This window comes from Solanum lycopersicum, chromosome 4 (genome assembly GCF_036512215.1).
Source record: "Solanum lycopersicum chromosome 4, SLM_r2.1".
Classification (NCBI taxonomy): domain Eukaryota; kingdom Viridiplantae; phylum Streptophyta; class Magnoliopsida; order Solanales; family Solanaceae; genus Solanum; species Solanum lycopersicum.
This window is the reverse complement of record NC_090803.1, coordinates 49,075,123-49,128,163: the sequence shown is the minus strand read 5'-3', so window position 1 is coordinate 49,128,163 and position 53,041 is coordinate 49,075,123. Positions and strand designations below refer to the sequence as shown.

General features: G+C 35.6%; 1 protein-coding gene across 2 annotated transcripts; it reads right to left on the bottom strand.

The window, feature by feature from the left end:
* Nucleotides 1-21,946: 21,946 nt before the first annotated feature.
* On the bottom strand, nt 21,947-41,990 carry LOC138348291 (uncharacterized). 2 transcript variants are annotated; one of them, XM_069297154.1, is made up of 3 exons: nt 41,608-41,990; nt 23,305-23,533; nt 21,947-23,003 (listed from the first exon to the last, which is right to left on the bottom strand). In XM_069297154.1, exons 1-3 carry the CDS (start codon nt 41,662-41,664, stop codon nt 22,969-22,971), a joined length of 321 nt encoding a protein of 106 aa, XP_069153255.1. In that variant the 5' UTR covers nt 41,665-41,990; the 3' UTR covers nt 21,947-22,968. The 2 variants fall into 2 exon arrangements, 1 of the variants encoding a protein (XP_069153255.1); XR_011220714.1 differs by lacking the exon at nt 23,305-23,533.
* Between the last annotated feature and the right edge of the window lie 11,051 nt (nt 41,991-53,041).

Below are 53,041 nucleotides of genomic sequence, written 5' to 3'. Positions count from 1 at the left end.
AACGTCTAGAAAAGGTATGTTGGTTAGTTGTTGTTTCGTCACACTGGTAACATTGCTCTGGAGGGAGAGGAATATAATATGATTTGAACAGGTTCAACTTCAAATGGACAAGTTATTAAGGGAAATTGTCTATCATCATCATGTGAGAGCTCAAAATAGTCAAAGATGGAAGGCTGCTCTTACCTTGATAGTTGGAATTCCGTATGGACAGGCTAACACTGTTCATAGTAGTTGTTAATTAGGCTCGAGATAAATTGTTTTAATTCCTATACATAGAATCTATTAGTTTCTTTTATATAGTTAGTAGAACTAGTATAGATGGAAGTGGTTAGAAGATTTGAGAAATAAGTGGTCTGCACCTGTTTAGTTTTGTAATGATTCACTTTGGTTTTGAAATAAAAAGTTTCGTTTACCAAAAAAGATCCAACTTGAAAAGTTAGTGAAAATCATGAATTCATGAAAGAATTTATCATAAAAAACATCGTAAATAAGTAGTTATACCATGATATAAAACAATTGAATCATTGAAAACATTTTGAAAAAGAATCCATGACTTAATGTGAAAACCCTAGTTTTGGAGAATTTTCTAACTTTGAAATTAAGAATTTAAGGACTTCTTGGATGAAAAGTTAATCATGAATCAAAACTAATATACCTTAACTGAAGAATCTTCATTAATTTGAGTGGAAAAGGTGATTTCTTTAGCGCTAGACCTTTACCTCTTCTTTTCCAATGGAGGTTTTTAGTGAGAGAAATATTTGGGGGTAAAGTTAGTTATGATATGGGGTCTTGGGATCATGAAGTAAAATAGGTTGATTAATATATTAAAATAATTATATTAGTTTATTAAAATGAATTAAAACGACTAGACACTATAATAATTAAATTAGGAAATATGTGGAAACACTTACTTTTGGCCGAGTTTGGGTGCAATATGTCAGGCATGACCTACGACCTCACCCCAAACACGGACCGTGAGTGGGTCCATGGGCGTGCTGCAGGTTTGTGGTTCATGACCTGCAACTACTCTTCAAGGCCTCTTGAGATATACCCAAGAGCTATGGGGCATGGATGGACCTATGCCCAATAAGTGCTATCCGTAGATCAAGGATCTTTTCACAGTTTTTTGGTTCTTGGCAGCTTTAGGGTTTAAACTTTAGGGTCGTCCTCAAGGACCCTTGGTCGGTCCTTGAGGGGGTCATATCTTGACGTCTACCCTCGTAAGTCTCTAGTTTTACCCATTAGTTTTAGGGGGCGTACAATAGTGTATTGTAATCTATTTAATTTTGTAATAATTATAACTATTTATAACAATATCCTATCTAAATAATTAAATAATTACATTATATATATTTAGTGTGTGCGTGTGCGTGTGCGTGTGCGTGTGTGTGTGTGTCTATATATCAATTATATTAAAATACTTACATTATATTATACATAGTAAAAATTACAGAAATCACATAATGTAAGATCTAAATTAGATCATATCCCTACTACTTTTCATTTTACAAAAATCTCTTAAAATAAAGTCATCCGAATACATATTTATTGTCAAGATATGTTTTATCAAATACATTATAAAAATCCTATTGTTGTGATTAATAAGGAAACAATAACATAAAACTATTTTACTTATTTTAATTCCCACTATTTACGCCTAACTGATTATTATCAGTCTATCCCAATAGGTAAATGATTCAAAACATTATGAGTTCTAAATTCTTGATTATGAATTGCTATATATTATGCGTTGAGATCCTTGAGTTTTTGATCACGTTTATGTTCCCACATGAATCCCATTTACTGAGTTTTCGTTAAGAATCTTTTGATCAAATATTTTTTCTGAAATTGATTTTTGAGAAGTTAAAAGTGAATCCAAAAGTGAATTTTAAAGTATGACTTTGAGTAGAGTTTAAGGGAACTAAATAATTCCCAAATGTATTACAGTAGTACCTCAGTAAATTTATACTCTGTTAATCTAATAATGGGAAAATTAGTAAACTAGTCAAAAATAGTAACATATTTGGTAAAAATATCCGTACTTTATAAATATTAGTAATAATATCAAAAATGTCATTATTTTAAAAACTTTATGTATCCCAATTTTTTTCCTACTTTATCCCCCTCCACATTTTCAATTAATTCTATATCCTATTTTTTTTTATAAAAAAAAACATTCTCTCTCTCATATTTATCTTTTCAAATTTTTAATTCTCTCTCCCATTAATTTTTTTTTTCTCTCTCTCATATTTATTTTTTCTATACTCCTTCAACATTCTCTGTCGTATATTTTGGTTGTTTTTTTTCCGTAAAAAATTGAATCAACAAAAATCCCTTTGATTAATGTATTTTAGATTTCTTTTCTGATTCTTTTTGTTTAAATATGAAAAAGTTATTGTTTGTATTTTTTAAATGTCGGTTAGGGTTTACTCTCCAATGGCTGAATCCAAAAGGCTTACTAGAGGTTTCCATCTTAATCAACGGATTTCTAGCGATTTTTCATTCTTTAATTTATATTACTCAAGAATTAGCAGATAATGTGGGATCCGCTGCTAAAATGCAGGACCCAATGGTGTGCAAAACCTTCCGCAAATTCAGAACGAAAATGTAGAATCTTCATCTACTCGTGGGGATCTTGAAAAGAAGACGAAGACTGAATAGTTGTCGAACAATTTTCTATTAGTTTATTTTGTATTTATACATCTTTTTTAGAATTTTGTTCTTTGTATTCAAATCCCTATGTATGCTTTCAATATTTGTATTTGCTAAAAATCCCATGTTACATAGTTTAGAAATTTTGTATTTGTCTCTAATTTATATTCATCTAAAGGTATGTCAACTAGTTATGTATTGTATTTATAGGAAAAACGATTTTTTATTAGTTTATTTTATTTTTATATTTTTTCTTCAAATTTTTGTATCCTTTCTCAATTTGTATTTAAACTAGTGTATGCTATTAATATTTGTATTCATGCAAAATCTTATATTACATAATTTATGAATTTTTATTTGTCCCTAATTTATATTTATCTCAAAGGTAAGCCAACTAGTTATGTATTTTATTTAAGAATGATTGCAACAAATATTTTCGTATTCTTTTCCAATTTTATATTTCATTCTCACTTTTCCCTCATATTATCTTTATATTTAATACATCATTATACAAAATACAATATAAAAACTAGAACGAATGCAAATACAAATAATATATTTATTGAAATGAGTACGACTTCGAAAAGGAAACAAGATTTTGAAGAGAAAAATTAATACACAACGAAAATATATAAGAACAAGAATATGTTTCTTAAATAGCTACATATTTATTTGACATATATATTGGAATGAATACAAACTAATAAAGAAATACAAGTTTCATTATACAAAATACAACATGAAAACAAGAATGAATACATATTCAAATGGTATAAATATTTGAATAAATACGATTTAAGTAAGAATACAAAATTCTGGAAAATAAAACAAATACACTATGAGAAAAGTATGTCAAAAAATAGATAAAACTATGGGTGTTCAAATTTCTCAATTAAAAAAATTAAATTAAATAAATAAAATTATAATATACTATCATAAAGTTTCGTAACAATAATTAGTGAAAATTGAATATTAATTTTTTCTATTATGTGATTTTCATAACAATAATTAATGAAAATTGGATATTGAAAATTTTATAGATGTGGACTTCTTTAATTCTGTGACTTTCAAAACAATAATTAGTGAAAATTGAATATTTTTATTTTGGTAAATAAAAGTGTTTAGAAACAACAAAACTTAATTGGATATTGAATTTTTTTAGAACAATGGTGAAAGACGTATTTTTTTAGAACATGGTAAAAGAAGAAGAAAGACATACAAGTTGGTGTATTTTGATAAATTGTAACTGATGAGACTTTTAAGCATTTGTTCCTTTTTAAAAATAATTCTTTCCCCTAAATTCCTCGTGTCTGCTATATAATTTTTGTAATCCTTAAAATAATACAAACATAAATAAGATGCATAACAAATTGAATTTTGACATTTTTATTAAATATTAAAAGTGTTGCTAATGAGCCATCTTAAATGTTAAAACATTGACATTTTGAAAATTTTCTCAATAATAATCTCTCTAAGATAATATTTTCTCCAATCCCAACTTGTGTCAATGGAAAAAATCACTCATTTCTATAGAAATTTTTTAATCCTTAAAATAATTAAAACATAAATAAGATGCATAACAAACTAAAATTTTGATATTTTTACTAAATATTAAAAGTGTTGCTAATGAGCCCTCTTAAATGTTAAAACATTGACATTTTGAAAATTTTCTCAATAATAATATCTCTAAGATAATATTTTCTTCCAATCCCAACTTGTGTCAATGGAAAAAATCACTTATTTTCTATAAGATAATATATTTTCAAAAGACCCCTATATAAATAAATGGCCCCATTAATATTATTGATTAATAATTTTGTAAAAGTAAAAATACATCTAAGATAATTTAGTGAAATATGATTATATTATTTTCTATTTTTTCTATTGTATCCAAAAGTTTCAGTGCTATACTTTTGAACTGCACCATAAAATTGTTATGAGTTCTAGATGCGGTACTTGCTTCCTTACACGTACTGGTTCCAAAGATATTGTATTTATCATTAACTTTATCATCATTATTTTTTCCCAATGGTATCCATAATTTCTTCTAAACTCTTGACCTTTGAACATGTATCATTTTAAATCCATCCATTTTCACTATCTCAAATTCAAATCCTTTTGAGTGAACACATGCTGCAAACAACGATGATTAATAAGAACCTCAAATTTAACACCATAGAGGTAATGTCGCCAAATATTTTTAGCAAACACTATTGCTGCCAACTTCAAATAATGCGTTGGATAATTCCACTCATGCAACTTCAATTGACGCGATGCATAAGTGTAACATTCTTATCCTATATTAACACAACACCCAAACTAGGCATCACCATAAATAATAAAATCCTTACCTTCCACCGGAAATGCTAGGATAAGTGTGGTGGTCAAGAGAGACTTGAGCTTTTGGAAGCTATCCTCATATTTTTCCATCTATTCAAATGGTATCTTCTTTTTGGTCAAATTAGTCGAGTGTGTGGCGATAAAAATAAAGTTCTTTACAAATCGACGATAATAGCTAGTAGACCCCACAAAACACCTAACTTTAATTACAGAATTTGGTCGAACCCAATTCTTAACCGCCTTAATCTTTTGAGGAACTACCATTACCTCTTTATTTGAAACTACATGCCCCAAAATGCAACCGAAGTCAATCGAAATTCACACTTAGAAAATTTAGCATATAATCTTTGCTTCCCAAGATTACACAAAATAATGTTGACATGATCTTCCTCATTTTAAAATAAATTAAAATATCATCAATAAAGACCTTGGCGAAGGAATCGAAAAATGGCTTGAACATTCATTAAACTTGTGAAAGCTTTAGGCACATTTGTCAAACCAAAAGACATAACCAAAAACTCATAGTGCCCATAACGAATTCGAAACGCCGTCTTGGCAAATCCTCAGGCCTAATTTTCAATTAATGGTTACCGGATCTTAAGTTAATCTTAGAGAAAACTGCTACACCTTGCACTTGGTCAAAAATATCATCTATTCGAGGCAAGGGAAACTTGTTTCAAATAGTGACCCTATTAAATTACGGACAATCTATACACATTCTCATACTAATATCCCTTTTCTTAATAAACAAAACTAGATCACCCTATGTGGAAGCACGTGAGCGAATAAATTCCTTATCAAGAATCTCTTGAATTTGAGCCTTAAACTCTCATAATTCTGTCGGAGCCATGAAGGGATGAAAATGGGACAAGTATTGGGTTTCAAATTAACGCAAAAAATTTATATCTCTATCCGGATGCATCCCAGACAAATCAGTAGGAAACATTTCTCTAAATTCTAACTCCACATGAATGAACTCAATGGACGGAGCTTCTATCTCAATGTCCATAATATGAGCCAATTATGCTAACTAACTCTACTCTACTAATTTACTAGCCGAAGGGAGGATATAATCTTAGCTTTCTTAGGTTTGTACACCTCTTTCCATTCTAATTTTTTCCTTGACAAAATTTCTAGAGTTACAAACTCAGTATTACAATTAAGAACAACATAATAGAGGACAACCAAGTCATGCCTAAGATTATGTCAAATTCGTTCATATCCAAAATCATCAAATTATCCCAAGTATTAAAATCTATAAACAAAATGGAAAAAACATGGAAGGCATGGGTAAATATGAATAATTCTCAAATTGGGTAGAACATGGATAAGGCATCAAGAATATCACAATTCATATCAAATTTTGAGGCAATTCTTACGAATACATAAGAATAAGTAGAACCCAAATAAAATAACATATTAGCTATCCAGTCACAGACAAAAATAGTTCTTGTGGTCACCGCATCGGACACATCTACCTCATTTTTGCCCGAAAAAGCATAACATTGAGACCGCTCATATTGACGAGCTACTTTCATTTCTGGTTACCTGTTACACCTAACTCCATTACCATTTCCTCTACCTCCACGCCTCGTTGATTACCTCTTCGTCCACCTGCTGTGTGGAATCAAACATACGCGGATGGGGGGGGGCAATCTCTCATCATATGTTTAGGTTCTCCATAATTGTAACATGTACGGTCGAAAGATGGTCTACTACCCATCGGAGGTGCGATTCCCTGGCTATCCGGAAAATCATAAAATAGAGTTCCTGAGTAATTACATGTAGAGGCGGGCATAACGGACCGAATTGGCTTGGCAACAAGTGTTGCCCTCCCTGAACCCTTGGAATAAGATTATTGAAAGTTCCCCTAAGTGTTGGACTTTTTGTCAATGCCTTAGCCTGACCGTCTCGCCTCACCTTTTCCACTTTCTTTACATAATTAGTCACCTCATTAAAACTCTTCCTCGCAGAAGTCATATGAATAGATAATACTTGCAAGTCAAAATTTAATTTTCTTATAAGCAAACAAATTCTGACCTTCTCTATAGTAATCAACTATGTGGCGTATCTGTATAAAGCATGGAACTTGGCCTCATAAGTAGCCACAGACATACCCCCTTGCTCTAAAGTCATTAACTCATTCTTCTTGCGATTTCTCAAAGTTATAGGCACATATTTATCTAAAAATAGAGCATGAAAGTGGGTACACGTGAGTGGAGGTAAACCGAGGATCTGCACTCCACTACTACTTGGCCTCACCTTAAAGTTGGAAAGACACAAACTCAACCCCATGTTGATGAAAAATGTCCAATTATGAAGCCTCTTATAACAATCAAGATAAACTCATAAGAATCTTCATTCTCATAACCAAGAAACATATGAGACTTAAGCTTCAAAAACTTATTCAACATGTCATACTCGTTATCATTTATAACAAAACTCATCAAAGGGCATAAGAAGCATTGTAACCCATGCTTCCGCCTACCTTGGGGGTAGTGATATCAACGAGAGGATTGACGGGAGCTTGAGTTGCTTGAACCGAAGTAAGCACTCCAGTACCAACCAACCTCTTCAAGAAAGACATGATTTGTTGAGTTAACACTGAGTCTATGGGAGGAACACTAATCGTCTCATCATGTACCTCTCCCTCTTGTCAAACCTCTTTAACATTCTCAACATCGTCAACATCAACATTCTCCTCTATCTCTTGATGATGCCAGGGGGGTTCTCATTCATAGGATAATTCTCCATGGGAGTTCCATCCCTGATAGGTGCTACTCTTTTACGGCCTTTACTCCTAGGTATTATTTTACCCCAGCCTTGATCGTGAACTCTCGGTGCAGATTTCTTCACTGAAGCATTGATGGAAGCTACTGGCCTGACATCGTTTAATCTAGTGTTAACCATCTTCAAACTGAAGAATGAAGGATGTTAGATATCAATTGGAATTGACAAATACAAATTGGATTCAAGTTATAGCACGAAGGAGACAAAAGAAAAATAGAGAGATTTTCTAAAGTCCTATACCCTCTCGAAGAAAAGTAAAGGTGTCCTCGTACCATTCCGCAAGACACTACTAGACATATTTCAGTACATCGATATAAACAAACCTAGGATCTAATAATAATTTTGTCATGACCCAGACCATCGTGATTGACACCCACTCTAACTCTCCAGTAGGAAAACCACTACAACAACCCAAACAAGTAATTAATCTAAGAATTAAAGTATTTAAGGATACGAAACAAGTCAAATATTAATGAAAGAAATAGAGTTCCAACTCTAACGAATGTCTAACATTGCAGAAGTAATGCCTAAAACATGAAATTAAATATAATAAAACATCTAAGTTCAATAGTATAAATAAGAAGGGATGCAACCCTAGTCTAATGAGCTAATCAACTAACTAAAACAAATGTCTAAGTCAAAAAATGAAGGACATAGACGAAGGAGAATTCCATGACAGCCTGTAAGGATTGGCTCACCCTTGAATTTGAAGCAATAATCATTGATATTCTAAGCGAGGTCAGCCAATAGCCGCTTGAAAATGTCATGTATTCAACAAAAATAAGAGAAAGTGCAAAATCAGTACAGAACAACAATGTATTGGTAGGATCACGCGACTTCACAATTCTCAATTTACACAATTATGTCAAGTAGTTGGTCCTCTCATAGAACCCAAACCCAAACTGTTAGATTACTGGAATGTGGTACCCGATCCCATTATTATGCCCGAATGTGGCAATCCGATGTCATTTTTATGCCAGAACGTAGCAGTCTGATCCCAGTTAGTTATGTCGTAATATGACAATTCGATCCATCAGCACACTAGAATCACAAACAAAAGTATACTTTCAAACCATTATAACAAGTGTGATCAATAATGCAACACTAATATACATGCAAGTATCACAATGAAGCAAGAATACACATACATCATACAATCATAGAATTACAACCATCATCTTCCACGAAGCAAGTTTGAAACCCTAAGAAACTTGATTCTTCCCTTTCTGGGTTCTATCTGCTTGATCTTGCTCTACAAACAATCATAATAACACGGGAATCAATAAATAATCACTAGTTACCTTAAACTATATAAATTTTATGAACCCTAGATCCTACCCATAATCCTAATTATCTAATTTAGGGTTGTTTCCACCATAGAATATATATCAAAACCCTTCCCCATCAATATTTACGCATTCTATAAACATTCTAAGGATCGAAAAATGAATTAGGGGTGTGAAAATCGTACATTTAGCCTCAAGAATGGTGAAAAACAAGTAGGAGTCGCCTAGGGTTCTTTCCCTAGCTCTCAAAGTAAAAAAAATGTATAATAAGGTCGTTTAGAGGTTTATTAGTGACCTTAAGTCGCATCGAGCCCGCCATAATGGTCCTCACCCCGCTGTAGCGGCTCCGCTAAAGCGGCAAAATTCCCCGCTGTAGCCATAATGAATTCCAAAATTCTTATTTCACAACACACCTCTAATCAACGACTAAAAATCTCCTTCACACTAAGATCGATTTCAGGAGTTCTACTCATGCCAATTCAATTTCGTAAAGTCATACGGATTCTTTAACGAGTTACTAACTACTCACGCAATCTAAATCATAATTAATTCACTTGATTGTTACCAGATTTCCCCACACCTCAAGACTCAAATTTCGTCCAAATCTGAATTAAGTTAGAAAAATTCAAATACTACAAAAAAGTTTTTCAACCTTAAATTTTTCTCTCCGTTGACTTTATTCTTATGACAGAACCCAGTCATTATAGAATAGAAAATTCATCTTTCATTAGTTATATCAAAAAATGATCTTGTATCTTAACTTCCACCTCATGTTTTTTTGTCCTATCCAATTGGTTATGAGATTTCGATTAATATAGACATGTGTTTCATAAAAATGATTAAAAGAAGTAAGGTTTATTAATTTCAATTATTAAATATAACAATTTTTGGGATTTGAATATGAGATTTCTAATTAAAGGTAGAGTCGTCTTTTTCATCTGATCATAAATAGTGATAGTCTACTTGACTTTAATTTGTTTATGAAGTCAAAATCAAAATCTTTTTGTTGGCCGAGTATTTGAAAAAGAATAAATGTTATCCTTTCTGTCCTAATTACTTGTCCATTTTTAAATTGACATGTTCATTAAAAAAATAATTGTCATAATAAGTTCACCATTTTATTCTTATTAATTATGAAGTGGATGAATTAAAAATTTAAAAATGTCAAGAAGTTCTACTTTTTTTAAATTGTCCTTTCTTTATTTGTAAAAATGAACAAATAATTAGAGACGACTAAAATAGAGAATGTCGATACATTAGGGACGATGGGAGTACTAGTAGAGTATATATTTTCAAAACGACCACATATTATTACAACTACATCTTTACCGAATTGTTTATTTATTTTTAAATTGACACACATATTAAGAAAATAATGATTGATATAGTAAGTTTAAAATTTTTCCCATGTTAATTATGTTAAAAATGTAAGATTTTCAAGAAGTTCTACCCTTTTTCAAAATTAATTAATTAAGGATATAATAGATTAAAAAAAAATTCTTTTCTTGATTTGTTAAAATGGACAAGTTAAAAAGGGGAAAATTAGACAATTAGTAAACTGGGGTGCGGAAAATTGTCCCGATGCAAAGGGTACGATTGTCATTAGTATCATTCATTACTTACTTCCTCCGTCCAAATTTATGTGAGAATTTTCAGATTTCGAAAGTCTATCATTGGCTGTTAATTTTTCATTTACGTTTTAATTATTTTGAATTGTCAATGTTTTGACTTATAATATTTTTTACGTAGTTTATAAGTATATAAATTCATTTCAAAAAATTTAAAGATTTCATACATAAATTTCTAATTTAACTTAAGTTATTTGATTCTCAAAAAATAAAAAAGTTTCACATAAATTGAGACACATAAGTACTATTTTACTAAAGTCAATTGAATCGCTTAAATTCTACCAAATAAATAAAATACCCAAACTTTAAATTTTAAATTTTAAATCCAACGAAGCACACATACTGACTAGAAGCTCTTCAATTGTGGTTTACCTATATTAGTGATACTATATTAATACTTAATAATAATAATTTATTTTTAATTTTTTAAATGTTGGTTTTGTATATGAAAAAGAATATATACCTCTCAAAGAAGAAAGCAAATAGAGCAATATATATATATATACACACACACACACACACACACACATCTTGCATGTGATTTAAACTTCTTTATATGCATATCATTTGAGTTAAGTATACTCTTGAGTTAAGCAGAGTCAAGGTAAGTTCATTTAATCCCCTCAACCTGAAGTCGTTGTTTAGCTCTCCAACTCGCATACTCGTAAATATGATGTACTGATGCCAGTTTTCCTGCATCGTTCCATGATGCAAATGCAGGTACCAGAATCAGCACACAATGCTTCGTTGATTCCATATTGAGCTTCAGAGTTTGTGGTGAGCCTCCTTGCATTCTGTATGAGATCCTTTTCATTTCTATACTAGATTAGCTTTTAGGGTATTGTGGGATCTATCACAACATCCCTCTCTAGACAACTTAGAGGCTTTATAGACTAAAGTATTTTAGTTTGGAGTTATTTTCAGTTATTAAGACTCAAGTGCCATTTTGGCCAAACTTATGACATGACGTATTTCCCTTTTATTATGTTTTACTCGTGTAAAAGTTGAAGTTTTGTCTTCCGTTGATTTAAGTAGTCAAGCCAGGGGGTTCGCTTGAGGGACAACAATGGTCTTTGAGTGCCGGTCTTGTCATGGTTGTAGGCTTGGGGCATGAAAAACTTAGTATCATAGCACAGAGTTCAAGAGTCCTAGGAAGTCTATGAAGTCGTGTTAGTAGAGTCTTAGTCATCGGTATGAAGCGCGCCACATCTATGATTAGGAAGCTACCTCATTTAGAAATATTTCCCTTCTTTCATGTTCCTTTCGTGCGAAGAGTTTTTATCTAAAGTCTCTCTTTGTAATTAGTATTTACATGTATTTTTCAGATCATCGTGCCTCCGAGAAGAGCATTCAGAGGTCGACCATGAAGAAATGTTGAGGAACAAGAGGTTCCAAATGCACCAGAGGTTCAACCCCAAGGAGAGGTTACCAATGTTGAATTCCAAGAAGCTATCCGGATGCTAAGTCAGGTTGTGATCAACCAGGTTGGGCAACAGAGAGCATATTGACACGAAAGAGCTGATACCTCGAGAGTTCATGAGCTTCTGAGAATGAATCTCCCTAGTTTCAATGGATTAAACACTACTAAAGATTCGGAGAACTTCATAGAGGAGTTGAAGAAGGTGTATGAGGTAATGCTTGTGGTTGATGTTGAGAGGGTTGAATTGGCTGCATACCAATTGAATGGTGTGGCCAGAACATGGTTTGATAAATGAAAAAATGGTAGGGATGAGAATGCACCACATCTAAAATCCTTTGTGGGGAGGTTCTTTCCTCGTGAACTGAAGGAATCCAAGGTGAGGGAGTTCCTTACTTTGAAACAGGACTCCATGAGTGTTCATGAATATGGGTTGAAGTTCACCTAGCCGTCTCGCTATGCTCTAGAGATGGTGAAAGACCTGAGGACCAAAATGAGTCTGTTTGTTGCAAGGTTGGGTCGTACTTCAAGAAATAAACGTAGGGCTGCCATGTTGATAGGTGACATGGATATATCCAGGCTGATGGTATACGTTCAACAAGTTGAAGAATTTGAAGGTGCAAGATAGAAAGGAGTACCAAAACAAGAAGGCGAAGACTCGGAATGAGTCTGGCCTACCGAAAGGTGGTTCGTGCCGACCACAATTCCAAAAATCAAAGGGGCATGCACCACCACTGCTAGTGCACCTGATCCTAGAAATAGAGGTGAGTATAGTGGTCGTAAATCACAACACTCCACTACTAGACCGGCCAAATCTCAAGGTAGTGTGGCACAAAGAGGTAGTGATAATTCTGCATGTGGAAAATATGGTAGATTCCACCCTGGAAAATGTCGTGATGGTTAGACAAGTTGCTTCAAGCTTGGTCAAGAGGGTCACTTCATGAGAGAATGCCCAAATAATAAGCAAGGTGGTAAAAATCTGTGCAACAAAGCCCAATCTTCATCAGTTGCTCCACCAAATAGGGCTGCAACAGAGGAGCTACTTCTGGTACCGGCGAAGGGGCAAATCGTCTCTATGCAATCACTAGCCTCCAAGAGCAAGAGAACTCTCCAGATTTTGTCACGAGTATGATCAAAGTCTTTACTTTTGATGTTTATGATTTATTAGACCAAGGAGCAAGTTTATCCTTTGTAACTCCTTATGTTGCAAATCAGTTTGAAATTCTTTGTGAAAAGCTTTATGAACTTTTTTGTGTTTCTACACCTGTTAGGGAGTCCATTCTAGCGAAAAGAGTCTGATTGTCTTGTTTTCATCAATCACGAGAGTACCATGGCTGATTTAATAGAGTTAGACATGGTGGATTTTTATGTCATTCTAGGTATGGACTGCCTCTATGCCTGTTATGCATCAATAAATTGCAGAACTCGAGTTGTCAAATTCTAGAGTCCAAATGAGCTAGTCATAGAGTGGTCTAGTAGTTAAGCAGTGCCTAAAGGTCGCTTCATTTCGTACCTTAAGGCGAGAAAATTAGTTTCTAAGGGATGTATCTATCACTTAGCCCGAGTTAATGACTCAAGTGTTGAGGTACTTTCCCTTCAGACAGTTTCTATAGTCAGTAAGTTTCCAGAAGTCTTTCCTGATGATCTACCCGGAGTCCCTCCTGAAAGAGAGATAGACTTAGGCATAGATGTCATTCCAAATACTCGTCCTATCTCTATTCTGCCATAATGAATGGCACCAGTAGAGTTAAAAGAGTTAAAAGATCGTTGAAAGATCTGTTAGATAAAGGCTTTATTTGACCGATGTCTCTCCTTGAGACGCTTCGGTCTTGTTCGTTAGGAAGAAAGATGGGTCTCTTAGGATGTGTATAGACTACCACTAATTGAATAAGGTGACCATCAAGAATAAATATCCTTTTCCAAGGATAGATGATCTCTTCGATCAACTTCAAGATGCTTCTTGCTTTTCTAAGATTGACCTCAGATCAGGCTATCATCAGTTGAGAGTTACGGAATGTGATATTCTTAAGACAACTTTTAGAACAAGGTATGGGCATTATGAATTTTTGCTTATGTCCTTTGGTTTGACTAACACACCTGCAACGTTCATGGATCTGTGAACAAAGCCTTCAAACCTTATTTGGATCTGTTTGTCATCGTTTTCATTAATGAATAACTGATTTATTCAAGGAATGAAGAAGATCATGCTATTAACCTAACGGTTGTTCTTCAAACATTGTGAGATAAAAAGTTGTATGACAAGTTCTCCAAGTGTAAGTTTTGGCTTAAGTGTGTGGCTTTCCTAGTCCACATTGTTTCTGGTGAAGGTATTAAAGTTGACAATTAGAAGATAGAAGCAGTTCAAAGTTGTCCTATACCCACATCTCGAACGGATATAAGGAGTTTCTTGGGTTTGACTGGTATTATAGGAAATTTGTTGAAGGATTCTCATCTATCTCTTCTCATTTAACCAAGTTAACTCAGAAGACAGTCAAGTTTCAATGGTATGAAGCTTGTGAGAAAATCTTTCAGGAGTTGAAAACAAAATTGACAACCGCTCCAGTTTTGACCTTACCAGAGGGTAATCAAGGCTTTGTGGTGTATTGCAATGAATCGAGAGTTGGTTTGGGCTGTGTGTTAATGAAAAATGACAAGGTCATATCTTATGGTTCCAGACAGTTGAAAGTACATGTGAAGAATTATCCAACTCATAACTTAGAATTGGCTGCAGTAGTGTTTGCATTAAAGATATGACATCATTATTTATATGGTGTTCATGTGGATATATTCACTGATCACAAGATCCTCCAATATGTGTTCACTCAGAAAGAGCTTAACCTCGGACAGATAAGGTGGTTGAAATTATTCAAGGATTATGACATGAGTATTTTTTACCAACCAGGTAAGGCTAATGTGGTTGTTGATGCCTTAAAAGGTTTTCCATGGGAAGTACTTCTCGTGTCGAAGAAGAAAAGAGGGAGTTAGCAAAAGATGTGCACATACTTGCACGTTTAGGAGTCATACTTATGGACTCAACAGAAGGAGGCATAGTGGTAACCAATGGGGCTGAATAATCCTTGGTGTCAGATGTGAAAGAGAAGCAAGACCAAGACCCTATTTTGCTTTATTTGAAGGTAAGTGTCCATAGCCAAAGAGTATTGGCTTTCGAATAAGGGGTAGATGGTGTTCTAAAATACCAACGCAGATTATGTGTGCCTAAAGTGGATGAACTTGAAGAGAGGATATTGGAGGATCCTCATAGCTCTAGATATTCCATTCATTCGGGTTCCACCAAAATGTACGTGATTTGAGAGAGGTATATTGGTGGGATGGAATGAAGAAAGATTGTTGAATTTGTTTCCAAGTGTTCAAATTGTCAGCAAGTGAAGGTAGAACACCAAAGACCAGGAGGTTTGGCTCAAAATACAGAACTTCCGAAATGGAAATGGGAGATGATTATTATGGACTTCATCATAGGCTTGCCAAGATCACAAAGGCAACATGATTCCATTTGGGTGATTTTTGACACAATGACAAAGTCAGACCATTTCTTGCCGGTCAAGACTACCTATTCGACTAAGTATTCTACTAAGTTGTACCTTTAGGAAGTGGTAAGACTTCATGGAGTTCCAATCTCCAAGGTGAATATCAGTACAACTTTTCATCTGCAGATAGATGGACAAGCGGAACACATTATCCAGACCTTGGAAGATATGGTAAGACCTTATGTGATCGATTTCAAGGGAAAATGGGATGATCACCTACCTCTCATCGAGTTTGATTACAACAATAATTATCATGCAAGCATCCAAATGGCTTCATATGAAGCTCTGTGTGGGACAAGGTACAGATTTCCTATTGGATGGTTTGAAGTTGGCGAAGCGGGGTTGATAGGATCAAATTTAGTTCACCAAGCTATGGAGAAGGTGAAAGTGATTCAAGAAAAGTTGAAACAGCGTAGAGTTGCCAAAAGTTCTACACAAACGTTAGAAGAAGGCCATTATATGAGGTTTGGTAGAAAGGGGAAACTTTGTCCCCGGTATATTGGACCTTATAGAATTTCCAAAAGACTGGGCAATGTGGCTTATGAGTTGGAGCTATCCCAAGAGTTAGAAGCGGTTCATCTGGTATTCCATATTTCAATGTTGAAGAAGTGCTTTAGTGTTCCTTCACTGATAGTACCAACAGAGAATGTTGGGATTAAGGATAACTTGCCCTATGAAGAAGTTCCGGTTCATATTTTGGATCGGCAGGTTCGCAAGTTGAGGACAAAAGAAGTTGCTTTAGTCAAGGTCCTTTGGAGGAACCAATTTGTTGAAAAATCAACTTGGGAAGTAGAGGAAGATATATCCACATCTCTTTGAATCTGAAGAGGAGGCAAATCAAGGTACTAAACTCTTTTCTTAACACTTTATGAGATTATGTATAAGCATGTGTTGCTTGTTTGAGTTGTTGAGTGCCGAAATTAAATTTCTATCCTTACCTTAGAGAAAAAATTCTCATTAAAGGACAAATGTTCCCAAGGGGGAGATATTGTAACATCTCGTATTCTAGACAGACAAAATTTAGCTAAGAAAAAACAAGGAGAAATAAATTTGGAAAAAATGGGAAAATACAGAAAATTTCTAGATTTCAAAAGTAGGTTTTGGATATTATCAAACTACCATAACTTCCAGCTCAGGAAGAGTTTCGGTGAGTTATTTATATGATGGAAATCTTGTTGAAAGATTTTTTTCAACGACGCCAAGTTTGCGAATTTCCAAGGTTGTATGAGTGAGATATAACCTTCGGAAGATGGGCTATTGAATAGGGAAAGTTCAAAAATTGGATTTTGTAAGGGTGTTTTGGTCTTTTCCTTATGTCAACTAATTATTTCTCTTGGAGTAATATGTTGGGGTCTAGAATGATCCTATTCAGTTTATGAACTTAGAAAATAGACTAGGGTTTTGAATGCAAGAAGAAAAGAGGAGAAGGAAGAAGAAGACGTGGGAACACCAAGTTTAGATTCGTAGATATTCGTCAGAGGTGATCCCTTATGTGGGCTCTTTTTGTGTTGAGTTACTTCACGAATACACCAATATCATTCAAATCAGTCTAGTTCATGAATTAACTCATGTTAGAGGTTGTAATCTTGAACGAAAGTTTGACGTTCTTGTTGATTGGATTGTTGTTGATCACTGTTAGTTGTAATCCATTTTTTAGGACTATTTTCGGGTCTAAACTATTGGGTAATAATTTAATTAGGGATCCTAAGTATTTTAGATGGGTTCCATCAGAGTTTGCTAAGGTATAGAGATGAAAAATGAAGAAGAAAGTCGGAAAAATCATCGGGGAAATGTTGGGGTGCCGCGCATCTAAATCCCATCAGGACAGAGTCTGTCCGTTAGGCTGTGGCGCGCCGCGCTTCTCAGAGCGCCTAAGGAAAGCCTCTGTCCGTCATTCTATGGCGCTCCGCACCTCTCAGAGCGCCAGGACCCCTGGAGACCCCGTTCTTTCCTTATGTTTTCGTACTAGTTCCTAAGTGATGTATCCCTTATTCCTTGTTGTTTCCAACACTCTAAGGTACATCTAAAAATCATGAAATCATCCATAAACATGAGATCATGATCCATGAATCCATAATTCAATTCAAGAAAAGTAAGGTCAAATTCAAAGAAGTTAATAGCCAAGTCTAGAAGTTAACAAGCAACGCAATGTAAAGTATGTTTTCACTTTGTTTTAAAGACTTAATGTTCAATTCAAGTAAAGAGTTGAGTTCATTTCTCAAAAGTTATAAAGGAACTAAGTATTTCCTAAGAGTTAAAGTTTTCAAGTTAAGTAAAGAACAAAAGTTGAATTCATTTCTAAGAAAATATAAGGAAACTAAGTATTCCGTAGAGGTTTACAAATGTCCCACAGTTGAGTAAAGAGGGGAACTAGAAGTTCCAAAAGAGTTTTGAACTAAAAGGGTAACATTGATTCCAAAAGGATCTTTTTAAAGCTAATGGTTTCAGTAAATTATCTCAACCTAAAGGAAGGAAGTTTTATTACAAGTATGAGCTAAAGTACATTTTGTGGGATTAGTATTGAGCACCGATGTGGAGATGAGAGTTTATATTGACTCAAGTCTCCATGTAAACCATGTAACCAACATGGGAATTGACGTGTCATACCTTTTAGATGATCACATAAGGAGAGCTAGTGGATCCACTAAATTGAGTAAGGTCCTACACCGATGACAAGGTGTAGAATGATCCTCTTGCAACGTGAGGTAAGACCATATCATCACTTAGGTTCATAGCGATGGTTGTCGGCTAGACAAACTCCCACCCAGGCGGTATTACTTTCTTATATAAGTAAAGTTGAGTTTTTTTATTGAATTTCCTTTAACGAACTAAGTTATTCTCACTGTTTTATGAGTTTTATCTCTCTCTCTCTCTCTCTCTATATATATATATATATATACACATATCTTGCATGTGATTTAAACTACTTTATATGTATATCATTTGAATTAAGTATACTCTTGAGTTTAGCAGAGCCAAGGTAAGTTCATCTAATTCCCTCAAGCTTAAATCGTTGTTTAGCTCACCAATTCGCATACTTGTACATTCAATGTACTGATGCTAGTTGGCGTGCATCATTTCATGATGTAGAAGCAGATACCCAACATCAGCATGCAGCGCTTCGTTGATTCCAGGTTGAGCTTCAGAGTTTGTGGTGAACTTCCTTGCATTCTGGAGGAAATCCTTTTCATTTCTATATTAGCTTAGATTTTAGAATGTTGTGGGGTCTATCCTAACATCCCTCTCTAGACAAGTTTAGAGGTTGTGTAGACTAAAATACTTCAGTTTGGAGTTATTTTCAGTTATTAAGACTCAAGTGCCATTTTGGCCAAAGTTATGACATGACATATTTCCCTTTTATTATGTTTTACTCGTGTCAAAGTTGAGGTTTTGTCTTCCGTTGATTTAAGTAATCAGGTCAGGGGTTTGCTTGAGGGTCAGCAATGATCTTCGAGTGCCGATCCCGCCTAGGATGTAGGCTCAGGGCGTGACAAAATGATAGTTGAGTTTTATTTGGATACAAATTTTTTAATTCAATGAATATTTTGTTTAATCCCCCCACCCCCTCCTCCCCTCTCAAAAAAATTTATGATTCTTTGTGTTTAATAAATTTCGACTATCAAATCTTATTTTTGATGGATAATTACTCTAATTTATGAGAGATTTGGTGAAAGAGAGTACAAAGGGACTTAAAAGAGAATAAAATAATATAAGTTCTAATAGAGAAAATGTAAAAGTAGAAACTAATGCCGTCTCGATCTATTCTATTTGAAAAGTTAAACAGAGTTAAAAATATAAGTTGACGAAAAAATAAATATTGTACTTCTTTTAATAAATAGGGAAAATACATCAAATTCCCTATGAGCTTGGTAGCAAAACTTACATTAGTATTTTATCTATACGGGCGTTTAAATACCGGCCTTAACATCTTTGAAATATATTAAACACAACCTTTAGAGTAGAATACCACTCACCTGCCACATCATAGCCATGTAAGCACCATGTCACAGCCATGTAACCACCATGTCATTAATTTTTAATTTTTTTGCTTATTCACCTTTTTTGTTTTCTTAAACTTATTACGCTAATGAATTAATTAGAAATACATTCTACTTGATTTCACCATTTTCAACCTTCACTAGCTTCTTGTTTTTTTTTTTTAATTTTAAGCCTTTAATCAATTAAATAAAAATACATTCTAAAATCAAAATTGTCACATCTTCTTCAACCCTTCTATTCTTTCTCCCCCACCCCCACCTCTTCTTTATTGATTTTCACCAATTTCAACCTTCACTAGCCTCTGTTTTTTCCCGAATTTTCAGTCTTCAATGGTTATTTTCTTCTTCAACATTCATCAAATACTTACTTTTTCTTCTTCAAACCATCTCTCTCCCACAAATTTTTCCATTGGAGAATAAGTTCCCTTTAAATTATGATCAAAATTCTAGCAACACATTTTAACTCAACTTTGGTCCTGTTAGCCCGAACTCATTTTATTTTTATTTTTGTACATCTTGTACTGATGTGACACCTTCAAACATATAAGTAGACTGTGTTGGACAACATGTGTTCTCCATATGAGTAGATATTTTTAAAGAAGTTCTTTTAGTCTTTTTAACTCTTTCTTATTTTCTCTATCTTGTACCTATATTGATTTCTATAGGCAATTTTTTTTGAACAAAATTTCCTTGTATTTTTAAGAAGAAATTCTTCATTGTTTTCTCTTTTTTTTATTAAATTTATTTATCCTTTTTATTTTAGTTGTCTTTCCTTTTGATTCAATTCCAAATTATTTGTGTTTTAAATAAGTTAATTTTCAACGGATACCAAAATAAGTGAAGAAAATAAAATAAAAATATAACAATTAAAATGTTAAAAATTAAAGGATAGTTTTTATTTTTTTTGTTTAAACAATGACAAAAGTTCACATTGGTGGTTAATGAGATGTGTGGACTCTTTATAAGGCTTGATCAATCCTCTTCTCTTTGAGCTAGCTTTTGGGGTGTGAATTAGCCTAAGATCTCCAGCTGATATTTAGAACTCTCCTTGTCCTTAATTGTTCATCTTACTATTTTGATGTTACCTTGACATTAACATCAATGGGAGTTCCTGCAGGCTTTGCTGCTGACATCCCTACTTCAGCTATAAGCACCAAAGATAATACTTTCTCTGATGCATAAGTATGCCTTTTTTCGTCCTAGTGAACTCAATGCCCAGAAAATACTTTGGTTCACCTAGATCCTTCATTTTGAAACACTTTTGTAAAGATTGCTTTGTCTCTAATAAGCTTAAGAGTACTACCAGTAATCAACATACCATCTACATACATACACAAGTACAGTGACTATACCGGCTTCTGAATCTTGAATAAACAAAGAATAATCATACTGGCTTTGTCTGAACATGAGAGCAATAGGTGCTTCACTCTGTAATTTCATTATCTTGGTGCTTGTTTGAGACCTATAGGGACTTTGTCAGTCTATAAACCTTCTCTCTTAACTAACAAAACCTGAAAGAACTGTATACAAATTTCATTCTCTAAATCACCTTGAAAAATGTCATTAAAGACATTCATCTAATGAATATGCCATTTTTTGGATGCTTCAAGAGAGACTATAGATCTCACTTCCATCATCGTAACCACAGGAGATAAAGTCTCCTTGTAATATATGTCTTCTTGTTGACTGTAGCCTTCATCCACCTACCTTGCCTTAAATCTCTGTATTTCACTAGTAGGCTTTTACCTAATCTTATATATCCATATGCATCCTATAAGTTTCTTATCTTGTGGAAGGTCAGTCACAACGCAGTTATTGTTGCTTTCTAATGCCTCAATTTCCAATTGCATAGAATCTATCCACCTTTGATCTGTCACAGTTTAAGCATATTACTAGGTTCCTTTAGTGCCGAAAAAAAATAATATAACACTTATAAGAGAATGAGAGATGATTATATCTCACATAATTTCCCATAGGATACTTCATAGACTTTTGTGTAACAAAATCTTCATCAAAGCAGGAGACTACTTAGTTCTAATGAACCTTCTTATATCAGTTGATACCACAACCTGCTGACCCTCTTGACTAGAATCCGTAAGAGTTTCAGTACCAGAAGAAGAACTACATATGCTTGCTTTTTCTAAAGGATCATCTAATGCAGTCGTGTTATCATTTGAACTCTCATACATATGTTGATCAGGTTATTGATATCCAATTTGCTCAGACTCCTAATTTGCAAGGACACGTGCATGACCTTCATGATAAAAATTGCAAGACACATAAGCTGGATGAAAAAACTCATGAAAATTGAAATCTGGATCTCCTTGTAATATATATGTGAAAAAACAGTGTCTTCCAGAGTTTTATGATATGAAAAAGGAAACATGTCCTTTCTGAACATAACATATTTGCTTACAAAAAATACATTGGTGGTAAGATCCAGAAGAATGTACTATTTTTGTGTTGTTGAATACCCCATATGAATAGCTGACCTGGCTCTAGGCATTAGTTTGTCATGTTCAGCAAGAGTTTTGGCAAAACATAAACAACTAATAGTCTTAAAATGTGACAGTAATGGTTTGCTACCATATAATCTCTCATAGGGAGTTTGAAAATGAAGGACACTTCTAGGGAGTCTGTTGATAATGTAGGCTGCTATTAATACACAACGCCCCCGGTACTTGATAGGAATTTTTGCCTGAAATCTGAATGGTCTTGTTACCTCACGTAAATTTCTGTGTTTTCTTTCAGCCACCCCATTCTTCTGGGGTGTATATAGACAAGACCTATGATGCATGATACCTAACTTTTGAAACATACTTGCACGCTTAAAGTTTACAAATCCAGTGCCACTATCAAATCTTATTGTCTTCACAATCTTGGCAAATTGAGTATGAACATACTGCACAAACCCTTGTATGAAGACAAAAACATCATACTTATATTTAATAAGAAACAACCAAGTTATTGTTGAAAAGTCATCTACTATAGTAAAAAAATACTTGTTTCTATCAAAAGTAGCTTTATTATATGGACCCTAAAGGTCTATAGGAATCAATTCAAAACATTCACAAGTCTTGCTACTTCTAGTAAGAAAACTAAATCTAGTTTGCTTGGCATAAGGACAAACTAAACATTTACACACCTTATACTAACTGTCTTTATTTATAAAACGTTTTAGCAAGTACACCAGAAGAGACATGACCTAGCCTTTGGTGCCACAACTCTACATCTGTAGACACTTGAGATACATTTAAAGTTATATCCCTTTGATCACTGGCATGCTTTTGATTATACAAACAACCTGTTTCTTCACCAATTTGTTTCACTTTTCCACGGTAGAGTTCCTGGAAAACACATCAATTAGGGAACAAAGTAATTGACAACCTAGCTACTTTGTTAACTTTCTGGCAAACATCAAATTATACTGGAAGTCAGGTAGATACAACACATTGGAAATAATACCATTATATCCTAATGCACTTGAGTACTGTCTCCATTAGGTAAGTACACAACCTTAAGAAACTCTAATTTTGAAATAGTGCCTTTGCTAAACATATATAAAACCTAAATTAGATACCAAATGATTGGTAGCACCAGTATTTACAATTCATAATCTATTAGTAACAAGAACATGTAATGATTTACCTACAGTGTGAGCAGTAACAGGTATAACATTATAATCTAATGAGGCAATATATGTCTTGTGCTGAAAACTTTTGAGAATGTGATCATAATTATCCTTTGTGAAAGTGCAACCCTTCAATAGTTGCTTCATCTCCAGTTCAGGTTGGTTCACCAACTTAGAGAAACTATAAAGACCTGGTACACCATAATCACTTTGAGATCTATCTGATTTTCTTCCCCATCTTGGTACCTGCACATTAGTATTCATACCATATGAGAAATGAACCTAGTCAGGATTGACATTTGATGCAGTACTTTATGGCTTCTCTTTTTACTTGAAGTTCAGGTGGATACCCTACAATTTTGTAATTGTACCTTTACAATTACAAAAGTCACAAATCAAGACTGAGTTCCTCTTTAATCTTTAATTTACACCAGAGGTAGATGCAAATTTCGAATACATAGCTATAGTCAGCACTAACTGTGTCCATTCTCATGTTGTTGTGAGACATCACTACTTTTTGGCTTTAATCTCCCACTATCATATCATAAGCATGATTAATAGTATGTAGAGTGTTCAACATCAGAATCTGACTTTTGTGTTGTTGATAAGAATTATTTAACCCCATCAGAAACTGGTACAACTTTTGCAAATTCATGTGAGATACAAATCCTTTCAATTTATCACAGTTGCAAAAAGGTGCATGCACTAAAAGTTCAGGCTCATCCCACAAATTTTTAATTGTTGAATGATACTAAGTAATGGAATTAGTACCTTGTTGCAATGTTACAATGTCATTGTGAAGACTGTATGTTCTAGAGTCATCTACTCTATCAAATCTCTCTTTCAAGTCATTCCAAACTTACAAAGCACTCGAAGCAAAATCAACCCCACTAAGACTCTTAGATACTGAAAGAGTTGGTTTTGGTTCTTATGGAATCAAACTGTCACGACCGGAATCTAGACCCCAGACGAGACCGGCGTCGTTGACCTCTCAGAGGTCGCAGACAAGCCTGCTTACGTCATTCTTACTTTACATAGATTAATTTTAGCGGAAAATTTGAAATTTTTTATTCTTTAATCATACTTGCTGAACATTCTTAACATTTCGTAATCGTTCATTATCAACCATCTAACATTTAAGAGATAAGCAACTGAAAGAAATAATTCATTAAGTATTAATTGTATATCAGCCAAAATAGCACCAATACAAAGTTTGAACCAAAACAGGAAAGAAACGCTAGTGGAACATGCTCCACTAGCTCAACTCTAAAACTACGCTAGAATGTAAAACAGTAGCATCCTCGAAAGCATGAGGACTTACCAAACTCCGGATGAATACTGATGTCCGGATAGCTGCGACAACGAACCTGTAGCTCTAGCATCCACCTGTGCCTGCACCTAAAAGTAGATGTTCGTATGGAATTAGTACACACTTGTACTAAGTATGAGTATATGCAAGTACACACCAGGGACATGCATGAGAAAGAATAGCTCTTTCCTAACAACATGATTTTTGGAAGTCAAGTCAGTGGACTTGCCAAATTGAGATTGGGAAAGTTATGCCATGAGGGTGACATGCATCATTATAATTATCGTATGGCACACAAAACATAACATATTCATATAACACATAACATATAACACATACTTTCTTTCATATTATTCATTCGTATACCATGAGACCTTATTATCATAGACTTAACTTTAAGACTTTCCAAAATGAGGGCTCAACATATGGGACCTCAACTAGGGAGCCTTCTTTAGCAAACACAAAGTCTGCTTCACTCATTCATTCGTATTTCATTTCAATTCATTCATAGGCCAGTGCGAAAACCAGCTATACCTAGGATGTAGTTTAAGACTTTCATCAGGTTTGCTGTGCAATGATCAGGAATGACCTAATGTCATTACTTGAATCTAGCTCACCTCTTGATTATCCTATCCTAACACCTTCGGTATCATTCATTTCTTTATATGATTCATTTGAGGCTGGCCTCATTCATTCATTAGGAACTTTAACTTTAACCGACATAGATCATGTGAGCATCATGAAATCCAGTGTCTTCCCCACACCGAAAAGAGGTGGAATCACCGGCCAAAGCGATTCAATAACATGCTAGTGTATATGGGAATTTAACCCCGCCAGATCCCTATAGTGGCAATATAGGTTCAAAGACTAGGAGATGTATGGAGACCCATACCCGGCAAGCCGGACAGTCTCATCTCATGAAAATTACGTGAACCTCCGCCCTTCCCGAAAGAAGGCATCACCACTTATAGCTAGCCTATCGGTGCTCGGTATAAAGTTCCATTACATTCAACTCATACATCATAGAAGTTTGCTTCTAGTATGAGGACATCAAAGCTCAATAGATGATTTCTCATCTCATCATTAGTATTAAGTGTTTTAAACTCAATATTTTTATTAGAGTATTCATAGAGACTGGTCTCTTCATTATCTTACACTCTCATTGGTGAGTATGTATGGGTAACATTTACTTAGGCTCATTTAAGATTGCTCTCATCATATGCATTAACCTCACATCATGATTGTCACCACATTCTTCATTTCATTACGAATATCTTAGGTTCACTTATTCTTGAACGTATGTTAAACTTACATATCTATACATACAAGCCATGAGGCTTCATTTATAGTTCGTTAAGTGAATTCTTGTTTTTCTAAGATTATGTATTACAAGACTTATGTATCTTGTATATATGCCAAGATCTTTGATTTTTGATCTAAGTAGATGACATTATTCTTGAATATTTCACTCACGTATGACTTATGTATCAATACAGAGGTTTGGACACGAGAACCCAAATTTTGAATTATTTGGATATCATTTATATTTTTCATTGATTTTAGTTCTAATATTCATAAATTTAGAACTCTAAGTTAAGTCTCAACATTTTCGTGAAATAATAAATTTTCTATTTTAATTAGAATTCTAAATTAAATTTCAATCATTTACATGAAAGAATAATTTTCTTATTTAATTAGAATTCCAATTTAAATCTCAATATTTACATAAAAAAATTAATATTCTATTTTTAATTAAAATTCTAAATTAAATCTCAATGTTTACATAAGAGAATTAATTTTCCAACTTTAATTAGAATTTTAATTTACTATTATTATTATTTTTAATTAAATTCACTTGAATAGGGAGGTTGTGGGTTCGAACCCCCACAGCCCCCTTATTTTCCTCTTAATTTCGCTGGGAATGGAGGCTGTGAGGTGGTGGGTTCGAACCCCCACATCCTCACCTTTATTCCCTTAATATTTTTATCCCCCCTTCAGCCCTGAGGTCGTGGGTTCGATCCCCATGCCTTGCATCCCCTTTTTTATATTTTTTTTTGTTGCGAACAGGGGTCGTGGGTTCGATCCCCGCCCCCAGCATCCCTTTTCTGTTTTTTTTCTTTTTCGCGAATGGGGGTCGCGGGTTCGATCCCCGCCCCCAACATTCCCTTTTTAAATCTTTTTTTTTTGTTAAGGTAGCTGCAGGGAGGTACTGGGTTCGATCCCTGCAGGCCTCTAAACGTTTTTTTTTTAATTCTTTGACATCCAAAAAATTCCAGATTCTTTTTAAACCTATTTCTATGTTTTTGGAAATTTATTCCACTATTTTTCTGCACTTTTTCATCAAGTTTCACATTAGTTCTTAGGGAGATTTCATGGTTCATTCACTTCACTATGCTTCATCAAAATGAACATCACATTGCACACCCATTTCACACATAAAATACATGATAAATAAACAACTTATATACCCCAAAACAATGCCTAAAACACTGCCCTATACACACCCATACATCAACTTTTTCCGGTCATATTTTGATGATCATTATCGCGATTTCCCGCACATAAACACATTCATATTTAATTTAAACACATCATTCATGCAAAAATCTAGTAGCACAACATACCCATCCTACAAATTCATTAGGGAGCTAAGGACAAGGACATACGAAGGGGAACAACCTTAGTTTCAAGAGTTTAAGAAACGTCCGAAAGAAAGTACTCTTGGAGAAAGAATTCCATGAGAGAAACCCATACCTTAATTGATGTTCAAACTTTAATGTTGCTGCCCGGAAAACTCCTCCAAACCACTCCCAATTCACTTCAAAGTATACCTCTCTCGACGAACCTCTCTTAGCCTTGACGTTTTGATTACTTTTTCTTTTGCTTAAAAATTTTTGTGAGTTCTTCAAACATGAAAACTGTTGATATTTTGGCAGAAATAATGTGAGGAAGATGGAGAACGTGAGAGAGGGAGTTAAGAAGCGTGAGAGAGAGAGGACTATTTGGATTAGGAGACTAATTCAAGAATTAGTCAAATAACACTTAAAATAAATAAATACAAATCTGTTTTTTTTATTTATTTATTCATTTAAAACGTGAAAGGACAATTACGCCCTTAAATACTTATTTATTCTTATTTATAAATATTTATTTTTTTTGAATCGTTACATTATCCCCCCTTAGGAACATTCGTCCTCGAATGACACTACCGTTACACATCATAATGCCAATCAGATCAAAACTTAATTGCTATGTACAATCAGCCAATAGCAACAAATACGAAAAGATAAGGAACTATAGTCTTACGAGTAGGAAGCCTAACCTCAAGAGTTGAAAAGATGTGGATATCGGGATCTCATGTCGGCCTCAGCCTCCCACGTAGCACCCTCAACAAGATGGTTTCTCCACAATACCTTCACTGTGGCAATCTTCTTATTCCTCAGCCGCTTGACCTGTCTGTCTAAGATCTCAACAGGTATTTCCTCATAGGACAAGTCTTCACCAACCCCCAAACCTTCTACAGGTAGGATTGATGCTGGGTCACCTAGGCACTTCTTCAACATAGAGACATGAAAGACTGGATGAACAGAAGCTAGCTTCGCAGGCAATGCTAACTCATAGGCCACCTCACCCACGCGCTGTAGGATCTCATATGGCCCCACATACCTCGGACTAAGCTTCCCTTTTCTACCAAATCGCATCACCCCTTTCATAGGCGATATCTTCAAGTAAACTTGGTCACCAATGTTAAATACTAAGGGTCGCTTTCGGTTGTCTGAGTATGACTTTTGTCGGCTGTAAGCAGTAGCCAACCTGTCCCTAATCATTCTAACTTTCTCCAAGGCCTCATGAATGATCTCTGGACCCAAAATAGATGACTCTCCAACCTCGAACCACCCAACCGGAGATCTACACCTCCTACCATACAATGCCTCAAACGGTGCCATCCCAATGCTGGAGTGATAGCTATTATTATACGAGAACTCTATCAAAGGTAGATGGTCATCCCAATTACCTCTAAAGTCAATCACACACTCTCTTAACATGTCCTCCAATGTCTGAATAGTGCGCTCTGCCTGCCCATCTGTCTGAGGATGAAAGGCAGTGCTAAGTTTCACCTGCGTGCCTAAGCTTTTCTGGAAAGATCTCCAAAAATGCGAAGTAAACTGAGCTCCTCTATCTGAAATAATAGACAAAGGGATCCCATGCCATCTCACAATCTCATCAATGTAAAGTCTCGCGTAATCCTCGGCCCTGTAAGTAGACTTCACAGGGATAAAGTGGGCAGACTTAGTCAATCTGTCCACAACAATCCATATAGAGTCATGCTGCCTCCTAGTCCCCGGAAGACCAACTACGAAGTCCATATTAATGGACTCCCATTTCCAAGTCGGAACCTCAATAATCTGAGTCAGACCACCAGGCTTAAGATGTTCTGCCTTAACCTGCTGACAATTAGGACACTTAGCCACATAGTCTGCAATATCCTTCTTCATGTCATCCCACCAATAAATCTGCTTAAGATCATGATACATTTTTGTGGAACCTGGATGTATGGAATATCTGGAACCATGGGCCTCTGTAACAATCTTGGTCCGTAAATCATCTACATCTTGTACGCACAACCGGTTCTGGTATCTAAGTATGCCATCATCTCCCAAAGCAAAAGACTCATTCATTTTTAACAACACTGAGTCCTTCATCTCCATCAACACAGGATGGAGATGCTGACCCTTTTTGACTTATCAGGGATGATTCAGAACTAGGGTGAACTGAAACACCTCCACTAGTAGAGTCAACCAACCGCACACCCAGCCTGGCCAGTCTGTGTACCTCTTTCACTAGCTCCTTCTTCTCATCCTCAACGTGGGCTGTACTCCCCATGCTCATCCTGCTCAAAGCATCAGCCACAACATTAGCCTTACCTGGATGATAGTGCACATTCATGTCATAATCCTTCAGCAGCTCCAACCATCTGCGTTGCCGTAGATTCAGCTCCCTCTGCGTGAACACGTACTGGAGACTCTTATGATCCGTGAACACATCCACGTGTACTCCATACAGATAATGCCTCCATAACTTCAACGCAAACACCACAGCTGCCAACTCCAAGTCATGAGTGGGATAATTCTTTTCATGAATCTTGAGCTGTCTGGAAGTATAAGCAATCACCTTACCAGCCTGCATAAGAACACATCCCAAACCGACCCTAGATGCATCACAATAGACAGTGTAATTCTCGCCACTCTTAGGCAGAGTAAGCACCGGGGCTGAAGTGAGTCTGTCCTTGAGCTCCTGGAAACTCTTCTCACAAGTATTCGTCCATTCAAACTTGGATTTCTTCTTTGTCAAGGTTGTAAGTGGGGCAGCAATGGAAGAAAATCCCTCCACGAACCTGCGGTAGTAACCAGCCAATCCCAGAAAGCTACGGATATCGGTGGGTGTAAGAGGCTTTGGCAACTTCTTAACTGCTTCAGTCTTTCTGGGGTCCACTTCTACACCTTGATCGGACACAACATGGCCCAGGAAGGTCACTGATCTCAGCCAGAATTCACACTTGCTGAATTTGGCATACAACTGATGTTGTCTAAGTACCTGCAAAGTTAGTCTCAAATGTTGTTCATGCTCTTCCTTGGTCTTAGAGTAGATGAGGATGTCATCAATGAATACTATGACGAAAGAGTCAAGGTATTCACGGAAGACTCTGTTCATGAGGTCCATAAATGCAGCAGGTGCATTCGTGAGACCGAATGACATAACAAAGAACTCATAATGACCATAACGGGTACGAAAAGCTGTTTTTGGGACATCCCCATCCCTAACCCTAAGTTGATGATACCCTAAACGAAGATCAATCTTAGAGAAGAAACTAGACCCTTGGAGCTGATCGAACAAATCATCAATTCTGGGAAGTGGATACTTATTCTTTATAGTGACTTTGTTGAGCTGCCGATGATCGATACACATTCTAAGGGTCCCATCTTTTTTCTTTACAAACAGCACTGGAGCGCCCCAAGGGGATATGCTCGGCTGAATGAAACCCTTATCAGTGAGATCCTTTAACTGCAGCTTCAACTCCTTGAGTTCTGCTGGAGCCATTCTATAAGGAGGAATTGAGATTGGTTTAGTATCAGGTTCTAAGTCGATACCAAAGTCAATCTCTCGAAGGGGAGGGACTCCAGGCAAATCTTCAGGAAACACATCTAGGAATTCATTTACTACAGGCACCGAGTCTATGGAAGGAACATCATGATATAAATCATTAACACTCACTAGATGACATAATAACCCTTTGGCCATCATTTTATTGGCCTTAAGATTTGAAATCAAGGGGTTAGGGCGAGTCGGATTGTACCCCTCCCAGACTAACTCTTCTTCATTAGGGAAACGAAACCTCACCACTCTACTACGACATTCCAAGCAAGCATAATGGCTGTGAAGCCAGTCCATGCCAAGAATAATGTCAAAATCATGCATGGGTAACTCAATCAAGTTTGCACACATAGCCCTGCCACTCACAACTATTGGGCAATTCTGGTATACCCTATCAGCTTTCACATTTTCTCCTAAAGGCGTACTAACCACTATAGGATCATGCAGGACTTCAGGTAGTACTTCAAAAGTAAGGGCAAGTAGAGGAGTCACAAAGGAAAGTGTAGACCCTGGATCAAGTAAAGCATAAACAGAAGTTGAGAATACTTGCAGCATACCTGTGACCACATCAGCGGACTTCTCCTGCTCCTCCCTACCTTTCAAGGCATAAAATCTGTTCCTCTTCGGAGGCTCGGCTGCTGCTGCATTATGTAGGGTAGGCCTAGGCTGAGCATTACCCCCAGCCTGACCTCTGTTCTGGGGACAGTCTATGACCATGTGTCCACTCTTACCACAACCGAAACAGGCATTAGTGCCCTGTCTACATTCTCCAAGGTGAGTTCGGCCACACTTAGTACAAGTCTTCCTTGGATGCTGCATCTCACCTCTATTGCCCCTCTTGGGTTCGGGTCTGCCTCCTCTAGGTGTTGTATTTCTCTGAGGGTCAGAATTTCCAGCACTCTGTTGCCCCTTCTTGAATTTGGGCTGCTCGCGGACGCCAAAATTGTTTCTATGGCCTCCATGGCTGGGACCTGCCTGATCTTGAGGCCTAGGCCTCCTAACATCACGTACACCTCTCCTCTTTCAGCTGTCCTCTACCTGCTGGACATGCATCATTAATCTAGAAAGGTCCATATTATCATGGAGCATCGCAGCCTGACAATCCTCCTCCAGGTCTCCATTGATTCCTGTGAGGAATTTGCTCATCTCCTCCCTGCTGGTAGAAACCAAGGGAGTAGCATACCTTGACAACTTCACAAACTTCAGCGAATACTCCCTGACAGTCATGGATCCTTGCTTGAGGTTGATGAACTCCTCAACCTTGGCCTCTTTCATCTCTCTAGGGAAGAACCTTTCCAAAAATGCTGTCTTGAACAGCTCCCAGGTGACTGGCACCCCTCCTAGGACACGGCTATCTCGCCACATTTTGCACCAAGTCTGTGCAACATCTTTGAGCTGGTAGGAAGCCAACTCAGCCTTCTCAATATCAGTGGCCCCCATGGCCACCAGTATCTTATGCAACTCGTCTATAAATTCCTGAGGATCTTCTGAAGTCTTAGCCCCTGTGAAAATTGGAGGATTCATCCTCGTGAAGTCTCGCAGTCTGTCAGCTATGCTGCGAACCGGTGGGTTTTCCCTCAGAACATCCTGCCGGTTGACTTGGGCAATTATAGCTTGAGCCTGCATCGTGATGGCTTGTGCCATCTGGGCTAGAGATGCCCTCACCTCCGCATCAGTCAACCCAGCTGGGTTCACTGGCATGGCCACTCCTTCAGCTGGAGCCTGGGGTGGATTCTGATTACCCCTAGCTGCTACTACTCCCGTCCTCAGACCCTTAGTTCCCCAAGTATTCATTCTCTGAAAACAACAAGGTTGATGTTAGACACGTTCGTAACACCAAGAATTCAAACATTAGGAAAAGCACAATAAGATCAGAAGAAGGGAAGTCTTTCCTACGCATCATGCAGTCTCTAATCCAGGATAGTGGTGCACTTCACTACCATGACTTAGAAACTACTCAATGTGGTTGATGTGAACTCATTATTCGAGGAATTTAACCTAACACTCTGATACCAACTTTGTCACGACCGGAATCTAGACCCCAGACGAGACCGGCGTCGTTGACCTCTCAGAGGTCGCAGACAAGCCTGCTTACGTCATTCTTACTTTACATAGATTAATTTTAGCAGAAAATTTGAAATTTTTGATTCTTTAATCATACTTGCTGAACATTCTTAACATTTCATAATCGTTCATCATCAACCATCTAACATTTAAGAGATAAGCAACTGAAAGAAATAATTCATTAAGTATTAATTGTATATCGGCCAAAATAGCACCAATACAAAGTTTGAACAAAAACAGAAAAGAAACGCTAGTGGAACATGCTCCACTAGCTCAACTCTAAAACTACGCTAGAATGTAAAACAGTAGCATCCTCGAAAGCATGAGGACCTACCAAACTCCGGATGAATACTGATGTCCGGATAGCTGCGACAACGAACCTGTAGCTCTAGCGTCCACCTGTGCCTGCACCTAAAAGTAGATGTTCGTATGGAATTAGTACACACTTGTGCGAAGTGTGAGTATATGCAAATACACACCAGGGACATGCATGAGAAAGAATAGCTCTTTCCTAACAACATGATTTTTGGAAGTCAAGTCAGTGGACTTGCCAAATTGAGATTGGGAAAGTTATGCCATGAGGGTGACATGCATCATTATAATTATCGTATGGCACACAAAACATAACATATTCATATAACACATAACATATAACACATACTTTCTTTCATATTATTCATTCGTATACCATGAGACCTTATTATCATAGACTTAACTTTAAGACTTTCCAAAATGAGGGCTCAACATATGGGACCTCAACTAGGGAGCCTTCTTTAGCAAACACAGAGTCTGCTTCACTCATTCATTCGTATTTCATTTCAATTCATTCATAGGCCAGTGCAAACACCAGCTATACCTAGGATGTAGTTTAAGACTTTCATCGGGTTTGCTGTGCAATGATCAGGAATGACCTAATGTCATTACCTGAATCTAGCTCATCTCTTGATTATCCTATCCTAACACCTTCGGTATCATTCATTTCTTTATATGATTCATTTGAGGCTGGCCTCATTCATTCATTGGGAACTTTAACTTTAACCGACATAGATCATGTGAGCATCATGAAATCCAGTGTCTTCCCCACACCGAAAAGAGGTTGAATCACTGGCCAAAGCGATTCAATAACATGCTAGCGTATATGGGAATTTAACCCCGCCAGATCCCTATAGTGGCAATATAGGTTCAAAGACTAGGAGATGTATGGAGACCCATACCCGGCAAGCCGGACAGTCTCATCTCATGAGAATTACGTGAACCTCCGCCCTTCCCGAAAGAAGGCATCACCACTCATAGCTAGCCTATCGGTGCTCGGTATAAAGTTCTATTACATTCAACTCATACATCATAGAAGTTTGCTTCTAGTATGAGGACATCATAGCTCAATAGATGATTTCTCATCTCATCATTAGTATTAAGTGTTTTAAACTCAATATTTTTATTAGAGTATTCATAGAGACTGGTCTCTTCATTATCTTACACTCTCATTGGTGAGTATGTATCGGTAATATTTACTTAGGCTCATTTAAGATTGCTCTCATCATATGCATTAACCTCACATCATGATTGTCACCACATTCTTCATTTCATTACGAATATCTTAGGTTCACTTATTCTTGAACGTATGTTAAACTTATATATCTATACATACAAGCCATGAGGCTTCATTTATAGTTCGTTAAGTGAATTCTTGTTTTTCTAAGATTATGTATTACAAGACTTATGTATCTTGTATATATGCCAAGATCTTTGATTTTTGATCTAAGTAGATGACATTATTCTTGAATATTTCACTCACGTATGACTTATGTATCAATACGGAGGTTTGGACACGAGAACCCAAATTTTGAATTATTTGGATATCATTTATATTTTTCATTGATTTTAGTTCTAATATTCATAAATTTAGAACTCTAAGTTAAGTCTCAACATTTTCGTGAAATAATAAATTTTCTATTTTAATTAGAATTCTAAATTAAATTTCAATCATTTACATGAAAGAATAATTTTCTAATTTAATTAGAATTCCAATTTAAATCTCAATATTTACATAAAAGAATTAATATTCTATTTTTAATTAAAATTCTAAATTAAATCTCAATGTTTACATAAGAGAATTAATTTTACAACTTTAATTAGAATTTTAATTTACTATTATTATTATTTTTAATTAAATTCGCTTGAATAGGGAGGTTGTGGGTTCGAACCCCCACAGCCCCCCTTATTTTCCTCTTAATTTCGCTGGGAATGGAGGCTGTGAGGTGGTGGGTTCGAACCCCCACAGCCTCACCTTTATTCCCTTAATATTTTTATCCCCCCTTCAGCCCTGAGGTCGTGGGTTCGATCCCCATGCCTTGCATCCCCTTTTTTATATTTTTTTTTGTTGCGAACGGGGGTCGTGGGTTCGATCCCCGCCCCCGGCATCCGTTTTCTGTTTTTTTTTCTTTTTCGCGAATGGGGGTCGCGGGTTCGATCCCCGCCCCCAACATTCCCTTTTTAAATCTTTTTTTTTTGTTAAGGCAGCTGCAGGGAGGTCCTGGGTTCCATCCCTGCAGGCCTCTAAACGTTTTTTTTTAATTCTTTGACATCCAAAAATTTCCAGATTCTTTTTAAACCTATTTCTAGGTTTTTGGAAATTTATTCCACTATTTTTCTGCACTTTTTCATCAAGTTTCACATTAGTTCTTAGGGAGATTTCATGGTTCATTCACTTCACTATGCTTCATCAAAATGAACATCACATTGCACACCCATTTCACACATAAAATACATGATAAATAAACAACTTATATACCCCAAAACAATGCCTAAAACACTGCCCTATACACACCCATACATCAACTTTTTCCGGTCATATTTTGATGATCATTATCGCGATTTCCCGCACATAAACACATTCATATTTAATTTAAACACATCATTCAAGCAAAAATCTAGCAGCACAACATACCCATCCTACAAATTGATTAGGGAGCTAAGGACAAGGACATACGAAGGGGAACAACCTTAGTTTCAAGAGTTTAAGAAACGTCCGAAAGAAAGTACTCTTGGAAAAAGAATTCCATGAGAGAAACCCATACCTTAATCGATGTTCAAACTTTAATGTTGCTGCCCGGAAAACTCCTCCAAACCACTCCCAATTCACTTCAAAGTATACCTCTCTCGACGAACCTCTCTTAGCCTTGACGTTTTGATTACTTTTTCTTTTGCTTAAAAATTTTTGTGAGTTCTTCAAACATGAAAAATGTTGATATTTTGGCAGAAAAAATGTGAGGAAGATGGAGAACGTGAGAGAGGGAGTTAAGAAGCGTGAGAGAGAGAGGACTATTTGGATTAGAAGACTAATTCAAGAATTAGTCAAATAACACTTAAAATAAATAAATACAAATCTGTTTATTTATTTATTTATTTATTTATTCATTTAAAACGTGAAAGGACAATTACGCCCTTAAATACTTATTTATTCTTATTTATAAATTTTTTTTTGAATCGTTACACAAACTAAATGGAAGATGAATTAATATGAATATTTGGTAGGAAGATAATTAGTAGGAAATACAAGTCAAAGATTGTATCTTGGTAGGTGAAAGTTAGGCAAACCATATAATGGTTTGCTATCTTAACCTTGACAATTTTGACACATAGCGATGTCATGGATGACATCAATAGGATGAATTTATTGCTATAAATAGGTAGCTCTTAATTCATTTTCAAATCATCCTTTCACTTGCCTTCTCACCTTCTAAGGCATTGTGTTCTCTCTCTTGTAGTATTTCACTTATATTCTTTGTATAGTGAAATAAATATTGGTGCAGTTGTTCTTTGGTGGACGTAGGATCATTTTGATCTGAACCGCGTTAAATATTGTTGTTCTTCCTTGTTCTTTAGTTTCACGTTTCCGCTAACAATTGGTATCAGTGCAAGGTTCTGTCTGAGTATGCTCTGTGGTTGTAGCACAGTCTGAACTTTCACATCAGAAAAGGATTACTTTGGTTTTCTGTAGTTCCAAATACATTGTAGTAGAAAAGGAAGAACAAGTAAAAAAAATGAGTTCCATGAAGTTTGAAATTGATAGATTTAGTAGGCACAACAACTTCAATATCTGGAAAATCCAGATGATAGCGTTACTGCGGAAGGAAGGTTCAATCCATGCTATTGACAGAAAGTACCCCGATAAGATATCGGAATCCGACAAGGAAAAGATTGAAGGAGATGCATTGAGTGCAATCCAACTGTCCCTTGCACCTAACGTACTTTGTGAAGTGAGAACAAGTGACGAAGAGACGGCCAAAGAGTTATGGGAAAAGCTGGAAGGGCTTTACCAGGACCAGTTAGTGACAACAAGGATGTTGTTACAACGGCATCTTCATACATTTAAGATGGATTCAGGTACTTTGTTGCAAGACCATCTAGATGCGTTCAATAAACTTGTGATGGACTTACAAACTGCTGGAATTAAAAAGGACGAGGAGACACTTGCATGTTCTTTACTATTTTCATTGACTTCAAAATATCGTGATATTGAGAATTCAATGATGTATAGCAAACAACCTATTAAACTTGAGCAAGTGCAGCAAGCACTAAACTCTTGTGATGTGCGGATGCATTTTGAAGGAGACAAAAGTGACGAAGCTAGTGGACTCTTTGTAAGAGGTCGTACTAGCCAAAAGGGAAGGATCAAATCGAAGTACAGATCAAAGTCTCGTGTGAACAAAAAGAATGCGGAGTGTTGGGGCTGTCACAAGAAGGGCCACTTTGAACGAGATTGCCCTATGTCGAAGTCCAAAGAAAAGGTGAGTGCATCCATTATTGAGAAAGTACATGATAATGATGATGATTATGTACTAACAACATCATGCAATAATGGAGTCTATAACAACAAATGGATCTTAGACTCTGGTTGTACTCTGCATATGACATTCCGAAAAGATTGGTTCAGCAACTATGAAACAAGCAGAGGAACTGTATTAATGGGCAATAATGCAACTTGTAAAATAGTTGGCATTGGTTCAGTTCATGTTCGCTACCATGATGGAATCATGAGCACTATTACAGAAGTCCGTCATGTTCCTGATCTAAAAAAGAATTTGATCTCCCTGGGTACTTTAGATAAACAAGGCTATAAGTACATGAGTGAAGGAGGAACTATGAAAGTGACTAAATGGTCTTTAGTCATGTTGAAGGCCAAGCTGGAGGATGGCCTCTACACACTTGCGGGAAGCACCATTATTGGCTCTGTAAATGTATCTACAGTGTAGTTATCTAATGATGACAAGGCAAAATTATGGCACATGAGACTAGGCCACATGAGCGCACGAGGATTGGAGATGTTGAGCAACCGCAACCTTTTGAATGGTGAGAAGATCAGCACACTTGAATTTTGTGAGCACTGCGTCTTAGGGAAGCATAAAAAGGTCAGCTTCAACACTGGCAAGCACAAGACGGGAGGGGTGCTAGACTACATCCATTCAGATTTATGGGGTCCCTCTAAGCTTCCATCAAAGGGAGGAAAGAGGTATCTTCTCACATTCACTGATGATTTTTCACGAAAGGTTTGGGTGCGTTTCCTGAAGACAAAAGGTGATGCTTTTGAAGCATTTAAAGAGTGGAAGATTTTGGTTGAAAATCAAATTGAGAGGAAAATCAAGTATCTTCGCATGGACAATGGCTTGGAGTTTTGCAGTGAAGAGTTCAATGATTTCTGCAAGGTTCATGGGATCGCAAGGCATAAGACGGTCAGGCACACACCACAGCAGAATGGAGTTGCCGAGAGAATGAACAGAACTCTTCTTAAGAAGGCACGTTGTATGCTCTTACAAGCTAAGATGTCCAAAGAATTTTGGGCTGAAGCAGTTCATACTGCTTCTCATATTGTCAATCGGTCTCCAGCATCAGCGATTGACTTTAAGACTCCGAATGAGGTCTGGTCAGGTGAACCCTCTAACTATTCATACTTGTGAATATTTGGGTGTCCAACTTATTATCATGTTAATGAAGGTAAGCTTGAACAAAGGGCTAAAAAGGCCATATCGTAGGGTATGTTGATGGAGTAAAAGGGTACATACTATGGTGTTTGTCTTTACTCAAATTTGTAGTTAGTAGAGATGTTACCTTTGATGAATCCTCTATACTTGATCCTCGTAAAGTTTCTGTGGAGTCATCTAGAAACGAGAACAACGAGCAGGTGGAGCTACCGATGGAGCTTACCAAGAAACGGGATCAAGAGACTCAAAGTGATGAGTCAAAAGATGAAGAAGAACTTGCTTCCAATGAACCATACACAATTGCGAAGGGAAGGGACAAAAGGCGGATACGGAAACCAGAACGTCTTATAGAGCAAGAAAATCTGATTGCACAAGCGTTCGTAGCTGCAGAAGAAGAGATTAAGGATCTCGAGCCCTCTTCGTATATTGAAGCAACTTCTTGCAAAGATGCTGCACAATGGCAGTTGGCCATGATGGAAGAGATGGAGTCTCTTCACAGAAATGAGACATGGGTCTTAGTTAAAAGGCCAAAGGGGATAAGGACAGTTGGATGCAAATGGATCTACAGAAAGAAAGAAGGTATTCCAGAAGTGGAAGCTGCTAGGTTCAAGGCGAGATTGGTTGCAAAGGGTTTCAGTCAGAAGGAGGGAATTGACTACAATGAGATCTTTTCTCCAGTCGTGAAACATAGCTCAATTCGCGTGCTGCTAGCATTGGTTGCACAGTTTGATTTAGAGCTTCAACAGCTTGATGTCAAAACTGCTTTTTTACATGGTGATCTAGAAGAGACAATCTATATGGATCAGTCTGAAGGTTTCCTAGCTGAAGGAAAAGAAGACCATGTATGCCAACTGAAGAAGTCTTTGTATGGTTTGAAGCAATCCCCAAGACAGTGGTACAAGAGGTTTGATGCATTCATGACTACACATGGATTTTCGAGGAGTGCATTTGATAGTTGTGTGTATCACAAGAAGATGTCTGGTAACTCTATGATTTATCTTTTGTTGTATGTTGATGATATGCTTATTGCTGCTAACAACATCACAGAGATAAATATTTTGAAGAAACTGTTGAGCAAGGAATTTGACATGAAGGATCTAGGAGTTGTAAAGAAAATCCTTGGAATGGAAATTTCAAGAGAAAATGGTGTTGTACATCTTTCTCAGAAGAGGTACATCCGAAAAGTTCTTGAAAGATTCAATATGGATACGAGCAAGCCTGTAAGTACACCTTTAGCTTCTCATTTCAAGCTATCAGAGTTACAAATGCCTCAATCTATGGATGAGGTGGAGCATATGTCAAAGGTTCCTTATGCGAGTGCAGTTGGTAGCATTATGTATGCTATGGTATGCACACGTCCAGATATTGCCCAATCTGTAAGTGTAGTAAGCAAGTACATGGCAAATCCAGGAAAAAGGCATTGGGAAGCTGTCAAGTGGATATTGAGATATCTCAAAGAAGCTCCTGATGTTGGCCTAACCTTTCGGAAAAGTGAAGGTATTTCAATTCTCGGTTATGTTGATTCTGACTATGCAGGGGATCTTGATCGAAGGAGGTCCACAACTGGATACATCTTTACTCTCGTTGGCAGTGTCGTTAGTTGGAAATAGACTTTACAGTCGATTGTCGCTTTGTCTACAACAGAGGCAGAATATATGGCAGCAATGGAGGCAGTGAAAGAAGCTATCTGGTTGAAAGGTTTGGTGGCAGAATTGAGTTCAACACAGCTTAAATCAATTCTAAAATGTGATAGTCAAAGTGCTATTCATTTGATTAAAAATCAAAGATTTCATGAGCGCACCAAACACATTGATGTCAGATTTCATTTTATTCGAGAAGTCGTAGAAAAGGGAGTTATCAAGGTTGAGAAGGTTATCACAGACGATAACGCTGCAGACATGTTGACCAAAATAGTCCCGCTTGCCAAGTTTGCACACTGCAAGGACTTGGCGAGAGTATGCATCAATTGATGCAACTCTAAGAGAACAACTGCTAGGTGGAGTTGGTATGTTCAACAAAGGTTTGATTCTTTTTGTTTCTTACAATGTGATTGCCCAGTAAGCTTAGAAGTTTTGGCCGGAGTTGTTTATACGCATGCTTGGAACACAAACCAAGGTGGAGATTGAAAGAGTTGGTTTTGGTTCTTGTGGAATCAAACTAAACGGAAGATGAATTAATATGAATATTTGGTAGGAAGATAATTAGTAGGAAATACAAGTCAAAGATTGTATCTTGGTAGGTGAAAGTTAGGCAAACCATATAATGGTTTGCTATCTTAACCTTGACAATTTTGACACATAGCGATGTCATGGATGACATCAATAGGATGAATTTATTCCTATAAATAGGTAGCTCTTAATTCATTTTCAAATCATCCTTTCACTTGCCTTCTCACCTTCTAAGGCATTGTGTTCTCTCTCTTGTAGTATTTCACTTATATTCTTTGTCTAGTGAAATAAATATTGGTGCAGTTGTTCTTTGGTGGACGTAGAATCATTTTGATCTGAACCACGTTAAATATTGTTGTTCTTCCTTGTTCTTTAGTTTCACGTTTCCGCTAACAGATACTCAGTTCATCAACCAAGAAAGTACAATGGCATTTACCCTCTCCTATTGCCTCCACATTTCTTCACCATACACTTCCTTCCAACAAGATCCATCCACCAATCCTATCTTGTTTCTTCGCAATAGAGCTAGTGTAATAGATCGAATCCACAATGTATAGTTCTCAATGCCATGTAATTGAAAAGAGATAAGGCTAACCCCACTCACATCAGTAGGACAGAGAAACAGGGAATGATTGTAGTCCGTACCTTGAGATGATGAGATTGCATTCGAAGGCAAAGCAAAGAAACCATCAATTTCTCCATTTGTTGATACCTCGATCTATTTCTTCAGCTACTCGATCTTGAGACTTAGTAATCAAAGAAAAAACTTATTGCGGAATACAAATTAAACTCGGTTAACAACAATTGTGAACTCCAATATGTAGATAAACTAAAAATATGTTGAATCTGTGAATCGACAAAGAAATCTCTCATTGTTCAACCTAAATTTCCTACCACAAATTGTCACTGTGTATGGATATGATACCATGAACGTATACACAATCTATGAAGACTATTGGAAGAGAAAGAAGAAGAAATTCATTTATGAGCTCAAAGGGCTAACTTGTACAATGATAGAAACATGTATTTTATAGTTGTATCTGTTGGAAGAGTTAGTTATAACAACTTTTAATAGAAAAGACTATAACATCCTTAATCTTCCTAACAACCTTTTAACTACTTACAACCAACTAATACGATGAAGTCTCATTAAGCTTCTCTTTTAGAACTTGAAACTAAGACTATATGTGACATGCTGGACCTCGACTTTTGTTGGTGACCTTTTTTGTAAGCTGGCATAGCGTACACTAGGTAGCTTAACTATTCTCACGTCTATTAAGCCTTGTTGTTTATGCTTCTAGCTTTGATTCTCAATATGATGATTTGTGTTTTATCAACATTTATCAGCTTTCTGCATTAGCTGGATAAATGTATAAAATATTTCACATATATTAGGACTATTGTTCCAATGTAACATTAGCTAGCTTACTTACAACCTAATTTGTCTTTTTGTACGCATGTTTAATTATACAATTTAAATCACTTCTATAATGCCTTACTTCCTCTGTCCATTCTGTGAGCTGCCAAAGGATCCTTCATTTCCATAGAATAATATTTCTTAAACTGAGTGAATCAATTTCAAGAGTTATATTCAATTAGTTTAGTGATCTCCATGCATCTTAACTCAGCATATACGAGATAAAAATCATTTTTTCTGGTGCAAAATGCACATGAGCTCTCCCTAGGATTTCCCCTGCTAGCTCCGTCTGTATTGCACTTTATCCACCATTGCTCCGGTAATTCACATCGTACTGCCAAACAATGAATTTTGTGGCTTATATTTCTTTATCTCGCTTATTATTCCTTCCCACTCATTAGGTATCTCAATACATTGATATTTTATCTTAACCAATTGATGTATATTACTCATGATATGTTAAACTACATAGTCATATCCAGGGGCGGATCCATAGTGGTTCAAGTGGGTTCAATTGAACCCACTTATTCCATTTTTTATTTTTTTTTGTATTTACATATAGAAATTAGTTGTAAATTTGTTTATATAAACAAAATGAACCAATTTTTCACACACTGAATAGTGAGGATAAGTGGTGAATGGGTTTATTTTCACCTCGTGAAGCTGAGTTCAAACCTCCTTTCTAGTTCTTGTAAAATAAGAACATTAATATTCTGAATTTATTAGTTAACTCTTGTCATCACCAGTACTAAGGTTAGTCAAAAAATACAAAAACAGAAAACTTTTAATTCGAGCCCACAAAATTCACTATGGAACATTAAAAAGAGCACACTTAGACTTAGTAGATCAAATTTTGTTTTTGAGAGAAAATATATGCAGAGAGGGAATTTTTTTCAATGTTTTGAAAAATGAAAAACACCTCCTTTTTATAGCCAATTTCAGCAAGAAACGTGTATGTTTAGAAAAATCTGTTCATACTCTTTTTTTTTCAGGAAAGTTAGGTCTTTTGGAAAAAATAACGACTTTTCGGAAGGAATAGGTTCCTTCAAATCATTATTACCATTGCATGCGAATTTAAAAAAAATTCATTCCGCTAAAATTAATTTTGTTATATAACTAACATTCTGAATGAATTTATAAGAGACAAGAAATCGATTAATACGACTTATTCAATTAACAATATTGATTAAATAAGTTTTGTCTAATAAATTTATTAATCAGTTACATCATTTGCTAAATTCAAATCCAAATCCAATTCTGAAGTTGAAGCCAAGACTGAGTGAGCAAGCGAGTGACGACGGCGCGAGGGGGCACCTTCTTCTTAATCCTTTAAGAAGTAAAAATAGTGTTTCGTAATATAAGAACAATAATTTCCTTTCTTCTACCAATATGGGAGAAATGACTTTTCATTTCCACTTTGCAATGACTTTTCATTTTCCTTCCAAAATTGGTTTCCTCACTTTCCATTTTTCTCTTATCTTTTCCCATTCACATTTTACTTAAACCCAACAATCCCCCAAATGAATGGGGAATGTATATTGTGAAAACATATTCATGAATAACTTGTGTGTCTTGTAAGTAAGGGTTAATCACATCTGGATAAGTAGGTTTTCCTTTAAACTTTTCGTAGTGAACATATATTGGATATACTCGATCAATCGGTAGATTTTATATCTCTTAACCGTCGAGCTTTGGTGTATACCTGAACATCATAAGTCACAAAATCAAACCTTCAACTGTTCTTAGTTCTCATTGTTTTGTTCGTTTCAGCCATGAACACATCTCGGCTAGTAAATTCCTAGATAATTGTCCTTATCATATTCTCCTTTAAGCGACGTACACTTCACACTCATATATGTGGTTTATAAATGTGTTATCCTGTGAATACACTATTTGATATTCCCATATCAAATTTACAAACCATTAAAAAGTCCTTATGATTTATCCTGCTTACTGAACATTGTCTTATCATGATAATGAACTATAAAATAAGTTTGACAATGTTGAACCGTTATAAATGACTTTGTTTATCCATCGATGATTTCTCAACTCCTTCTCTAGTTAGATCTTTTATAAGTGGATTCAACACATTATCCTTTGACTTTACATAATCAATTATGATAATTCCACCAAAGATCTAACAGAGTTATGTCTTCATATTATGTGACGAGACTTTCCGTTATACATAACGCTTCCAGCCCTTCAAATTGCAGCTTGACTATCACAGTGTATGCATATAGGGGTCATTGGTTTGGGCCAAAATGAAATATCTTCTAAAGACAAAGACAGAGACAAAGCCAAAGTCGAGGCCGAGCGAGCGACGATGAGGAGTAAAGGAAAGTGGGGGCGCCATCTTCTTAACCCTTTAAGAAGTAAAGAAAGTTTTTCCTAATATAAGGACAACAATTTTCTTTCTTCTACCAATATGAGAGACATGATTTTTCATTTGCACTTCGCAAATGACTTTTTATTTTCTCTCCAAAATTTGTTCACTCACTTTATTATTTTTCTCTTCTCTTTTCCCATTCATATTTTTCTAAAACCCAACAATTTTTATTTTTATGATTGTATTTGAGAGTTATTTAAAATTATTAGTAATTAATAAAATATGTTTATAGTTTTAAATATTCGTTCTGATTCATATGATTTTATCATTTTCTTTTGTACATGCAGATTAAGAAATCATTAAGAAGAAGAATTTTACTAATTCACCTTAAAAATTTCTTGCGAAATTACAAATAAATGTGAACACTTTAAAAAAGAATTAATTACAAGGATAATATATGAAAATTTTAATAAATGCTTTCTTGATTTAGTAAGGTGGACAACTAGTATAAGACAACTAATATGAACACCTATTATGAAACTGAGGAGCAGTACTTAGTTTTATTTTTTATAGTACACAAAATTATGTATTTATTTTCCTTTTTACTTGGTATACATGAAAGTTAGGATAGTACATCTTTATTTATTTATTATTTTTTAATAAGTTTGATTTATTTATGGTTTTCAAAATTTTCATAGTTTTAGTCTTATATATAAGAGTGATAAGTAGCTTGTTAAATTGAAAATATGTGGAGAATTTTCTTTTAAGTAGATAAAAATTTAATAGTGTATATTTTTTGTTAGGAATGTCATCACAAAATAACTTTCTTTTTAAGGATATAATTTTAGAAAATGATAATTATTATTATTGGCAGTCCATGAATATTTGTAACTTAAACCCACTTGAACAAAATTCTAAGTCCGTCACAGATCATATCCAACTTCTTTTACATGTATTCTATTGTTTCATTTCTTTCATAATTCCCACATCAATAAGGGTTGAATGACCTTATATAACTTTATTGGAGCTGGTTCAACCTACCATATTTTTATCACATGGTGTAATTTCTCTCCTGTTTCACAAATTCTGCTCAAGTAACAAAAAACCCTCGTAGCTTTAAGGTGAGTGGAGTTGTTAGATATAAGTGAGATAGAGTAATTTTTCTTTGCCGAATTATCCATTTCTAATGCATTTTTTTACCTCCAAGCCTTCCTCTTCCTCAATATGATATAAAGTGTCTTTCTTAGTCCAATTATCAAATCAAAAATTGGAATTTCCTACTTTACTATCTCCTGTTCTCTACTTCTTGTCTGACTTCTACCATCTTTCTCCATACACGTGAAACACCTTTTAGTCCCTGCAATTACGTGATGGTGTTTTTTTATAGTATTTATTTCACATAAAGGTTCCCATAAAGAATATGTTGATGCACTAAACCTCCACTATAACTTATTGAATAATGTTTTCGTTTCCTCATGTAATGACCTGAGTCCCACGCTACCTTCAGTTTTACGAAAGCATAATTCCCCTGACAACCCAATGCTTCCCTTTTTTAACAAACAATTAATGCATTTAATTTTTTACAACCTTCATCAAAATAATGGATGGCATCAGCATATTGACGTTGACGGTAGGACATGAGTTATCAACACATATCTTCCTCCATATGATAAGAGATTATTCTGCAAACTCATCGATCTATTTGTAATCTTTCTCAAAATTTCTGCATGGCGTGTTTGACACTTCTTCCCATAGTAAAACAGACATTCTAGAAAACTAAATGGGAAAGAACCCATTTCAATGCCCGTGAACTTCCTAATTTTGATGCCTAATGACATGGTGAATTGTAATGACTGAGTTCCGTCGTTATAGAAAAGCCAATGGTAAAAAAAATTGGGTCGAAAAACTTTTTTGTAGTAACTTGGATTTTTTCAACCTAGTCCACATTTGGACAAAATCAAAGTTATTAAAGTCTAGAAAAATCAAATGACAGTTGAGTGATTTAATTATGAATCTGATCACATGAGTAGATAAATAAGATGTTAAGAAACCCGTATGACTTTAAGAAATTGAATTCAGGAAAGTAAAATTCTCGAAATCAATCTTAGCGTGAACGGGTAGTCTCTGAGTGTCGTTGGTTGTAGGTAATGATTGTGATTCTATGTGCGTGTGATGTTTGTTTGTTCTTTGTTCATTATTATTATTATTATTATTATTATTATTATTATTATTATATATATATATATATATATATATATATATATATGCATGTTGTTGCATTATTGATCACACTTGTTGTAAATAAGATAAACGAATGATGAATGTCATGAATCATGACTTGATTGTACGATTTGGAGAATATACTTGTGACTTATCAAATTAATCGGTGTTGCATTTCAACACACTAACTTGGATTGGTTTCCACGTTTTGACATAAATATGAGATCGGTTTCCACGTACTAGCATAAATATTAGATCGGGTACCATGTTCTGGTATGCTAACAGTTTGGATTTGAGTTCCATGAGAGGACCAATGATTTGATATGATTTTGTATCTTGAGAAATGTGAAATTGTATGTTATTCATAAATGATAATGATATTATATATGTTCGGAGTATGCATGATATTATATTGTTGTACTGACTAATGTATATTGCACTTAGTGAGATAGTCGTGTGATCTTACCAATACATTATGGTTGTGTACTGATACCGCACTAGCTCTAATTTTTTTGTGGAGTACAAGGCATCTTTCAGCGGCTATTGACAAACCTCGCTTAGAAGATCAGTGATCGCTAATTGAATTCAAGGGTGAGTCAGTATTTCCGGGCTTCCTTGAGCTCTTAATGTTTATGTTCACATTTCGGGCTTAGATTCTTATGTTTAGCTTGGGTTGTACCCATTTTCCTTTAAACTTTTGGTTCATTATTAGATGTTACGTTGACTTTCAGGTTCTAGGTTATTTTTTGCACATTGATCTTTTGGAAGTTTATAGAAACTTTAATTTTTAGTTACTTAAGCATTTTTTCATGGTTTTAAATTGTTTAATTTGGTTCTAGTAATGATTATTAGTGTGGTGACAATCACGATAGCCTGGGTCATGAAATGAATCATCATGCAAATAAAAGATTTTTTTTCTCTTTTTTTATTAATTGTCCATAAACGTCTTCATTTTTTGAACACCCACATCATTTTTATTATTATGTATCTATCTGAAAATCCAAACATTATGGTATCATCTGCACATGAAATATGGGTGATCTTTGGAGTCTCTTTTGGCATACCATAGCCTCTATACATCCTATTTTCATGTAGCTTGTTCATCCCTCTTGCTAGTATATCAGTCACAATAATAAATAGTATGGGTGATATAGGATTCCCTTGTTTAAGACCTCTAATTAAGGTAAAGAAGTCATGTGATATCCCATTAACTAGTACCGAGTACTAGTTATTTTATATTAGCCTCCAAACCATATCAACAATGATCTATGAATTTCTCAGTTCCTTTACCAGAAAAATCAAGATACTCTATCATACGTTTTTGCCATGTCTAATTGTACAATCACATTATTATCTTTACTTTTTTATTGATATCTTGGATAATTTTTTAGGCCAATAAAATGTTTTCTGTTATAAGTCTCCCTTTTATTAAATGGTTCTTTGATATTGTAAGTGGTAACAACTTTTCATTCTATCATGCACCAATATGGATATGACCTTATTCATAAAAATTCTCAAACAAATTGGTCTTATGTCCAGAAAGCTTTTTACCTTATTTTTTTGGGGGGGATAAGGACCCAAGTCAATGTGGGTAATGAATGTAGTAAGTTGTTGTCCACAAAAACTCCCTAACCATCTCAATAACATCATCTTTTATAGTACTCCTAAATTCGGAGAAAAGAAGACCCGAAAAACCATCTGGGCAGCTTATACTATCTTTATTAAGATCAAATACCAGATCTTCATTTCCTCATAGTTAGATAAGTGTGTCATCTCTTCATTATGATCCGGTGTGATCAATTTAGGTATTATAGTTAGCATACCATAGTTTCCATTGTTGATGTCTACCTTAAATTGATTCTCAAAGAAAACCACCTTCCGACCATATATTCTTGGGGTCTGAATTTGAAGAATTCTCAATTTTTTCCTCCTCCCCTTCACATATGAGCGAAAGAATTTGTGTTTCTGTCCCCGTCACTCAGTGAACCACCTCGTTCACACTTTTGGCTTCAAAAATTGTTCTTTAGTGTGCCATTACTTTTTTTGATTTGCCCCTGTCTTTTTAAGGTCCATCTTATTCTCTGCTTAAGATTGTATTTCTAACTAAACTTCTTTGGATTTTATAGCATCTTCTAGCGTGGCGATTTGTCAAAAAATGTCACCAAAGGCTTCTTTACTTCACTTTGGTAGAACCCTTTAATTTTCTTTACTTTTTTCTTGAAAATTAGAAAAGGTCTCCCCCACAAAGTTTACCTTTGAATTGTCCTCAATCAGTGGCTTAAATTGGTGTTCTTTTGTCACAAAAAAAATAGGAATTTAAAGGGCTTCACCACTGGTTCTTCCTTTGTATCACAAATCAAGTGCAAAAGGCGCATGATTTGACCCTCTTCTAACTAAGTGAAGAACCTCATATGACGATATAAGTTCATAAACTCCTAGTTTTACATCACTTTATCTAGTCTCTTAAAAACACAATGACATCGTATTATTCCATTCTACCATGTAAAATTATTTCCGGAGTATTTTATTTCTGCTTGACCACAATTATTGATGCATTGTACAAAGTTCATTTCTTCTAGCTATAGGAAAGGTAATCCCCTTGTTTCTTCTATTATAATGGGTATCAAATTGAAATTCCCTCCTACAAGAGAAGGTTTTTGACATTTTGTCATCTCCTCCATCGCTTGAAGTCTTTCATTCACACTATAATGAGTAAAAAATCCACATTAGTACATTTTACCCTTATTGTCACTTGTTCTATAGAGTCTTCACTATTTGAGCAGTCCATCCCACATCTCAAAATAGTCAAATCTTCTATGAACACTTATATAAATTAAGTGTGAATTCCAGTTTATTTTTGTATTGTTTTAACTCCACTGAGCCATGAAAGAATATATAAGAGCTATAAATAAGTATTGATGTCTTCTATTTAGGTCAATTACCATGTCAAAAGATTTTAACAGACCTAATATTTCATAAGATAATTTATCCAATCATTGATAATTATTGTATGACTTATCTTTACCACGCCTTTTTCTGACTTGAAAATGGATTTTTTTCTTTCCACTCTTCATATTATCAATTTGTCTGGGTGATAATTGAAAGATAAGAGGGGCGGGGAGGGGGGGTGAATTAAAATTAGTTGTTCAGTCGACTGCTTGTGTGCAGTAGTCGACTTCCCTGAAGGTTAGTTCAGTAAATTAGGACAAAGCAAAATACTAGAAACTAAATGGACACCGGAAGTTTTATACTAGTTCGGATCATCAGTGTGGTGCCTAGTCCAGTCCTCTTGGGTTTTAAGGATTTCCTTAAGAGCTTGATGAAACTTGGTTTACAAAATGGTTAGACATTCGATCCTGTCTGATGTGCATATCAGATCTTCTATACTTGGAACTTCCTCTACTCGTATATCTACTCTTAGAATATTTCCTTTTCTTTTTCTTTTCCAATTGTTCACTCTCGTGTACAAAGATTTATCAAAGATAAAAGAAGATTACAAATAAGTTCAAGTGAATATGCATACTTCACACTAAAGGTTGAGGAGGTTTATATAGTGATTGCTCTTATCAGAAACCCAAGGGTGTTTGAATCAAGGATCTTTGACCTCATCCTTGATTCGCCTTATGATTGATTTGCTGAGTCATGTCCATATCAGATATGTGCATGAAAAATCAATTATTTCCTTTGACTAAGGTATTGAGTCTTGGCTTGATCTTCCTTTAATGTGAGCTTGTTAATTTTGTCCGTATTTGATTTGTCGTTCAATTTTTGCTTGTTTGAATTTTTCTTGTGTGTATCCCTTGATTTGCCAGTTGTGATGTCTGATCTACTTGATCAAATATTCACTTCCCTTTTTCATCGTAATTTGATTTGTGTGCAAGTTGTGTTTGGTTGATCTTTGTTTGATCAAATCTCATTTTCCTTTTTAGCTTGATTGTATTGTGATTCCTTGCAGGTCGTCATGGTCTCCATCGTGTTGCTTTTTAAAAATGTTTGACTTAGTTAGTGAGAGTAGTTTTTCATTATTAAAATATGCATTATATACAAGGGGTTAAAAAGCTCCCCCTAAATAATGTATATTTCGATATAGCTCCTCCTGAATTGAGTGCCTATTTAGACAGTAGTAATATATTCTCCCCTTTGACATAATCAAACAGTTAAGCAACGCAATCATAAATGATTAGATATAGCTAGAAGCGGTAGGAAGGCCGAAGTCCTTCAATATACAGTCCAAAATAAAACATGGACATATGCCTGCATAAAAGATTTCCAAAAGTGAGAGTAAAAGGAGCAAGTACACATCAGGCCTGTGCACCCCAAAAGTATTTGAGAGAGTTGATGATTCTCTCAGAAAAGGAGTGGTAAGAGAGTTACACATTCCTGGATAGATTGGAGTAGGAATTCTAAACAGAGATGGTCAGTTCATTGTTAGAAGAGTCGACTCTCCCTTTGAGTCGTTCGACTTGTTGGATAAGTCCGTTGGACGTGGCAATACCTTCCTTCTTTATACCTGTCATTGAAATACGAAGATTACCTCCATCCGTGTTGGTCTACTTTTCAAGGCGAAAAACCTTTTCAACTACATCATGGAGTGTCTCTAGTCCCCGCTCCACTACGACAAGACAAGTTTTGAGTTCCTTGGCATCCTTGAGTAAAAGAGTTTCAGAGTTCGCAGAGATCTTTGTTGGTTTTGCTGCTTCCACCCTTTCTTTGACACCATCCTTCTTTACCCATTTATTTTCTATCTCGACATAGCCCATACTTGAAAAAGTTAGGGAGTCATAGGTAGAGTTTATGACAATGCGTTTATCTAGAGATAGATCGATTAGGCGATCTACAATTATTCGCGATATGATCAGTCCATATGGAAAACTTGCTCAGGAATAACTTCCTCATGTGCACTCCTCAAACCATTGTGCCCTGTTGATTCATAAATTTTTTAGCAATCAGTAAAGCACAAATACATCTCTACACGAGACCAAAATCAGTAGGCTAAGAACCATTTATGTAAAGGAATAACACCAAAAAAAATTCTATCTGCAAACAATGGTTCATTGATAACCAGACGATTACCCAGGACTAGGGTTTCTAACTCTCCACTGTCTTTAAAGAGACAAAAATTAGCGTAGAACAGTCTAACAGCTTCTTCAAAAACCTCAATACCACATAGAGTAAAAAAATGATAGGAAAGGGGCTTACCAGATAGTTTTAGTAATCTAGTTGACTAAGATTTACCACACGTCCAGACTCAATAGGACGATTTTTGAATCGTTCATACCTGTTCTTGTGATCTCTTCCCCAGAATCGATACATTTCATAGAAAGAGAGAGTCATTTGATCCTTTTCGCTTTCTTTGAACTGGATAAAAGGGCTTACGCTTTGAAGAAATGGGAGGGGATTATTGTGATTCATCAGATGAACAAAAATAAAGAGAGCGAACATTTGGAGGAAGAGAAGAGCTAGGGGTAGGGATTTTAAGAGAAGACATTGAACGGGTCTTAGTCATGATAGGGAGAAAAAGAGAATAGAGAAGAAAGGGGAAATGAACAAGAGGTAGAGAAGGGAGAGGGTTTTTTGGAGGAGAGAGGAAACATAAAAGATGGAAGGCGAAGATACATAAAAGGGTAAAGAGATGGTTAAAGTAAGAAAAGCTATCAAAACACGCTAAATAAGGAAGTACAATATTAGTAATACAATAATAAAAAATCAGTAATGCAAGTAAAAGTACATAACATAATTAAGAGGGAAAAGAAGTGATACCCAAACTTTCACGTAGATTACAGAATCTTTTTCAAGTGAAGGTTTTGTGAAGATATCTGCTAGTTGATTTTCAAAATCAACAAATTCTAATAGAAAATCACCACTTTCAACATGATCGCGAATAAAATGGTGTTTAATGTCAATGTGTTTAGCTCTAGAGTGATGCACAATGTAGTTTGATAAACTGATAGCGCTAGTATTATCGCAGTAAACGCGAACACCTTCAAATGATAGATCATAATCGAGTAATTGATGCATCATCCATAATAGTTGTGTGTCATGATGTACCGTGGTTTCACGGTACTTTCAATGTTTTTTCTTTTAAAGTTTAGTGTGTGTGTGTAGGGACTTTTTGT

What these genes read in the sequence shown, in the direction of transcription:
- LOC138348291 (XM_069297154.1), bottom strand. Translation starts at nt 41,664, where the DNA reads ATGGAGAAATTGATGGTTTCTTTGCTTTGCCTTCGAATGCAATCTCAT. An exon ending in TGCAATCTCATCATCTCAAG is followed by an intron (nt 23,534 to 41,607) that starts GTACGGACTACA and finishes ACTAATGTGCAG; the next exon opens with GTACCAAGATGGGGAAGAAA. An exon ending in TGTTACTGCTCACACTGTAG is followed by an intron (nt 23,004 to 23,304) that starts GTAAATCATTAC and finishes TGTGTTTTCCAG; the next exon opens with GAACTCTACCGTGGAAAAGT.